A 72,089-nucleotide genomic window follows, 5' to 3' on the forward strand; every position below is an offset into this window, starting at 1 on the left:
ACAATTAAAGAGAATAATTCTAGCGAAGAGCTCCAGTAAAAGCAAAGGTTGATGGGTTTGATCTATTGGGGTACTAAAACAGTTGAGAACAGAATATATTGCATCTGGCTTGATGATGAAGGGAGCAGCCAATCCCTCCCCTATAAAAGACCTGTTCTTTATTCCCCCCGCACTCTTTCAGTCTCCCTCTGAACCGCTGCACAGTTTGACTCCAGTGCTTTATCAGCAACGTTTGCTACAATTCCCACCAGGGACGAGCCTCGCACCTGCACGGGCCAGCTCCTGCATAGCACCATGCCAGCTGTGGGGGCCATGGTGTAGGTGTAGGGACATGCACATCCATGACTCCCTCTTTTCCCATGGGGATGCAGGGCTGACCTCTGTTCCCGCAGGATCCGACTAGCATTTTCCTCAGAGGAAAAACAATGTGCTGCTTGACAAAAGCTTCCGCTGGGCCATGTTGCTGTAGGTGTGCCTACTGAAGCCAGTGAGAAACTTTTCCGTTTCAGTACCGCCGGATCAGGCCTTTGCAATCTTACACTCGTGACAAACCCCAGAAAACACAGCTTTATTTTGTTCTCAAGTGTTTTCGGGTGAGCTAGAAATAAATTAATATGGAGTGACTCAAGCACATCCGTTAAGTTTAGGAAAGGAAAATTCTTAAAGGGTATTACCCCAGGAGATACGTAACACAAGCCATCACGCCAGACAACTGGAGTTCTCCACTCTCTTCATCAGGCATAGTGTTTTACATATATATAAATGGAATATGAGTTGTCAGGGCAGAGATGAACAGTTTAGGGACTGAGAGAAAGGTCACTTTTCACTTCTGAGAAAAACTTACATAAGAATATTCTAAATGGTAAAGAATTTCACTCGTTTCATGAGAAAGGCAGTTAAAAATGTGAACAGGTTATCTGCCAGCCTGTAGTCAATAGTAGCTAATTTTTCAAATAGTAAAATGAAATTTGAAATGTTACAGAACGTTACTTTAGCTAATGGGAAATAAATAAAGACGATTTCATGAACACAGACCAGATGATAAAACACACCAAGTGCAGGAGAGGACCCTGCTGTAAGAGGGTGGTGCTGCCTGTGGCTTGCGCACTGACACGGTGCTGGCACTGGGGAACAAGGGAGATTTTTTCAGAATTCATTGCAATCACGGTACGTTTCACTGGGATATCAAAGCAGTTCTCTTTGTTTCCTTAACTATAAAGGATTCTAAAATCACAATATTTGTAGAATAGTTTCTTTATCAATGGATGAGAAAAGAGAAATCAGAGTGGCAATGAAATAACTGCATAATAACTCAAAGATGAAAAATATCATCCTTCTCTTGCAATAGGGAAGTTGACTGGGGAAGATCAGTAGTTGTTTTGCCAGCATTAAAGACCTTCCAGTCATTTGATGAGTATGAGAGATTTACTTAGTAATTATCGCTTTTCTCTGCTATCAGCTGTAACTCATAAAACTAGGGGATTCAGCTTTCATACAGACATTTTCATTCCCTTTCAATCTGTGTCTTTTCAATTCTGTTTCTTATTTGTTTACTAAAATGATTTAGTTAAGATGTCAATTGGGAGTCAGATGGAATATTTTCCGGATGGTGCGTTTTTCAGTTCATTCAATTTGGCCATTTAAAATGTTATTTCATTTCAGCTTTAGAACTTAGATCTGCTAAAATTAAGATTTGCATTTTCTGTAGCATCATAAAACATCTTTTTTTTCCTTAATCGTTTTACCAGTCAGGCCCAGGAAGTTCTTAACAAATGTTAATGTCTGGGTTAGTATTTGGCTTTGATAAATGAATTCAGATGCAACAAAGAAGCAAGCAAGCAAACCTTCCTGCAAGATCCAAGGAATCCATGGTATCCTGTTGTATGTTGAGCACAGGCAGCCCACAAGGCAGATAGGAGTTGCAATGAGATACGTGAACAACAGGACAGATCTTCCAAAAATTTAAAATAACTTTTTTGGATTATGGTATTTCCTTCAAACTCATCATCTGGAGGACAGAGCAGTGAAAGTGGGAAAAGACGATAAGAAGGAAAAATATGATGTTTGGGGTTTTTGAGGTGAACTAGAGGTAGTCTGGTTGATTGGGAGACTTGAAGGAAAAACCCTGGTGAAAGAAGTTGAGAGAAGGAGAAATGGATGGTGAAGGGAAAAAATTGATCTGAAGTGAAGGAATTGCATCTGAAAATGGACTTTTCTGCAACTCCATCCTATGCACATGAACACCCACACACCACACACCCAACTCTGTGGGAAGTTAAAATCAAGTAACTTTAATATAGGAGTTATGGGAGGAAATAGAAAAAAAACCCCAAACCCAAACCAGCAGCAGGCACTGCACAGTCACTGCTCAGAACAGAATCCTGCTGTCCTTTTCATTCCTAGTGCCCTCCTCTGGGTTCGCTTTGCGAGCAAACACTTTAATTCTGCTCCAAATAGATGTGCTGAGCGATGCTGAAATGCAAGCAGGAGAGAAGCGCAGTAAGCAGCTGCATAGCTCGCACCGCAGGGGCTGGGCTACTGCAACGCCCAGCATCCTCACGCCGCTCAGGCGGTAAGTAAAGGGGAAGGTTCTTTACTTTAAGGAAGCAGCTGAAGTTTTATGTCTATTTAACCATGTTGGTTAAATATCTGTTTTTTCAGTTTGCATCTATATTGCCCTGAAGCCTTATAAAAAGCTCATAGAAATCAATGGAATCCTTTTTTATTAATTTCACTGAATTTCTGATTGTGTTTTAAACACTGTCATTCCTGACCCGTTCACTGTTTCACGTGAGTAATGTGCTTTTATAGGTGTGGCTGGGTGTGCTTGGGCTTTTCTGAAAATGCACATCATTTTTTTTGTCCTCTGACACTTTAATACTTGTGCCTGCCATGGACTTGACCATCTCTAATAAACACACAATACTTTATCGGGTGTCACTCGCGTAGAATTTGCTGTTGGTCACAATAATGTGCATATAGACAAAGTGAATGAGGTTCTACACCTAACTGATACACAAACCAAAGACTTTCAAAATAAGACTGATGAAGGTGCATGGGTATAGGATAGCTGCAAAGAGTTTAGTTTCCTATTCGTAACATGATAGAAACACCTCTCATATTTTATCTAGATTCCAAAGATTGCTCAGTGTACTCTAATAATCTTAGCTTCCCTGCTGAGTACGGCTTCTGAAAGTGTGCACTTCCCAAATAAAAACAAGTGCATGAAGGTATTTTCCATCTTTGTGACTATGACAAATGGTGCATTAACTATACTGAGGCTGGATTAGTCTGGTCATTTAGCAAAAGCACTACGGTGCTTATTCATGCTTAGTGGGCCAGAATGAGGCCTGTGGAAACATATTTGCTCAGACGTTATTAAGTGTGCTGTGAATGAAAAGAATATATTGGGCAGGGCTTTTTTTTTTAAGTTAGGAAGGGACTCAGTCATGTTTCCTATTTAGTCTACGACTTTATAAGCATAATTTTAAAAGAGATAATTAGATGCATTTTTTAATGTCCTACCAGCTAAAACAGGTCCCTCTCATCATCATGTCTGTACAGAAAAACCAGGGAGGAATTGACATGCAAAACCCCAAACCTCCAGCACAGACTGTTAGGTCCAGGCAGCTGGTGAGGACGTATTAGTCACATCCACATGGTCTGATGCAGACAGGCATACTAATTGTGCCTGGTCGCTTGAGTGCTTTACAGGGGCTATCTGCTGTTCAAAGCCATTTAGATAAACTTATGATTGACCGTGCCCGACCAGTAATTCTCAGTAGACGGGCACTGGTTCATGCCTTCTAGCTCAGAGCTCATACATCAACACCGCATGGGATTCAACATCTGGTTCTATATATGATACAGACTACTAGAGGCGCCTCAGCAAAAAAGGTCATTACTGATGACCTAAACATTCCTAATATCCTCACCAGATGGCATCCCCCCATTAAATCCTACTGCAGTTTATGGACAAAATTTTGAAACTGATTCTCTTTGGCAGCTGATATTGTCAGTTGTAAATGTTTTTGTAGCTTCCATCACCTATGCAGAGTGTCAGGAGGCATGTTTCATCCCATAAATTCTAGGCCAAATTGATTTGCACTACAAGAAGATGTGAGCCAAGAGCTGTAAATGTCTAACATTGGATTTCTTTTTTTTTTTTTTTCCACCACATGAGGCATTTGAAGTTTGAGCTTAGTGAAATCTTCTTGGCTTCACAAGGTTCTGGATTGGGTTGGCAACATTGGATTAAATTTCAGTGTGCTAATTTAATTTAATTTAAATCAAAGCCACAGGTACCAATTAATCTTGGTTAACAAAAATTCATCCATTGATTCCCCCATCTCAACTGCTATCCTTGCTGGAGATGTAATTTCTGGTTTTCTTTCTATGAACTAAGAATACTGATTTTGACTGATGCTGAGCAGGTAAAGGTGTTCAGTAAGAGCAATATGAATGCTGCAGAACATCCTAAGCACTGAAACATGTCTGTATATATCTTAATTTTAAAAACACTTCTTCTTCTGAGCCTTTTTATATGTTTGAATATTTCTGTGGAACTTAGCATAAAAACTGTTTTGCATAAAGTTAGTCTCATGTATTTGCAGGATCAAGCCCATAGAGAATAACCCAAATCAGTGCATCATTTTAAATTACACTCTACTGTATAAATAAGCCCTTGCTAGTCATCATTAATTTTAGATGAAGTGAAACATTATTTAAAGTAAAAATCTCAACTACCCTTGCTGCACTGGAGTTGTTTTTCAATTAAGGAAATATTTGAACCATTAAAGTGAATGCTAAATATGATATGGATATTATAAACGCACCGTATTAGACTCCAAAATACTTGCAGAAAATGAAAGCTCCCTTTAACAGTGTAAATGCTCAAAAGCAAAGCCGTCTTCAAAGATGGATCAGCTTGTCCAACTAAATTTTGAAAGTCTCCAAGGATGGAGATTCCCCATGACAATTGAGGTCTATGGATAAAGAGCACAAGGTTTTAGAGAGAAATAATATCTTTCATTAGACCATCAGATATAGCTGGAATAAACAGAAAAACTTTCAAATACATAAGCCTCTTCAGAACGATATGGATAAATTGGCATTTTGAGTCAATCCAGCACTGATAATTACATCATAGCCATCATTAGCAACAACTTCAACTTTAAAACTGACTGTTGCCTTGAAATGAAAATTAGCATTTCAAGGATGAAAGCAAGGTGCTGCATCAGTCTCAGACCTTCAGAAGGTCCTTCTGGCATGCAACCAGAAGGAGGGTCATGAAAGGCTTTGGAGACCAGTATTTTCGATAGTTACTTGATACAGGGGACTAGAGTTTCAGTACTGAGGGACTGCTATCTTTTGTTCCCCAGTTTCCCTCTGAGGACAGTAAGCCTTCAGTACCCTTCCTGGGCGCTTTCTTCTGTCAGTAAAGACTATCCTCTTAGTTGCCATCACATGGACCGTTGTGGTCCAAAGGGAACCTCTTTGTAAAACTAACCAAATGATGATCTATTGCATACGAGATCCTTGTGCACATACAAACAGGGTCTGCATTCGCTGCAGCGCTCTGAATGGGCTTGATCATTAGCATTCAAGTGATTATTCCTCAATCTTACCACTTTAATGCACTGTTCTGCAGCATTACTCTAATACTGTAATGAGGCATGCTAAGAACCTACAGATTTTAGACTGTACTAAGTAGTGCAGAACCCTGCAGCAAGGGAGTAGACTTTCTGAGCTCCACTGCAGTCTATTGTCAGGCTGTCTTATGTGAACTTATTTCTTACCGGGAGTGCTAAAACGCTAAACTGTAGTTATAAATACCCCTCAAATGCTGTAATTTCTAAATTGGGGGTTTACTTTTCTGGAAAGAGAAGTTGCTGGTTTACAGAAGAGGGATTGGGAAAAAATTAATCACTGAAAATTAAACCTATTCCAAAGTATATATTAATACATGTCCAAGGCAGTTTAATCAAGAATGAAACGATTAGAAGATGTTCCTTAATAGACTGTGAATGCTGGCACAATGATGCGGCCTGGGACTCAGACTGACACTGCAGCGACTGTTGTTGTGGCTTGAATTCAGTTGCTTGGCATGTCATATTTCCTCCTCTTGGAAAACAATGAAAAAGTTTTAAAACCTGAATATTTCTGTTAAAACAATGTATCTTTCCCAGCTAGCTCCAGTTTAAATTTCTTATATCTATTATTGTTATCATTTATTCATAACCCAACCTCAAAGACTGATGTCACTGAGAGCTGGCATTCTGTCCTGCTCATCCTAGAATCAGACAGATTTATTTAGGTCAAGGTATTATTGCAAAACAGAGGTTGTCTTCCAGATAATAAATTTTCTCAGATCCTGCATGGAGATAGAAATTCCTAATCCATTTAAATGATACTGGTCTGGTTTCAGGCAGGGTCTGTATGGCGCTTGCAACAGTAAACACTGCTTTAACCTCTCCTTTCCATCCTCTTTCCAGTTACCTTCTCATGGCTTGGTATTTAAAGATTTTTCACCTGCCTTCTCTACCTGATATCAGTCCCATGGGCAAACAATACCAGTGGTAATGATTGCGAGCCAGCACATTGTGTACTTTCCTGGAGGTTTTTTTAGTTGAGAAGTGGTTTCCCAAGGAATTCGTCCAAAAAAATTCTCTCTTACAGTTTAGGTTTGCACTCCCTGATGACTGCTTCTAACCACTATGGAAGTCTGTTGGCCACATTGATCTCAGCAGAGGGCAATGGTCGTTGGATTCTTTGTTTCCCTATCTATGCTTTGTACCAGCACCAAACCAGCTCAGAGTGTGCACCACCGCTGCAATAATGATGATGATCAATATAATAATTGTATATGTTTTGATAACTGGAATTAATGTAGTGTAATCCACATCACTAGACAGTACACTGAAATAAAAAAAAAAAAAAAAAAAAAAAAGGCAGATCATGTCCCAGAGGGTTTAGAAGCTTAGAATAAATCAAGAGATTGCAAATGGATATAGACAGGTAGGAAAAATAATAGAAAAAAATTTACCCAGTGTTCTAGGCAATAGCTTCAGTACATCAGGAGCCTAACTGTACCCAAGTTACTCTATTTTAGTTTTCATTAACAAGTTCAGGTGAACATACAAATCATAGAAAACAAAAGTGAAATATCAGCCTGCAGAATTCATCTAGTCTATCCCCTGCCAAAGGCAGAAAGTCCCGTATCTGTAGCATTCCTACTCATACCCAGGCATGTACGCTATGTTGCATAATACTATAGTTAAGCAACCTGTCACAGAGTTTTACTAACTTTACTATCGGGCACTTTTCCCTGATATTGAATCTGAACTTTTCTTGCCAGAATTCGTCACAGAACTGAAGAACAGGTTCTTCCATTATTCTTGGCAGCACTTTTTTGCAAATCAGAAAATTATTGTCTTGTATCCCTTCAGTCTTCTCCAAGTTGTGCAAGCCTCAGAGATCTCGCATAGGTTGCGTTTTTTAGGACTCCAGTTTTTCCTGCAGCCCTCCTGTGAACTCTCTGCAATATCTCAACATATATATTGCAATACAGAGCCTAAAAATGAATGCTGTGATCCTTATTGAAGAGGAAGGGCTCCCTCTTTATCTTGCAGACTGTGTTCCAAGTGAAATGGCCCAGTGTAACACCATATGAAGTGGTGATTCTCCCTTCTGTCCTGAAGAACTGCCTGTTCACCAAGTGAATCCCATCCTGTACTTCCACTGACACTTATTCCTACGTGTCAAAACCTGTCCTAGACCAAGAACAACACATTACAAAATCCCACTCGGTATGTCTCTTAGTTCTGAGAATGGGTCGTTGATAATTATTCCTCGAGAATGAATACATAACCAGTGTTACATGCACCCTACAAGGAGGTAACCTAGCCCATGTCTCCCTACCTTTCACGTGAGAACGTCGTGTGAGATGGCTCGAGGAATGAGTCAAACATATGCGATTCAGTACTACTACTATTGTCTCATGATGGCAACCATGCTGTTACAAAAGAAAATTATAGCAGTTTGACATGATTTACCCATCTCCTTATTATCCTATGGCTTTTTCCAGATAATTTTATTTTTGTTCCAAAATTTTTTTAAAAGCTTGAGCTATATTTGACTTATAGTATCTTACCCTCGTCCCCCCGCCCCCCCCCCCCCCCAAAGTTCTCAGAAATAATCCCAAATGACTTTGAGATTGCTTCAGTTGTTTCTCTAACTAACTTGAATGAAATCCATCAGGGCCAGCGGTTATGAAAAGATTCAACTTGTCAAAGTTACTTGTTCTTTTCCAGTTCTGTGCTGATGTTTTATTTCTCAGTGATATTGAACATTCTAACCATTTGACCATTTTAGTGAAGACTGATGTGGAAAAGTATTAAATATCTACGCCTTTTGGTGCCATTTGTCAATGAGGTTGCATCTCACATTCAAAAAAGAAAAATTAAAAATGAGCACAAATTTAATGAAGATACATCTTATAAACCATTAGTATTGCAACAAGGAAAATGAAGAGAGTTAGATTAGATTTACAAGTGCCTTGTATTTACAGTAGCTTGTAGCCTGAATGCAATGAGAGCACATGGGTAGAATTTTGACCCAGTTATGTAGTTGTAATAATAGAAATTACAATAGTGGTTTTAAAAATTTAAGCATGCTGCAAATCCTTTATTCAGAAATTGCTCATATAGTTTCCTTTTCAGTCAGTGAAAGTACTTGTATGGGCTACTGATCAAGAGAAATAATTAAAGTGTTTTAAATGTTTAATTTATTCACTCTATACATTTAAAAAGTTAGTTTGTGCATTTGCATTCATTAATACTTAAAAAATTAACTAAAAATGCATGCAAAAGGCTGTTTAACACACAATCTGTAAAGTTTCTTTCTTTAGCACATTGGTGATATTAATATTTTTGGGAGTATTGCATCTAAAATTTATTCATTCAGCATTAATAAAGAAATGCATATTTATTGGTTAAAGACCTCAACAAAATTAAAATGTGTCATTTCACTTATTTACATTTTTTCCATACAGCTGTTCCAAAAAGAGAGTGAAATGACAGAGTTCTATAGGGAAGCAACTGATTTCATTCTACAAGCAGAATACATGAATTTGAAGAAGCACAGATTTTTAAGACAGAAACACAGAAGCGGGTTTTACCAATCTAGAAATCTGTTGTATGACATTATTTCTGTAGAGCAATATGGAAATCTCCCTCCAAAGATTGTCTTGCTTTTGAATAGGTCTCCATTATATTCTAACCATTAAAAAAATCCACAGAACAAAGAACTGGAAGAGGAAAAAAAAAATCACTTTGCTTTTTGGTATAGTAACTGACATCACAGCTGAAAATGGTATCTCACAGATTAAATAACACTTTTTCCCTTTATCCTCTATTTTTTTCATTTTCAGTAGGTTTTACATAAGATCTCCCTCCTTAAAAAAAAAAAAAAAAAAAAAACAACGCTTTGCCTCCCATCTGTATAAGCAATACTACTTAGATTCATCTTCCAAGGTACATATTTAGCTTCATGGGGTTCCTAAGAAAATGAAGGAAGCTCTTACTAGCCTGTGGTATTATGTATTCCAGGAGCCTCCTATGCAGTTTTCTTCGTACCTAGGAGCTCCCATGGAGTCAATTTAAATATTGAGCCTGTTCAGTCTATATGAGGCATGTGGGTAATTTCTGTTAACACTAATGTGAGCTATTCATGCATGAGGGAAACACGTCTTCATGTTTTTAACTTTCCATTTGCTTTCACTCTCCAGGAAGAGCTTGGAAGGATTCTGCCTGTGTGGAGAACTTAACACTGACTGAGGATGAATTTTTTCTTTAGAAATGTTTTTCTTTTTTTTTTTTCCCCCATGGGGCAGTTGTGTCAGCATGTCCCCTTGTCTTCTTCTTTTACCATGATTGTTTATAACTGGGTTAGGCTGCATCCTAATTTAGTTGCATTATGGTGTAACCTAATCCAGCCTCTCTTTCACCAACTCCTCGAGAAAGTGAATGAATGGAGGGGGAAAAAAAAAAAAAAAAGAATTATGGAGTCTTCCTAAATGGATTTCTTTGTGGAAGAAGGAAAAAAAAAAGGACTTGGGACCAGAGCTGTAGCTCTCCGTACCTCCCATCTGGCATACTCTCCACTGGATCGATGCCAGATCGCTTCTCGCCTGGTCACCATCTGAGCATAGATGGTTGCTGCCGATGGCTCAGCTCCGGGAGGAGCAGTGCAGACACGTGTGCTTAGGGTGGGCTCAGCCCCCTCAGCCCTTCTCTCCCGTTTTGTGGATAAAAGTGCCACAACACTAATATACAAAACCCGGGAGGCACAGTCACAGCCTGCCCCTTCGCTAAAGATGACAATAGAGACATTTAGAAAAACATGACTTTTGCAACGTGTGTGTAAAGAAGTTAGGCCTTGGTTCAGCTCTCTATGTTCTTATGGCCACTCCATGCCCTGCTGAGGACAATCTCCTGTCATGAGCTTCCAGCCATGTGTTCCCTGTCTAGAAACATAAGCTGTACATAAAAACATATTCTGAACTGACACCAGGTAAAACCAAAATGAAATTCCCTGAAGGTATAGCGTCAAATTCAGGAGTGCACCTAAAGACCTGCCAGCATCTATCTTTCATTTCTTTGACTTCTATGAAAATCAAAGTCTGACTCCAGAGCATTGAATTAGCATTAGAAATTCCTGGGGAAATCACAGTTCATGAATTTCATGTTTAACTATTCAATGGAGTGAGGTGTTCCCTCTAAAGCAGGTTTGATTTAAACATTTCTGAGGATCAGGAACATACTGAAGCAACAGAAAGGTCCAATGGCTTTAATGCATCTTTTTTCTCTGATCTGATTTGTCTAACCTTAGCTTCCAGCCAACACATCTGATTATGTCTCAGTCTGCTGTACTGAAGGACACTCTATTATGAGATTTCTGCTCTCATGTCAGTACTTACAAACCTACATGAAGTCACCCCCTTAATCTTCTCTGCATAAATCTAAGCTAGTGGAGCTCTTTGATTGTATCAGTATAAAGAATTATTTTCAATCTTTTCATCCTTCCTGTGTGCCTTCTCTGTACTGTCTGCTGTTGAACAAAATCCTTCCCGAAAGAACTTTCTTGTTTTCACATCCACAGTGTCCCACTAGTGCAATTCTCAGTGTGAAATTCACCCTTTGTTGTTAACAACTTCAGATCCTTGCCAATGAGAGGAAATATTTGGAAACACCATAGGACAGTAATAGCATGAACTCATCTTCATGTCTCTATCTGCCATGACCCCCAAGTCCTCTTCAGCCACGGTGAGCATGGCCAGCGTTCCACTTCCTGGGGTCTTAGTGCCAGACTTGCTGTGGGGCATGTCATCTTCACCGCTTATGACTCTACTGCTTTTATATCATCTGCCAATCCTTTCAGCAGGTTGCTAATAAAAATGCTAAATAGTGTCATGCTCACTGGCTGGTTGTATTTAGAGATCCACGCATTAAGTTTTCAATTCAGGTTTGAAAAGTACCCAATTAATGTGCATTTTGTTTATTTTTTAATATTTTAATTTAATTAAAATGTGGTCTGAAATTGCAGAAGGCTCTGTGCTTACATCAGCACTATTACTTTTTCAGCCAAATTTATGACCTCATTGAGAGAATATATCAAGTTAACTAGCACGACCTATTGTCAATGAATCCTTGGCAACGAGAAGTAATCTTATCCTTGCTTTGGCCATGCTTTAGATCAGAAAGGCCCAGTAGGCCCACCAGATTGCCCACTTTACCTTTTTCAGATTTTCTTACAGCATCAGCTTCCTTTCAATTTTCTGAAACCAGCTTACTGTTACGAGTTTTATTGAAAATCAGTGTTAAGGATCCAGAGAGCTACTCAAACAGCATTTTAAAAGTCCCTGATGCAAGCTATCCAGACCTACTGATTTAAAAATATCTAACTTCAATAGCTGCTTTTTAACATTTCTTTGAGTCGCTGTCAGAATAGAAAATACGCCATCATTGTCAGCATCACTAGAAGATGCGCTGCCATCACAGCATATTGACTGTTCTTCAAAGCCCAAAAGAGGAACATGTAGAGAATCTTGTCTTTTCTGCTGCATTGTAGACAATTCTACAGACATCATCTACTATCAAAAAAACCTCCTCACTCTTTTACATATTCTTTTGTTCCAAATTTACTTTCAAAATCTCCTTTTTGTCCTGAAATTTGCTGACCATGTAATTTTTCTTGTGCCTTTACCAGTTTATACAGTTTTATGTCCTCATTTATATTCTTCAATATCCATTTCTTCTTTCTTTCCTTTATGATGTATTTAATGCATGTGGTACATTAATTAATATTGTTATTATTACTATTATCTCATTTTACTGCCTAGGTCTGACTTTCTAGCTGGGATGAATTAATTTTCAGCTGCAGGGTTCTGATTTTTTTAACTTTCTTTTTATCCATGCTTTTCTGTTGGGATTTTTTTACGTCCAGTTGATCTGGTCAAAGCTGTCCTCAGCTCTGTGAGATGGTGAAACTGCTCATATAAAGCACAGAGCTGACAGACACAGAGCACACACGATCAAGTCACGATCACTTGAAGTTACATCTACATAGAGCAAGGCAGCATCACACAGAGTTACCTGAACTTACTCTGAACAGTCTGCTAGTATGAAGCTGATTGTGTGTTGATCCCGTATGTTCACATTTTAATATTAAATTTTATCTGTTTTTAGGCAACAGCTATGTTCTGAACAGCAACAGCTGCAAGACTTCCTCAGCAGTCACTGACAAATATTCTGTCAAGGTGCAAAACAAGCTGGCTCAGGTGCAATTGCTTTGCAAAGAGGCAAATACTGCTGAGTGAGGGTGGAACACTGAAGTTACCTTTATTCTGGCATCATTTACCAGCTGCTGAGGTTGAAGAGCAAGATCAGGCACACAGCTTGGGAGTACACAGCCACCATCTCATTTATTGTTTATATATGTTGTAATGGGCTAGAACTAGCCATTATTAGCCTGACCATTAACATGCTCACTGCTGAGCACTCAATGAGTCTGTGCTGACCAACTGGTCATCAATATATTGCTCTTTGAAAAGGGAGGATCCTTAATCCTGCTGTGTTGCTATTTTCTTCCTCTTTTAGGGTTTTTTTTTCTTCTATTAGCATTTTTATAACTTGTCATGTAAGTACCTTTTTTCTGAATATTGGATGATTTCTATTCTTTGCTTTGAACTATTACTAATGAGTATCAACTCCACAGTCTCCCTTTGTTTTGACTCCCTCATTTTGCATGGTTCAGTAACCTACATGGTTTCTTGCTCATAAGGTAAGGTGAGAGCTCATCATTACCTTATTTCAGTGAACCTGGGCTCTGGATCAGAAGGCAGTCTGCTCCTCTGTGCCTACGGGAGCTGAGACAATCTTCATCAGTGCACAGAGAATCCAGTGTGCTCCCACGCTTTTTCACCTGAGAGACATAGCAAGGCGCTGGGAACGCAGCTTCAACGAACAGAAGATACTCCCAGTCCGCTGATCAGCAGCGCCTGGACCTTGGTGAGAGACAGCAGATGACAGCTTTGTTGAGTTATGAACTCCATGACAAACAAAATATCGTGACTCAGTGGCATCTCCCTGGAAAGAAGATCTGGGAGTTGAAAGTCTACAAAAGCACTGTCCTCCCACGTCCACACCCACTCACACACTGAGTGCTGCAGGCAGCTGCGTTAGTGCAGCCCAACCGCACTGAGAAGTAAGTTGTATCAGCCCCATGAACCGTGAAGATAGCATGATCTACTGTCTCCATGCCCCACGTCAAACTCCACAGCGCAATGTTCACAACTCCCATTGTGTGGAGTCTTGTGATCACTGTGTGATCAATTCCTCTCTAGCTGTCAAGAAGGCATCTGATATAGAATTCCCTTTTGACAGAGACAACATTTTTGAATTAAGGGTTATCTTCTATAGAATTTAGACATCTGACGATATTTAGCAGAATAGACTGTCACCACATATCACTGACTGAAGTTTCCCATGATAACAGACCTTTTAGCTTGCACTTTATAGGTAAATATTTTTAAAGCCCATCAGCTTGTCCTCAAGTCTTTGGTCTGTTGCACTGTGTCCTACCTGTTAGGATATTGGCTTGTAAAGATTCGTGAAATGTTTGCTTCTGAGCTGGCAGTGATTCAAACAGACAATATCATTTCTGACATAGAATAACACTTTACCTCTTAGTCCACTCATCCCTTCCCAAACAGGGGGGAGACTTTAGCATTCCAGTCATGCAGATCTTCTCACCAGAATTCATTCTTCCCCACAAGGTTGAATTTGTTCTCATAAATACATTCCCATTCCTGTTATTACACAGGTCAGTAGCATTGGTGTATAGGAAATTAGCACATTTGTCTCCTCTTATCCCTGGGTACCTTGATTAATTTTGTTCTTGACATCTTGATTTTATGCTAAATTAATTCTTATTTATCCCCTCCTCTTTTATTAATTGAATCCTTTCCTAATTATCCTCCCTGTCTGCCCCCTTAAACAGTGAGCCACAGGTTACCGAAAAAGTTCACTTGTGTCTACAAAGAGAGGCTAGTCTTCCACAAAATCTTTCATCCACAAAAAAAAAAAAAAATAAATTCCTCTATTTAATTCACTTTTTTTTTTTTTCTCCAGCAGTTCACATCCGCAGCTTTACACACTGCTTCTTCCAGAAAACAGCAAAAGCTGGTCCTTGCATATTCAGCATCCCTCCAGGTTCTTTGTAGGTCATCTACAGTCTGTGCATCTGTGGTGCAATCTTATAGTGCTTAAGGGTTGCATCAAACAGCAGTTAGCCATGGGTTATTTATCTGCTTTCAACCATATTGCTCTGTTGAAATAACTTGTGTAGTTTCTTTGAGTACCTGGTAATGCTTGGATGCTATGGAGAATTCCTCATGTCCTCTGCACTTTGGTAGTCCCAGCACAGCCATGTTCCTATTGGTCCTCTTCTTGCAGATGCTATCTCACCCTCACGCCTCCTGATGTTACAGTATGCCAAGCTACCCCTTGTGTCTCCTGTTTTCCATTCCTGATCAGTCTGTTTTCTGCTAAGCTAATGACACTTCCAAAATCTTAGCCTCAATTTGTCTGATTTTCTTTACTGACTGTACTTGTCCCTATTTTCTTCAGTTTTCATATGCTGTAGGTCCCTTCTGACTTCAAGAAGAAATAAAGCATGACCTGTCCATTCATACTTACTGATGCATCTCTGGCTGCAACTTATGGTATGTAGAATGATGCCTGGAAGCAAAAATATCTCTCTCTGCTTCTTAAGTTCTCTTGTGAAACTTTCAGTTCCGTGCTCTTTTCTCCTGTCCTCTTTTGTTTGGGGAGCAGAAACTTCAGCACAGTTGACTGAGGATTTGAAGGTTGCATTCTGACAGTATCAGCATGCCTCAGTGAGCTCCTTCTGCTAACTCAGGGCTCACTGCCCCATTCCACAACCCAGAGAGGCAACACAGGGAAACAGAAGAGGGGCCAAACCTCCTGCTTAGCAGTTGTCTCTTGCAAGAGCTGACTGCTGTGCCTACCCAAACACCTTTATCTGCTCCAGCTGTTTACAAGCGACTTGTAACAGCCTGCTCCGTGAAGTAGGTCACACAAATCACTGCAACCAGATCTTCAGATGACAGGAAAAAGTGGAAAAATAATTAACACAGACGTCTGTACTTTCAGATTCCTTCCATCCCCTGTGAGGTACAGCCTCTGCAGCTGTATCGATCCAAAGGAGCTGTTCCACTTTGCTGTGCTCTCCTTACCCCTGGGTATGCACTGCAGCTGTTTCCTATCATGGTGAGATCTGAGTGGATTCCATCCTGCTGTGGTCCCTGGTTTGCTCTGGGAGGAACCCAAAGGACACGGACAGAAAGGGCACCCTCCTTGCTGAGCAAGTGCTGCACCCCAGCATAAACACCACTTAATTACACTGTGCTTGTCACGTTCATGTTTGCTTCTACTGCCTTTGGTACCCACCCTCTTCTGATCACCCGACACGTCTGTCCAGAAGACAAGTCAAATGCATGTCACTGGATTTATATGTTTTATAGATGTCTAACTTCTCCCAATACATGTTTGTGTCAATGCACTTTCTAAAAAGTGAAATGGTTTGGAATTCCTGCTTTGGATTAACCCAATAAGAAAAAAGAAGCACACCTCAACAACATCAGGGAAGAAAAAGGAAAAAAAAAAAAGCAACAAAACCACCGAAAACAGAGGAGCTTCATTGATCTTTATAGAGGTGTATGTTAAGTTTCCTTGGAAAACACCACTGCTCCTCTTCAATTCAACCTTCATTAAACACCTTTATCTTTCTGAAAAGATAAGAAAATTGCTCCTAATCAACATTATGAGATTTTATTTCCTCTCCATTTTTTTGTCCAAAATTTCTAAAGTTGGATGGAGAAAGAGTCTGTAAAGATCCCGAAGGACCTGCCTGTCAGTGTTTTCTTTTTAATATTTTTACATTCCAGCTGTAATGAATAAAGAATTTCTATTTCTAAATATAAAAATTGAGTGAGAGAGCCTCTGCTTGTTAAAAAAAAACCAACAAACACAACAGACAAATGCCAAGGAACCTTAAAATGCTGGTAAGAATAAACGTGGAATATCTAAATCAAAGATGCTACTTTGTAACTGGTGAACCTACTGGTTTTTTTATCTTGTTCATAAAACATCCAGTCAGGCACTCCAGAGTTGCTGGAAGTTTTTCTATAACCTTCCAGTTGAGTTATTCTAATGGGTCAACACAGGAGTAAAGTCATAGTACACTTTTATTTTGTATAAAGGTACTTGGGAGGTGCCATTTCTGCATTCCCCCATTACAACCACCAGTAGTTATTTGTTAGTCAGGGGACAATAGAGGTGAGAAGTCTTTGCTCCAGATGATGATCATATATTCAGGCAAGTAGTTTTGTTGACTTGGCTGGGAAGAGCTTGCTTAGTTTTCATAGAAAATTACTTACTTGGTTGGGATCAACATTTTTGGTTTGGTATGCCCAGCAAGCACAGAAAGTCTGAGCCCAGGCGTGTGAGCATCACTAGCTGGACACCACCAAAGAGCCGTCACTGGCTGTGGTGGAGACAGGGACTGTGACAGAGATTACTCTGTGTAGCGGCTGGAGACAATACACCAGCTAACCTTCCAGAGAGAGGTTAAGCAGCTGATCCTAATAGCAATCCTCTTTATGTGGAGAATGCCATCAGTCACTGCTATGGTATACGCAAACACGCAGGGATGCTGACTGCAAAACAAACCTCTTTAATAATGCTCCCAATACCCTCCTAATAACCTTATAGTTCTTGGTGTGGTTGAATTCAATTGAATAGCTCTATGTTAACAGTTCTACCAGTTCAGAAGGTCTATCTTCGGACATCGGTACCCTTGTTTGGGACACTCAGAAAGCAGCTCCTGCCACGAGAAAAATTGAGTGATGTGAGAGACCTGTCATTCTGCTAGGATGAGAATGATCCTTCACCCCTTCCTCATTTAAGAGGCCTTTTTACTTTTTTAGGAGTCACTTAATCATAGGACATTAAACATATGTGTTATGTCTATGTAATGCTGTTCCAGGGATTCAGTGGGAGCAGATTCATTAAATCCTATCAAGGATTCAGTTGTCATCAGTGCTGTGTCTTGAGATGATGAACTTGACACTGAAGTAGCATCTGTCACTCCTCTGCTGGATTCTTAGGCTTCTTAGGGGTTGTTACCAAAATTAATAACGGCCAACTCACCATACATCTCCAGTAGGCATATGACGTGAATCTTAAATTCTGCCCTTTTCTGGTTCTTAGCCATCAAGTATCAAACTATAAGAAGAATATTCTGCTGTTTAGGATTTACCACTCTGAACCATTTTCTAGAGTACAGCACTGCTATTATTTCTTTAAAAGCACAGACAAAATGAATGATACGTCCTGTCTTCCAAAAAACCATGGAAAGCAAAAACTCCACTACCCCTTCCTCTTTTTTTTTTGATTTGAAGATCACCAGGAGTCTGGAGGACCCAATCCACTGCTCTTGTCTGCTTGATATAATGAAAAATCTTCTCTCTCACCTGTCTGGAGAATGACATAACATTTAGGTTACAGTTCCAGATGCTGAGTAAATCAAATCTTTTCTGTTGCCGTCTTTTGAAAATACTAATTGTGCTTCTTTGTTTTGCTTTTTAAACACTTTTATTAAAACCAAACTACCAACATTCACCTGGACTCTACTTATTGCTGAAATCACCTTTAATCATGAATGAAACTTGCATTTTCATGAGTTCTCAATTTCAGGCATCATATGTGTGAAAAGTGTATTCTAAATCATATCAGCTCTGTACAGCAGAAACTTGTCATATGCACTATTCCTGACCATGAGGAACAGCCATCCGTGTCAGCTAATGGATATGATGAAATGCACCTGCTTTGCCTTGCCATTTTTACTCCAAACTTCAAGTGAAGCTGTCACCAGCTTTCCCGGGCACTGTGATGCCATTTTTAGCATGCTACAGGATTTTACTCAACAACTACTTTCCATTTCTATGTTTGTATCTGAAGTTGGCCAACACATTTCAGTCCTGGCCCTCCATTGAATTTGCAATGCCTCTTGGTCCTGCTCATGTATGGAATTCTACTAGAATTTTTTTTTTTCTGTAAGCATTCCTCAGGGTAGTAATATTTTAATCCCCATCGCAAACAACTGTTCTCCACTGACAGCTTCAATTTCCAGAAACATTGAGTCTACATTTCTTTTGAGCTAGGTGATGAGATCATCCCTGAAAGAAATAATACATTAGCCTGTTCAAAGTGTGCCTTGTTTCCAGAGCTATTTCCCAGCCTGCATTAAGGAGGTCATCTAGGGGTATTGTGCACTTTCCGTATATGTTTCCCTGGGGAGCTGGAGCAAGAAGAATAGTCTGTCTGTAAAACCATGGGGTTTTTGATGCTGCATAACAAAAGTCATACTGGTGAGCCGCTGAAATCAAAGCTGATCTCTGCAACCCAGCAGCTGACCACAGGCTGTTGCCTGCCTTTGGACCCAGGGTCTTTATCCAGTCTTTGATTACACCAAGATATTTTTTTTCCTTCCAGGTGATAACTCATGAAATTTAGTAGTACCTCAAGTTATACCCAATGTGCCTTTTTTGGATTGGTCTTCTTTACTCTTCTTTTCAGTTTTCAGTACTGCTTTGAAGTTAATTCTACAAATTATTAAATGACCATCGTTATAAGCCAGTGAAATGGAATCCCACATCTCCCAGAAGAAAAGTACCACATCCTACTGCTATGAGTTACTCTGCTTACATATGGGCCAGTAGCTTGAAACTACTCATTCCTTTTCCAGTTCTTCTGAGATTTTAATTTTCTTTTTGGTCCAGTATACTTCATTATTTTAATACAGTGGCCATCAATAAATTTGAACAAACCTTTGATAAATTTGGAACGAACCTTTCAAACATGGCCAGAAAACACTGAACATCTAAGATACTCTGCAGCTGTGAAGTATTCAAAAACCTTTAGCTTTCATGTCCTTGAGGGTACATCTTTTGCATCTGCCAAGGCCTTGAGTAAATAACTAGATTTTCAAAAGACATCACACTTTGTTAGCTTTAAATTCATAACACGGCACACTCTTCGCAGTCCCCTCTGGGCTTTACAAACATTCCTGTGAGTGCCTCCTGAACTAACCTCTCATCCATGCATGAGGTAATGCTGTTTGCTCTCTTCCTGCTGTCACTGACCCTTTGTTCTTCCAAGCACAGCAGATACACTGATTCCTCTAACGGGCAATACTTCTAAAGCACCAATAAAAATGGTTCAGGAGTTTGCTTTTACTCTTCACATTGCAAAAAAGTAGCAGTGCTCACAGATTTTTTTTTTTTCCCTTTCAGCTGAGGGAAGATAACTGCTACTCTATGAATCAAGTATGTTTACAAGGGCGTGTAGTGATAGGATGAGGGGTAATGGCCTTCAGCTGAAGAAGGGTAGATTTAGATTAGATATAAGGAAGAAATTCTTCCCTGTGAGGGTGGTGAGGCACTGGAACAGTTTGCCCAGAGAAGCTGTGGATGCCCCATCCCTGGAAGTGTTCAAGGCCAGGTTGGATGGGACTTTGGGCAACGTGGTCTAGTGGAGGGTGTCTCCACCCATGGTGGGGGGGGTTGGGACTAGATGGTCTTTGAGGTCCCTTCCAACCCAAACCATTCTATAATTTTATAATCATAACCTATTTAACTAACTATTTCAGTGTTAGTGAAAGGAGCTGTTTCAAGATCATCACAGTAAACTGAATATTTCTAAACTGACATTTTATGGAATTAAAATAAGGTTCAAAATAGCAGAAATTCTCATGGGAAAAGAATTTTGTTTGTTTTCTGACACATGTAATTGCTTTCTGACAGATGTAATTGAAGTCTCTCTAGTGATATCAGCTCCTTAAAGCACTGATTCCTTGTTTTAAGAAATTAGATTTTGTAAAGTGCGATTCCTGTGGTAATGTGTTGCTAGTATTCTGAGGAGAACTACATTTCTCTAGAAGAGAAAAGAAAGTATAAGAAAGAAAATTACTTAATTTGAAATATTTGGTTGTGTTCTTTAAGAACAAAAAAGCTGACATCAAATTGTCTGTTACTGTTACTAGCCATAGTTTAAAGTGAATGTGTGAAGATAATGATTTCAACAAAAGGGAAAATAATTATGATCTTTCAAATGCTTCTAGACCAATTGAAGAAAATCTTTTACAGGCCAACTCATTCTGCAACTTTTATATTTAACAAAAAAAACCCCAACAAACAAGAGTTTATCTGAGAGTGCAAAAGCGTTTGGGGTTGTTGGCTGGTGTCTTCCACGTCTGATCTTTCGGCAGGCAGTCAGAACCTGTAAATTTAATATGCTTTTTAAGGATGGGATGTTTCTGTGTGTATGTGAGAATAACTATGCAGCATTGCAAGTACAGTCCTGCTCACAATTGCAAATGCATTACAGTAATTTCATATGCAATTAATTTTGCTTCTATAGGTTGTGTAGGGAAGAGTTGGACTCTGTGTGTCTGTGTAAGTCCACATAAAAAAAAGAAAGGAAGAAAATAGCAAAAACAAGTTAGGAGATTCCAGAAGTGTGGTTGTCATTTAACTTTAAGTGTCTTTTTCATGTACATTCCTTCTGATTCAGATACATGGATAATTTTCATAATTTAGCTGTAGAAAACACAGTTTTAGGCTACACTATATATACAGTGACTATATTTTGCAGACACATCAGGAATAATTAATTCTTCTGTCTTTTCTATGTCCCTCCTTCATTTTTCTCTCTGGGTGCCCTGTTTTAGGGTACCAGAAGGGTCACCAGAGGAACAAAGGGTGGTGCTCAAATGGTTCTGTTCTCCCCTCCCAGTCTATCCTTGAAGGTTTGGTGCTGGCAGAGGAGAGAAAAGGACTTCTGTGTATTCATCCCTTCTGCAGGCCTTGGAGGTGATGAAGAACCTCTACAGCTGCACAGGGAGCAAGGGGAACCAGCAGCAGATGTGTCTTTGGGTCAGAGAAAGTGTGGGACAGGCACATACCAATTCTGGTCCTCCCCACTCTGGAAAAACAAAGACATTAGGTGTTTTAAGACAGAAGCTGGTTCAGCTGATCCTTGTTGTTCCTAATAGATTTACTGCCATAATTCAATGGGACACTGAAGCATCCCTGAAAAATTATTCAACTGCATGTCGGCGGTTGAAAGCAGAGGACCCTGGTGACATTACTGACGGATGTGCCCCACCTCACACAGAGGATGTACTCACCCTTGTCAGAACGAATCAGGACCACAAAATTCTCCCTGGATGGGAAGCAAACCACTCGCCTTGCCATTCTCCCTGGGAGGCTTTTGCTGCCCAGTCTCAAATGCAAAACTACCATGGAGCCACAGGGAATAATTTAAACTCATTTTGACCCATCTATTAAAAACACCAGGATCTCAATAAAGTGAGGCTTGGATTCATAAGCAAAGGAAATATTTGCTTGCCTATTATTTTTGTATCTGTGTCAAGAATAACTTGCAATCAATTCTCCTGTATTTCCTCAGTCTGTTAGTAAAAACAGCATTTGCTATTCTCTTGTTAGGAGCAATCCTATTAAGTTGTGATCTGTTCCCCTATGGGAAATGAGTGAAATTATCTTTAAGATTCTGTATCCACATTCTTTGCAAGATCCCACAACAAATTCTTGTGGTTAAATAATTTCAATTGACATATTGAGTCCTGGAGTATCAGAAGGTTTGTTGTCACACTTCCTGGCTTTGTCCTTTAATTTAGATGTATTTTTTATTAAATAGTCATGCTGTTTACCTCTTGAAAAAATTAATTCAAGAAGAGAAGAGTCAAGCCAAGTAGAAATACCACAATAGTTTTGACTATCCAGAGCGTTAGGAAATAACAGAAGAAAATCAATCTCTAGCAGCAAGATTGGATTTTGAAGGGAGAGGGAGAAGAAAGGAATGTGGCTTCTGAAACCATTAAAGGAGCTAAATGCATAGCTTGGAGGGAATGGGGCTTACATGTTTATTTTAATCTTTCCCTTTGGGGGAAAAAAGGGTTAAAGTGAATGTATTGCTATGGCGAGACTGGATTGATGAAACTGGAAAACTGAATCCTCTCTTTAATGACAGGCAAGATATAATATGGATAACAGCCAGGCGGTATTTTTATGCCCCCTTACTAGTGAATTTTAGCTCTGAGCAAACAGAGCAGCCCTGCTCTCCGGCACTGGTGCTGTACCTGGGGGCTGCTTCAGCCTAAGACAGTGGCATACAGAGCAGCCATCAACACTGGGAAAATCGCAGTGACTCTTGAGCCACAAGATAGGAGTATGGAGCTACTACTTCGGTCATGTTTCTGTAGTAGTATCCCGCTGGAACAATCAGCAACCACACAGTGATGGTCCTTTAATATTGCTTATCAGATAAAATTAAACCTCATCCTATTGAGTCCTGTTTCATGAAGTGCTGCAGAGAGTCTCTTCTCTGGAGTGATCCCTACTAGTGCTTAATAAACACACAGCAGTTGAGTACATAGAGAAACAGAGGAACTCTATCAATGTGGCAGTAGAAATAGGCAAAACAGGTATTTTGTAGAGATTTTAGCCTTCAGCCAACCAGTAATAACTGTAAACTTCATGGCAAGAGCAAGGGCAGGAAGAAGCAAGGGTTCCAGTCACATCTTTTGCAGTCATTTGCCCCCTGATAAAACTGCCAAAGATGAGCAAATTGGGATTTCAGTCGGGTCAAAAATAGCTATAGTTACCCCAGAGGGACTCAGTCATTTCTGGTCTGTAATTGTTAATTTAAAGATATAAGTCTGAAAGAAAATTTCTATTATCCCACCTGGGGTAACTATAGCTATTTTTTGGCCTTTCCTTAATGCTAAGGCATCTGATGTACTGAGGAAGCTATTCATGTTTGGCTAATACAGAAATATTAAATATTTGGCTTGTATCCAACAGGTTCCTACCTCTTACAAATAATTGCATTTTGTTGGTTGAATTAATTGTGGGACTCCATATCTTGTACTGGCTTCTACATGATGGTCAGACTAGTTGGTAGCCCAGATTTAGGAGCAAGTTTGTAAAGCCTAGTAGCTACCTTGCTATGGGCGTATCTGCTGACTGAGGCATAGTAACGGGACATCTGTGATATCAGGAAATATGAAACTGCAGTTCCAGGCCATTTTATTTTATGAGCAACCTTTTATGATTGCTAGTCAAAGTATATAGTTATCCAACTTTGGTTTTTCAAATCAAGCCTTTGGTAATTTCTGAATATAAGCAGTATGATAGTGGGACATTACTCTGTGCTAAGACAGCAATAAAAGCAAATCTAGTGTTTCCAAAATGCTGAATTAAAAATAAACTGCAGTGATAAATAAGATGGACATGTTGACTTGTGTTTTGGGAGGTTTGTTTGTTGTAAATGATGCAAACAAATCAAGGGTAATTTGCAGGCGCTGTGTTTTGCAAATTGAGAGTTGGCGGTGAAATAGCAAGACGTTGCTACTGTTGATGCTAGCAATGCCTACAGCATATAATGTTGCATAAAGCCAGACTGTAACCATAGACGCACCTATAGAGATCATCCTCCACAGGAACTTCTAGCCATCTGGAAGATGGATGTATCTGGAAAATGGATGTGTCATCTACTGTGGCAAAGTCTGTGGACTTTGCAGCAGTAGTCCTTACTGGGCAGAGAATCTACATCTGCTTACAGGGAAAGCCCCCCCAAAATAACATGAACAGCAGTCCTATTACCTCCTTCCAAGCACCCTTCCATACTGTGAATTCCCTCTGAGCGATAAGAGAGAGATCATGGTATGAGAAACAGGCAAAGTCAGACTTGGCAGCTGAGGAGCCAGAAGGAGAGAAATCAGTAGCAGAAGGCATAAAGGTAGAAGGTGTAAAGGATTATCTCATGTGCCTGGGAAACTAGGCATGGCAGTGGAAGGATTCCGGTCTAGTCTTATGTGCTTGTGCAGTTTTCCAGGTATTTGTGGAGATCTGACCAAATCTGTCCACCTTAATGGAGTGATTTGTAGAGACATAATTTCTTCCTTTATATTTTCTCATCTCCTTCATGGGCCACAGTTTTCCTTTGGTCCTGTATAGAGCTGATCCACTAGACAGCATTAGGGAGAGGGGGACTCATAACACGCATTTATGGATCTGGATAGTTTCAGGTTAATCCCTCAGTCTGGGTCTGGAAGTTTTACTCCCTGATATATCCAAACTGTTGTCAGTTATCAGAAAGGTTTCCACATGAAGATCTGAAAAAATTTTAATGAGGCAAAGACCTTGAAATCAGATATGTGAAGTTAGTAAATGGTAGTAGAGGCCACAGCAGGTTCTGGTGGAGGAAAGACGTGTTCTGCGGCTTGAAACAGGCTCAGGAACTGAGCTGGGCCCATGCTTTTTAATGAGGGTGCTGGAAATATCATTGCAACATCAAACAAAAGTCAAAATGCCTCAGCACAGGTCAGCACTGTTTCCTGACACAGAACGTACAGTGGAGATATTTCAGAGGAGGACCTGGCTGCTACCTGTGACATTTGTTTTACCTTGGGGGGATTAGATGAATTCCGGCATGAAAGCAGTGACTCCACAGTGCCTCTGTGCATCCTAGCAACTGTAAAACTAAATGAAGTAAGGCTTGAAATTCTTCCAAAGTATATGACAATCCAGCTAATGCCAAGAGCTGATATTTATTAAGTGCTGTTGTGTAAATCTGAGTTTCTGTACAAAATAGCAGTATGCTATAGATCTATAACTGTAGATTATGTATGTATTCAGATTACAAGGAACTCTTCTCTTGAAATACTTTGAAATCAGTAGCAATGCTATTGCTTGAGACTGGAACCATGTATCCATCTGGTCAGGGTGGGTTCATGCATGGAGTCCACTGTATAAGTGAACCTTATATCAATTACTTTCTATAATAAGGTTGTTCATCTTTCATCTGAGTGTGAGATAATTTGGAGCTTTTTGTCCATATACTGATGTGTGAATTATTCAGAAACTGAATAATTGTCATCATTATGGGCAGAGCATCAAGGACCAAATCCCCTGGGACTGGGGGTGTCTGTGCCCTTCAGATGTGCCACGCCACCCTCGCTCCGCAGCTTTCGTTGCCACTGCTGCATAGCAATGGCTCTCACATGCAATCAGGTTTCCATGGATCAGTTACGGCTGAGGACTCGTACATGCTCAGCCCCTACCAAATGCAAAGGAAAACACATTAGCTTGGGTCACAGTGAATTTGTTGTGTGCGAAGGCTCAAATATTGTTATCTGTCTGAGCACTGAGAATAAAGGTAGTCAAATGTGCTGGATTTGTACCTTCATTTTGCTGGGTAAACTCACCCTTCATCTGTATACATGAAGGAAGTTAAAAGCAGGACCACTTGCAACAATCTACTTGCAGCAAGGGAGAAAGCTCTTCACATAACCAGTTCCAGATTTCATTTGCTCAGCCCCGCCACAGTCTATTGGGCAGAGGGAATGCCCGGCGGAGCCCCTGGGCTGGGGCAGGCAAAACAACCCTGTCCTGCAGACTCTGCTCTTGGTGCATTTCTGCCTACCTGCTCAGAAAGCAACACTGGAAGAAAAAACATGAACTCTGTTTTCTCTGGAATCCATCTGGGGCTTTTTCAGGTACATGAAGGTTCATTGCAGTCACCCCTTGCTAAAACCTCAGCTAAATCTGCCAAAGCTGAGCGGTGAATAGCTCTTCTTTCACTGATGAAACTCACAATAAATCAAATGCTTACCAGGTCATTCACTTTACGTGTGCTAATATGAAACTTCCACCAATAAAACACCAATAGGATTTTAAAAATATCCCTTTTGAAGTGAGTCAGGCTCTGTCCAGTCATTCAGAAGTATATCATGTTTGTCGTCTTCGTTGCTCAGTTGACTCCTTACCTCATGCTCCAGGCCTGAAAGCAATTTTCACTGCATGATCTGATATTGTGTAATTTCCAAAAACCCCTGCAGGGGGAACAGAGATATCTGATGTCCCCTGCCTGCACTCAAATGTAAATTTACATTTTACAAACCATAGCAGCTCATAATGTCTCAGCGTCCTTTGTAATGCCAGGTTGTCTCCCCAGCTTGTGTTAATGTGCACTAATGAGGAACAGGCAATAAGTACTTGGAAAGCAGATAAGCACAGAGCATGTCCTTCCAGTTCTTTTAGAATATGTTATAAAAAAGCTCAAATTGTTTTGCTTGGTTGCAGGACTGTTTTTTAAGGCAGCTCCTTCTGTTTTCTCAGGTGCTAGCTGCTGCGCTGGTGGGATCACAAGATGGTTTCTTGATAGGGTGTGAAGGCAGCAGAGGAAGCCTCGAGTCAGTCACCAGGATGCAGCGGTTTGGGGAGGATCCCAGGCTGTTTCTAGGGTGGTGGTGCAGTAAATGTGGTTGTAGGGGATTAGCAGGTGTGTTGTGTTAGTGAAGGAGGCTGAGGTATATGGTTGAGCTTAGCCCCCTACTATCTCAGAGACTCAAACCATGAATCTTACCTCTAGATGATGTGCTGGGGGGGCGGAAGGCAGGCTGTAGGCAGTCCTGGGTAGGGGCAGTCTCCATCCCTCCTTTTACTGAAACTGATATTCTTTGTCTGTGAATGAGCAAGTCTTTCGGGGCTCATCAAGTCCCTGTCCCCAGGACTCTGCCTGCACTTTACGTTAGGTGGCACCAAGGGAGCAAAACAGTGGGTATTCTGACCGCGAGTCCTGTCTTTAAAGAGAGTCCAGCAGTTGTTTTGGGTGAAGGGAGAGGAGGATTAAGGTTACAGTCTCGGACTTACTGTCCCCAAGTTGTTTTGTGGGTCTGACCCTTTGTTCTTCATCTCTCAAAGGGGAAGACCCAGAAGTACCTTCTGTGCGGACTGTGTTTGTGCTAATAAAACCAAGTGCTTTTCCTCTCTCTCTTTGGATGGATCAGTCTTTGAAACTCAGCCCTGGATGATGGACTATCCTCAGTCTTCCTTGACTCTCTCCTTGCTCCATTTTGCAGCCTATAACAACATATAGTTTATTTCTCTTTTCTCTAAAGTTCCATGGTTTTGCCCCCGTATTATTTTACTTTTAATTGCTTGATCTTACACCCATTAAAGCTACTGGAAATGTTCCCACTAGGGATGTGGTAACAGCTCAGAGATCCCCATACCCAAGCACAAACAAATGAATGCCACAGACTTTGCTATTGCTTCACTGAGAAAGGCAAAGCAGGTTCAAAAAACTCCCCACTGCTGAACTTGTGTGCTTAAAGTCCAGTGAATTCACTTGAAGCAGGTAACAAAATGTCATGAACTTTCCTGGGGGAGGGAAAGTGGTGAGATTGATTTGACATAAAAGACTAGCTATCATTATTAATTCATAGTTTGGCAGATCTGAGGCATTTTAAGTGAATGAATTAATTTTGTATTACAGAGTGTCCTTTGCAGAACCTGGGTTTAAAAAATAGCATTTTAATTTTTTTAAAAAAGCCTTGTGAAATTCTCTTTGTATGATTAGTTGTGCTGCTCCAGAAATTTCATTTTTCTTTTAGGTGCTGTAAGTCATCACAATTTGCAACGCCAACAGATTTGGGTGAAACTGGTAATAATGTGAACCTTAGGTAACTTACTGAAATTTGCAGAATAGCTGTGGACAGTTGCAAAGCTTGGACCTGTTCCCCACCCAGATGAGGAGCCAGGGACTTTATTATTTTATATGTTCTGTCTGCTGCAAGAACAGAAGGGTCTGGGCCCTGGCAAAAGGATTACTATAAAGGTTGCAACCTTCAAATTCAGTTAATGCAGAGTTCATGAATGTATTACATCAATCAAATGAAGTTGTCTTTGAGTTTTGTTTCATGAAATGTCTGTGTTTTTCTTTTAGATTTAGAACATAAGGAAAAAGTTGCCTAACCTAATGTTCTTGGGAAATGCTAACATTTTGGAGTTTCTGAGCCTGAACTTTCTGCTCTTTTTCAAAATTGATTCCATAACCACCCCTGTAGTGTGCTGCCCTAGTAACAAAATGCAACATGATTAACGCGGTGAATTTCGAGAACGTGCTTACACAGCTTATTGAAAAAGAGCTCTCTGGCAAACATCCGTCGCAGCACTGGAGAAACAGATTGTCCATAACTGACCAGGGGACTGGGTTTGGCTACTGACTGGGACCCAGCAGCAGGGCTAGAAAAGCAGTAACCTCCCACATACCAGGAGCTGGGTGACTAACTGGGGACCAGTTCTGAATCTGTTACAAATCCCGATTATTAAGGTGGCTCCAAAGCATCGCCAGCCAATGACTGCAGGCTATGGCCGCTCTTAAACCTGTGATCAGCAGCTGAGTGATAATTTGCAGGTGCAGTCTCCCTGCCGAGACACAGAAAGCTGCTAAAACTACTGAGCAGGTGTCAGCGTTGGCTTCAAGTCCAGTGCTCACAGTTTTATTCTCCAGACCAGCAAACAGTACCTTAGAAGGCTGCAGAAGCTGCTCTTTTAATCCTTCTCTCCTTTGAGCCAGGAAGATTTGTGAATGTCTGTACATCTTTGAGCAGGACCATCTAGGTAGCTATTTCTTCATGAATTAGACTATCTTAAAGTGTTGTCTGTCACTGGAGGGGAAAAAAAAACTCCTTCGCATGAATGACAAAAATATATTTAAATGTGACTTCAATCTGGGCACTGATTTGGAAATGAAGGAATGGGTTCCTAAATAACTCCCTATACATTTACTTGAGGTTGAGACCTTTAGACTCAATCAACTATAATGGGAGCATTAAACTCACATCTGGAGTAGTCTAGATGGACCAACTAGAATCTGCATCTGGAGCTGCATCTCACTCAGGCTACTGGCTACACAGGTGAAGAGAGACTTCAGAGCTTCAATTTCTCAGAGTTAGAAAAATGAGGGAGTCTCTCAGCATTTTTAATGGTAAAGCATTTGAATATGCTGTCTGTGCCCCATCTGGGAAACTATGATCATACAATAATTAAATGAAAATACAGGCTTTAAGTAACAGCATCTCTGTTATTAATTTCAGGTTTTTTTGTCAAACTAAACTGAACATTTAAAAAGTAATCTAGTGTATGTGTGTAAGAGAGATTAAGGCTAGCTAAGAAAACAAGGAGTGAAATTTTGCAAGGAATTTACAGTTTCAGAAATTCTTTCTAATTTAAACAGAAGAATAACAGGCACCCTTCACTTTGTTTTGCAAAAGTGAAAATGGGACCCACAAAAAAAAAAAAAAGAAAATATTTCAAAATAAGGAAAGCCAGCTCCCATTTCTGGCTGGAGCAGACTCTTCCTAGACATTTCCAATACTAAGAACTTGCTTGTTTTTATTCCATACATTGGAAAATGAGATTAATGGTGAAACCCAGTATTACTCAAATCCCCCCCCCCTTTTTTTTTTGAGCAATACATTGTATTTTGTAATTTATGATCAAAGAAACAGATGTCCTGATGCAACAAATCTTTGAGCTCTCTTTTGTCATATGGTGACGTTTCTGCTTGCCCATTTAACTGATTGACTGTACTGAAGTTTCTTTTCTTGGGCATCCTCCCATCACTGTATGCAACTACTTTACAACAATTTTTATGTGTTAATTAACATTTAAATTAGTCATACTTACCTTTGTTTCCTGAATGAGTTGAGTCCTTACCCTTTTGTCTTCAGAATGACCGCTTTGGCACATGGTACATGCTGTGGCATGACAAGAGTGCAAAGGTCCAATGTCAACATTTTATTTCACTTGGCTTGTTTTAATAGTTTCTGCATACATTAAGAAGTTCAACAGAAGCATGTAATTACAAATATTCTCCAATACATAGACTACATAAGATAAACTGATGGAGTAAAATTTTTTTAAGTCTCATTAATAATGTTAAAATTATAGTAATTCATTTTAGATTACATAGTTTTAATAAACAATTTATTTTTAACCACCCCTGCAGCAGGTTTAGTTACTTGCTGGCAGTTTCTCCTATCAGGATGCTATTGTCTCTTCTTCCTTTCTCAGACAATCTTCCTAGAAATTGCATTCAGATACACTTTTTTGGGTTAATTTCCATTAACAGTTTTGATTGCAATAATTCTATGGTTTTGCATCAAATCTATTTCATCCAAAGATTCTGACAGTCTTTAGTTACGTGTATATTTTTGAATGATTTGTTGAATGATTAGTTCACATTCACTTTGAAATAAAAGGAACATTTAGAATTTATGGGTTACAATCATGTGTGGAGTTAAATAATATTACACTAATTTTCCCTTTTGTTTCATTGTTTAATGATGTCTTTCAGCTGACCATCTCTTACTGAAAGCTAGCTTGCTGAAAACTTACTCTTAATATATTCAACAGAATCAGAAACTTCATTGCTTCAGTTTCTCATTGCTGGTCTGCCTCAAAATTAGGATACTTTCCATAAAGGGTCTTATTTCTTGTAGCTGAAGGAAAGCTGCCAATAAGTGGGTGTGTTGTTTGGGTTACATTAGTTCATAAATTTTGATTTTAAGATCCAACACAAAGTCTGAAGCTTTGCTATTCAAATAGTGGCTGCTGCTGTATTTGAAGATATGAGGATGTCTTTTTTTTTTTTTTTATGGAGACACTGACCTTACATATTTTGCATGTTTGCCAGTTATTAAGACCACTTAAGACCATAGCCATTTAGGGCCATTGGGGTTCTGTGGTTGCCTGTTTAAAACCTTCCAATAAACTATTTCAGGAGCCAAAGAAAAAATTTCAATCATAATAAATGGAATATAAACCCTGTGACTTTTGGCAGTGCTGTGGATACTGGTGCTATGGTGATGCAAGTACAATTGAATACCCTAAAGAGGAACTAATTTATCTGGAAGGCTGCTCTTGACCCTCATGCTGCTTGAATTCACTTAATAGCAGTTAATTTAACTTCTTTATTAGCTCTGACTTTCTTAAGTAATAGTTTGACTTCAGAAGGAAAAACAATAACTCTTAATAGAAATTATTAGGATGTCTAATTATCTGCCATGGAAATAGCTTAGTGAACACATGCGTGGTATTAGAAAAGGAGGATTGGCTTCCATCATTGGGAAGAAAATACAGAATACAGTGGAAAATGCTTTTGTATTATTAACCCTCCCTTAGTGCTAGATTTCTCTCTAATTTTCACAGATTTGTGTGGAAGTGTATGTTTAGAGGGGTTTTTTCTGCGTACCTGGTGTTTCCTAATCGGAAGACTCTCCCAATGGTTTTCTGGTTTCACATTTTCTCATGCTTTTGTGAGGTTATTAGTGGCTTGATGTGATCTGTAACTGTCCTTTGTTTACATGCAGAATGGATTATAAGCGTCTTCATTTTGCTTAGAAACTTTTAGCTATCCATTTGTGTCTCAGTGCCAAAGTAATTATTGAGGCTGTTTTTATGTTGGTTTTGATCTTTTGGGGAAATTTTGACCAGTGCGCTCCATACCTACAGCTACATGCAGTTATGTTAAAGATTGCCTGACTGCTGATTTATTTTTAAAATTTATTTATTTATGCATTTGTATTAACTAGCCTTATAAAACCACAGAGTTTCTGCATCATGTCAGGAACGGATGATGAAGGTCTACCTTCTGGACACAAATTTGTGTGGCGTTTCAGATTCCTATCAAGGAAACTATGGAGCTACTGCAGTACTAGTACTGTTATTATTTAATTTCAGAATATTGTAAATTTTTATGATCAGTTCCTTTGTGTAGACATTTTTTCTGATCTTGCCTTTGTCATGAACAGCTGCAGGGTTGGGAACTTGTGATGCACCACATTAAAGACCGTGATCCACCACCAACTGAAGTCAGTAGAAATGGTCTTAGTTAAGATCAGTGAGTCCCTGGGTCCAGTTCTAAAAAATATCATTTATTTCCATCACCTTTGCTGTACATTTCTATGCACCTGTGTGTTCTTTACTATATTTCTGCCAAAAATGCAGCTGACCTTTCTTTCCATCATTCCACTGGGATTATGTCAGACCAGCCATGTCATGGTTTTAGTCTTCATTAATTCGGGATAGTGGAGCAAAATAACTGAACTCTCATTATTCTGGCAAGTTGAAAATTAAAGAATGTTCAGGCAGCTACTAACAAAGACATGAAGTGTGATGTTTACTTAACTGAGTATGAGGACCTACACTCATAGCTGTCTGCATAGATCTATGTGTATATATAATAAGCCTGTTTAGACTTCCTCTGTAGTCCCTGTAGATGTAGGTGAAAAAGCCAGTAGGAGCGAGGAAGCAATTCACATAACTCAAAAACAGCTACCATCACTTGGTCAGATGAATCAGATCCAAACTGTATCTACAGTCTGCAACTGACTGTTGTGGAAGCTTCATTGTCTGTCTCAGGAGTAGGTACACATAGAGCAAAGCAGGATCAATTCTACCCGAGTTACCCCAAAAAAACTTGTTCCCCTTGCCCCTGAGGTGCTTGGGAAAATCAGTAAGATGAGAGTAGTTGAAGATCTGGTGGGCTTGCACCATGCAATAAGTGTTTCCAGTCCTAGATCTTGACCCTTTTGAGTAAGAAACTGCCCAGTTTCAGGACAAAGAATAATTTGTCCCCTAAGGAGCTTACAAGCTGTCTGTAAAACAAAGACAGAATTACAAGCAGAGAAGTATACAAGGAAAGACAAGGTATAAATGAAATCCCTGAAAACAGAAGGGAAGAAATCACATAAGGAAAGGATATTTGCATCTGTGCGTAGGTCCAGCACTGATCTTTAGCTTGGAAGATTAAAACAATGATTTGATGAGAGAATTTTTTAAAATGTTGGAATTACAGCCCTTGTGAAACAACCAAAAGGAAAACATTTTCTGGGGAAGCACAGGTCAGAAAGAGAATGTTGTTATGCTAGCTTTCCTACTCTTTTTAAATTGGCTTTAATAGAAATGTAGCTCAGCTTGTCTCTGAAAACAGATGCATCTTACTTCTATCTCAAAAAAACAACAATTCAAAACCAGACCAAATATCACAGTTGTATCAAAGCAATTTATCATCTAGTGTTTACCTCTAGCCACATGCCACTTAACTTTGCTAGCAATTTGAACTCCAAAACCTTTTCTAAAGAATGTTTATGTTGCAGACTAGCTTATTTTTATAAAGATATTAAATGAAGAGCTATAGCCATGTGATGACACTGATAGATATCATTGCAAACAATGAGCTGCCTGCTATCTTAAGGTAGTGACAAGGTCTGGTACTGTCTAATGAAAAAATTATTTCAGCAAATTATGTGTCAGATTCTATTACTTCATTATTAGAGAGGAAACATGAAGTGAAGATCAATACTAATTGGCAGGAGAGAGAAGTTCACACGACATCTTGTAAAGAAAGAAGATAAATGTCCCACTTGCATTTCATCAAGCTGATTATTTCATACTGGTGGAAAGAAAACTTGATTATAAAAAAATGTGTTTATTTCCTGTTTTCACAATGTAACTTATTTGCTAATACAGTTAGTTTTACAGGCTCTGACATTTGTGTGTCCTGGCTTTGCTTAAAACTTCCTTTTCCTTTCAGTGTGAACTACTGCTGCCTTCCTCCTCCTCCAGACAATTCTTTCCAGTCTTTTCAATTCTTTCCCTGGTCTGTTAAGGCACATTTCCTATGCTCACCTGGACTCATTCATCTCTGCCCTCTAGAAAATACTTGCAGTAATGGTTCACTGTCTGTTTTTCCTTTGTGGAGTGCAGGAATGAGGAGCCAGAGATCCCTGACTTGCTTTTGTGGGGATGCCTGCATGGCATACTCTTGGCAAGTGGCCCGTATAACCACAGCTTTTAAGATAAGAGTACGAGTGTGCACAGCGTATGCGTGTATCAAATACCTAAAACTGTCTGGGGGGCATTGGCCCCAAACCAATCAAGTTAGAGGAAGATGGCCATCAGCCAAATCAGAGTAACCAGATATCAGGAGATTTCAAAGGAATTTTAGAAATTAAGAAAGAGTAAGGCTGCAAATAAGTATAAAAAAAGGATGAAAATTTTTAAAAGCAGCAGAGATATTTGAGTGGAAACAGCAGAAGTCAAAACCCACCAGAAGCTGCCCTGCTGTCATCTCAAACTTTGTTCAGCGGGATGGAGCAGCCACCCCGTTGGATGTTGTGAGCAGCAATCAACTGGCTAGTGGACTACGGGGTGCAGCAAGTAGGGACCTGCACCTCGCACAAGTGTATGCAAACTTGTGGTGGGCTTTCTCAGTGGCATGGCAATCGGCAGGTCATAGGGAGTGGCCAGTATTCATCCTGAATGTATAGTATGCTGATTGCCATTTAATTATATGTTCTTACAGTAATAAACATCTTCAGTCCTGAATTGGTTTAAACTATGGGAATTGGGTAGCTTTTCCCTGTGAGAGTTTTTGTGGGTGTTCTTGAGCATCAGGTAAGTGTAGCAGAAGTGATGTGCGCTTGGAAGCAGGCAGAGTGAAGAGGTATTTTCTGGCAGGCAGGAAAGAGGTAAAGACTTTGCATACTTGTATCATCTGCCTTCCACTCTGCAGTCTTTTATGCTTGTCTCCCTTTGTGGAGATGATTTGTAGAAAACTGGGAAAGATGAACATTTCTAAGCAGAGTTTGTCTTCCTCCTGTAGGCTCGTCAGTGGGAGGGAGGTCTGGGAGTTGCATCAAAAATCATTTTGGAAGGAGGCAAATCAGGGCAGAAAACAGAGAACAGCAATGGGAAGCATCAGATCCCTCATATAGCCTGGGTAAATTTAACTTCAAGATGCAATCACTGCATTAATATCTGGTTTTTTGGCAAACGGTCAGCAAAGCCACAAAAGGAAAAGCAACTATTGGCTCTGAGCAGGTCCCAGAACTGGAGGCTCAGGATGTATGTGTAGAAGAGTCACTCAGACTATAAGGTATCCAAATTTAATAGCAGTACTGCAAAGGGAAGTAAAGGCTATCCCTCTCAGTAGAATCAAATGTTAGAAAGGAAAAGCTACCCTAAAATGAGGAAGCTTGTTAAAGAGACATTTAAAAGGACCAGTCCCACACCTCAAAGCTTGTATAGCCAAACAGAAGAGCAAAGGAGAATATTCGAAGTGAATAAAACCTCACACCCTTAAAAGTGGAAGTGGTATCTACTTCAGAAGAAGATAATAGATTGTAGTAAATTAAATATCAATGAATAACAGGACAGCTTAAAACAAGATAGAGAAACTTGGTAAAGACATAAATGCTAATAATCAAAACTTCTCCAAACATATTAGAAAGAGAGCTTGCCTGAGTCAGTAGAATGAATAGATTCCTCACTTATGGAAAAGGAAGGTGGGGAATTTCATTGATGTAGAAGAGCAGAGAAGAGGATGGTGGAGAATTGTGTCAATCAGAATTATCAACAGTAGGTAATTCAGAAATCAATAAACTGAACACAAGCTTCTGAGAGCTGCTATTTAAAAAAAAAAAAAATAAAAAAAAAATCAGACTTGTGAACTTGCCAAACTACTCAGCAAATAACCTGCTGCTTGACCCAGCCTCAGAATTGGGTAAATAAAAAATGGTTAACATAGAACCAATGTCTCAAAGGGTAACCACGGTCATCTTGGGAAAGACAAACCAGTTACTTTCAACTTCAGCACCACCCAGATTGGTGAGGAACTGTAATGAGAAATGGAATTAATAAATATGGATGAAATGATAGATTTGGGATGAGTCAGAAGAATGTCTTGTGAAACTATAAGTGTACTCTGAAGATGGCAGTTTACTGGTAAGGTGAACTGGTCAATCCACTATACTTGGACTTAAGAAAAAAGGTTGATGAGGGCTTTCAGCAAAAGCTTCTAAAGACGTTTTCTCTGCATTAAACGAAAGATTTTTTTGTCTCTATGTTGTTGTAACCACATATATTAGTAAATGAACATTTTTAACAGTTTATTGAGAGTCTCAAAGGATATGTGGTATGACCTGTCATGTTCAACATATTCACACATGATAAAGGAAAAGAGGTAAATAGTGAGGGAACAAATTTTGCAGAGGATATGAAATTATTCAGAATTGTTAAGTCTAAAGATGCTATGCAGAGATGCAGGAAATTCACAGCGCTGAATGACTGGGTGAAGATCAGATGATATTCCAGGCTGATAGAAGGAAATTAATCACCATGAAAGAACAAGAACTCTAATCTGTCTCTCTGTGTTTAATGGTAAACATACGAACATGGTATTATTACAGAGAAATGAGACTTTGGGGTCATTTGTGGCAGTTCTCTAAAAATGGTAATGGAAATTTTTTGTCAGCAAGACATATGCACAGTACTGCTGTTGCAGATAGTGAAATGAATAGTTCTGAGAAAACCCACACAACAAAATCCATCCAGATGGGTGATTCAAAACACTGCCATAGTACATTAATTACTTTAAAAACTTTTTTGGGAAAAAAAAAAAAAAAGAGCCAAGATTTGGTTCAAATGAATTCAAACAGTACCCAAAAGTCACCAGTGAAGTTTCCACTTTCTTCATTGTTGTCTTAGTAAACTTTTCACTTTTGATTCAAAAGCTTATTTGGTGATGTAATTGCTTAGTGCAGTGATGTGCTGAGGATAGCTGAGTAGCTGCGTTTAGATTTACTGCAAAGCAATAAGCAATATTACTGCTGAATATTCTTGGAAGGATTTGCTTTTCAATATATTCTTTGATTCTTCTCGAACTGCTTACTCATATACTTCCTACCAGCTCCATTGAATGACCTAAAAATGCCATTTTGTGATTTACTATAAAAGCTGAAAAATATTAGGTTCAGGTTGGGGTTTTTTTTTCCATATAAGAGAAAATCTTTTCAATCCTAAAGTACAAAGTTTTCAGATTGGGACACTACTCCATTATCCATGACACCTAGCACCTCATATTTGCCTTATGTTCTTCTTAACTGATTATGTGTCCACTTCTTTTGTCATTTTTCTATCGTTATTTTAGCTCTGTTCCTATGGAGATGATATTGCAAGGATATATTCCAGCGTTAATACATCTGAAGTAATCAAATATCTGCTTCTACCTTCCTGGCTTGGAGAACAGTGAGGCTTTTTGGTTTGGTTTTGTTTGTTCCTTTTTCCTGAGCATTTTTTTTTCTGTAGACAACATTTGGCACAAAATGTCCCTGAAAAGTTCAAATTGTATCATTATCATTAGATTATCATTACAGTATCATTAGAGTTCACAGATGTCAGATATTCTTCTTACACCAAACCTTGAATCATTCATTCTGCAAAAGGGGATAAATTTTTATTTCTTTGGACCCTTGTCCTCATGAAAATATTCTGAAGGTTACTTACCACCATGATTATTCTGCTTGCTGTTGTAGTGAGTACAGGGCCAAGCTGAAGTTAAACTGCCCTAGAAATATTACAGCCTCTTGGACCACCCTGGTTTCAAAAGCTGATTGGCAGAATCTGAATTCCGAGGTAAAGTAATGGCAACTGTGAAGCAGAGGTTTTAGTGCTCTTGGGAGTTAAAGCATTTCAACATGAGACCGTCCTTCCTGTGCCTGCGCTCCCTCTTTGAGTCATTCGTCTCTTTCTAACTTCTTACAACAAATGAAACCATTTCGAAGTGGGGTAAAATGAGATGTTTGGACGACAGCTTTCTGCCCTACAAAACCCTAATCTGTCCCCAAAGCACAGTCCATGAGTGCCTCGAAGAAGTGATGCTGAATATACACGTGCTTGTGATTCAGGCAATTCCTCATTTTTGGCTCTTGCAGCCTTCACAGCACTCTGTCTCCAGGCAGATTCTGGGGAGACATTTCTTGATATAGAGATCCCTAAACTTTTAAAAATAGCAGACACGAGCTTGTTTTATTTTCAGTTGTTAGCATGACACCCCATGGCATCCCGTGGTTCTCCATCAGGGAAGCAGTTTTGGACCCTCTGCGTGCATGCAGAGGTCAGCCCTGGCTGCTGCTCACTCCTTTGGTATCAGACACATAAATGGGGAAGGAGGTGTCCAGCCTCTTTGCCCACGTCCAAACAACGTGAGGAAAGGAGCCTGCCAGAAGTGTGCAAGGTCAGAAGCCAAGCACTGGAGGTCCTGCAGTAACTCACCACCATGGGAGGTCTTGCCTGTCCAGCACTGCCCTGCTTCATTTGCCAGCAGCGGCTGAGCGCTGAAATGTACACATCTTGGGTTCAGTTCTCAGGTTTAGCTCCCAGGAAGCATCTTCCATTCCCCAGGGCCCTTATTCCCCAGGCCCCTCTAACCCTGATGGCTCTGCCCTGCCATCCCGCTCATGGCATTTTCCCTTGTACAATTCCCTAAGTTTCCTTTCCTTTACATCCCTCCTACAGTACTCTCCTGTCCTCGGATCCCATATGCACTGGTTTTGGCTCCCATTCTCCATCACTCCCCGTGGCCAGGTCTCTTCTCCCAGCACTCTTCCCACCTCCAAAAAAATCCCTTTGTCCCTATGGTGCCTGATCCTCGGGTCTTCCTGGCTTGCTTTCAGTGGGGTGCCCCTCCACCTGGGACAGCACAGGAAAAGGAGTCCCCAGCTCACGTTTTCTGTGTCACAGAAAATGAAAACCATGGTCAAAGCCCCCCCTCCAGGCACTGTAGTGAGGATGGAGCAAGCTAAATTCAAAGCGGGTCCTTGGCACATTTAGCTGCTAACCTCCGGCTACTCACTGCTGATGTGTGGAAGCAGGTTTTTCAAAGGCTTAAAGGCTGAGTGGTTTTTCCATGGGAACATAAGGGCTTAAACTTTGCAGCAGGGTAGTCCTCATACCTCACCCGACATGACCTGCGTACTGCAGGCTGCTGCTTTCTCAGCCGCTCCCGTGCTGCGGCTGGTGCCCTGTGTTCGCCCACGGCGAGCCCAAGGAGAGATCAAGGACATCAAGAAATGGAGACCCAGTTAACCTTTGACTATTGCAGTGGGAGACTTGAGCAGGGTAGAAGGATGAATCAGGAACATACATCGCACTGATCTGAAAGGGAACAAGCGAGATCAATTATAATGGAAAACAATTGTTATAGCAACTGAATATGTACGAGTGCCAAGTAAAAGCTATTGTGCTGAGTCTTCAAACCACTAGCATTAAACTAAATGCACAGAACAAATCAGGCATGCATGTTTGAAATCTATTTGACATAAATGCACCTTTTGTTGTGGTGGTTAAATTCCCAGAAGTTGATTTATTTTGAATATCAGACAATCAGTTTCTTAACAAACTTATATAAAATGCCTCTTCTAGACATTTGAAGGTTTTTTATAACGAGATAGCTTAGTTGAGTAAAGCATGTTTCTTCTCAAAATTTTTAGAAAAGTTATAGTGGAAAATGTTAGACGGGGCTCCTTCTTTGCCAAGGATGCAATTTAATCAACCAAACATTTTTATGAGAATATAATCTTCTCCTTTCCATGTTCATTTAAAAGAAATGAAGAGAACTTAAGGTATTGAAAGTACTTTACTAAAATTCTGCTCTTAATCACAGTTATCACATATTAAATGTTTTCTACATAAGGTCTTATGTGTGCGCTAGACCACTGGACACTGAAAGAGTATAATCATGTGGTTTTCCCTTAGGCTTTAGAATTTGAAGCCAGTTTGAAGAAGATAGAAACATTTCTGCTTCTTAAACTCAAGCTTCTGAAAAATGAGAGTCTTGCATCCTGTGGGATTTCAGTTATTTGGACTCAGGCCAGTGCACATCAAAACTGTAATTAGTCAGTGCTTGTGAGAACCTGCACAAAAAGTCTTTCCTAGGGATAGAATAGCATTCTTAGTGTGCTTTGTTAAACAACTGTTGTAGTGTATTGCTATTGCACAGTATGTTGAGGTTGAAACACCCTAATAATACAGAGTACAGAGCCTGGAAAGGCTGTAAAGCCAACTATTGACTAGCAAGAGGTTACCACCTTGCTCTTAGCCATGCATGTTTTACCTCCCAGGAGAGCAGACATTGGCAGTCATCTTGGCAGGGGAAGACAAGACAAGAGCTCTTCAGTAGGTGCATGAGGTCCTCGGCAGCACGGTGCTGTGCAGAGCACAGCTTCTCTGTCCCAGACACTGTCCTTTTCCCTCCACGCTTTCTGTCTGATGTGGCAGCACCTGTGTTGGAAAACCCAGGGCAATCTGAAGCCCATCTCTGCTGAGGCTGTGCAATGGGAGAGGAGATGATAGGATTTCTTGCTGAAAGAAGCACTGTGCTCTGTGCTGGTCACTATAGCTTGACAGCACCACCTCGAAGGTGGTCCAGCCTTGCTCTCCACTGGGGAGTCAATGGTGGTGAGTTTCAAATAGCTGAGAAAAGTGGCAGTGGGCCAGACTTTGTTAAGAATATCCTCTACAGGACTGTGACACCTATGTCAGGAGTAAAAACTGAACAGGACAGAGAACCCCTCAGGGTTTGCTGGTCACCTAGTTCTTTCTTTTCTTCTCATTACTCTGCTCATCTCGAGGTAATTATTGTGCAAGTCAGACCTGAAAATTAACATCAGGAAATTTCTTAAACCATATGTTCCTTTGGGCAGCAACCTGTTCTGTATTACTATAAAGCATCCAGTACTCTGGTCCACTGCAATGAAAAGAGTAAGTTTGTAAGCACCACAACTTGTACTTACTCCTTTTCTTCGTATTTCTGAAATTCTTTCTTCTGCTATTTACTCACAGTTTCTCTTGTGAAGTGTGAAGTAGCTCACATCATTGAAAATCTTGACTGTGTCTTTGAAATACACTTAAACCTCAGGCTAAAGAAATGGTAGGTACTTTTGGAGAATAGCTTCATTCTTGATCCTGTCTGCACTTTGGATCTTTCATGGTATATGACAGCTATTTCTCTTCTCTTATTGAAAGTGGATATTCATTGATTATATGGCGTTTCTTTCTGGCCCATGACAAAATACAGTGATAGCAACCATTCCTGAACCTTTGATGATCTGTCATTAAAATGAAATTTTAACTATGGTTTGGAGGATGGATGAAAGTTTACTTTTCTAGAAACAACAAAATTATTTAGAATTCATCCCATCAATAACTTTTCAAGACTTGTAACTGGGAAACCAGCCTACCAGCTGCAATATGAGCAGTGTGTCACCAATAAATCCCTTGAGAGCAAGCTAGTCACCATACATCTGGGATTTTCAGCATTAGAAGCAACTTCTTTAGTGCACTTCTGACTGTGCTTTGGACTCCAACCTTGGTGTTGTTCTTTTCTCCCAAGTAACTAGCGACAGGACGAGAGGAAATGGCCTCAAGTTACATCAGGGGACGTTTAGATTGGATATTAGGAGAAATTTCTTCACTGAAAGAGTGGTCAGGCATTGGAACAGAATGCCCAAAAAAGTGGTGGAGTCACCATCCCTGAAGGTGTTCAAAAAACGTGTAGATGTGGCACTTCGGGAAATGGTTTAGTAGGCATGGTGATGTTGGGTCAACGGTTGGACTTGATGATCTTAGAGGTCTTTTCCAACCTTTATGATTCTATGATTTTTTTGAAAGAGTCTTGTTCTTTGGGAACATCCTTGTTTCACTTGTACCCATTATACACTGACCCAAGCTCCATATGTTCACTGGAGTTCCTGCAAATTCTCACAGACCAACTGTAAAATTGAAAATATTGAAATGTAAACCATTCTTGTGTCACTAATCATCATTTTTCCTAAGAAACACAGCAGAGAAAGCAGAAATCTTATTTTTCTGCTGCCAGCACTTGCATCATAAAAGCTCTGCTGGTGGCTTTATGAACAGCATTCCATAATATAAAAATATATAAATATAAATATATAAAATATAAAAATAAATAAATAGTCTGTCCTCAGAAATCTGGAGACCTTAACTTTATGAGTAATTTCTGAGACTTGTTTTTGATCTGCCTGTGCTGGGTTTTCACTGTGTACGCAAACAGTGTATATATAACTTGTGATGTTATTGATAAAGGTATTTGTTATAATAAACACATACATCTATTATTAATGAATTACAGTCCATAAAGAAAATTAATGCAAATAACAAGTAGTTGGAATGATGAATCTACTTCTGCAGCTGGGTTTAGTGTGGCAGAGTGCACAGAGGAAAAAGATCTAAAGAAATATAAAAGATAGATTACAATTTTAAAATAAATTCACTGAATTTCTTCTGAGAAGCCCAGCATTCCCTCACTCAAACATAGCCAACATATAGACCACTGTTACTCCAGGTTATTCTGGATATGGGTAGAAGTGCACACAAAAAAATTGAAAGAGAAACAAAATGTAGAGCTAAGTTTTGAGCCCATCAACATGAAGGATAAAGCTCCTAGTGATTCCCTTAAGCCAAGCATTCACTCCAGAATAAGTAAGTTGCACAAAGGGTAGGGATAGTAAATATTCTGCTGTAATAAGTGACTCTTAGACACACAAGACATTTTTTGAACTGAAATGTAATGGAGAAATTAAAAAATTTAGATTTAGAAAAAAATCAGTACTAACACTTGCAGGTTTTGTGCATAAATAATATCGAGGGTTAGCGGAAGTTTTTAAAGTAAAATGCCCAAACAATTAGTGAAAGAAAACCAAACAAGAATTGTTAGTTTATTTTTTCTGTATCTATTGGCACCTGAAGACCAAAGGAGCAATAAAGAATAAACATACTGCAATAAAACTGAGTAGTGAAAAGAATCTTTACTTGAAGGTTGTATTAAGTTTGAAGTACAAGACATTGCACTTCCATGAATCTGATCGTTGTGATTCTTGGCTGTCAGTGAGAGGAGCAAATGGACAGTGTTAGCCACTTATTTGTACAAGCTAATGGAGTACAAGAGTTTTCTGGTTAGAGCAAAGCTGTTTGCTGTTGAGAAGACTTGTTAACTATGTCCTGTGCTTGAGAAATCTAAAAACATCAGATTCCGCCCCCCCCCCCCCCCCCCCCATTTTCATAAGTGTAGTAATTATTTTGATCAGCTGCCATTTAAGAAAAATGTAAATAACACACTGCCGGCCCAATCCAGCAATCCAAATTTCACCTGACTGAAAAAGGGACAAAACTAACAGTCGCTGTGGATTGTTCTGGTGCTTATCTCGCTCGTTTCTTCTGCATTTTGATTTGTTGCAAAAGAGCTACTGATGATTTAAACACAGATGCCTAAGTGTGGCCGCCTTCTGCATCTGAATGTTAGAGAGGGAAATGTTCACTTGAGCAAAGTTAAAATGGGTCCTCTCCATGGATAGATAATTTTAAATCTGAGGGTACTTATTTTATACATGCAGTCATTCATCTGTAAGCATCTGCCTGTATCTTGCAAGTGCAGCTCGGATGGAAAATATAAAGAAAGTGTCTCCCATGCTGCTGGAATATTAACTCCTCACAAGTCCCTAACCCAGCTTAACTTCAGCATCTGATTTCTTGCCAGCTCCAACCCTAGCAAAATAAAGTTTTACAGTCTACAGAATTTGACACCAGGCTCTCATATCATCTCCCCAGCGTCTCTTCACTTCTGAAAGCTCAGTATGTTAATAGAGGAGACGGCTTTCACGCAAACAAGTTCCTTTAAGGACCTGGAAGCAGGCATTTGCTCTTCCCTGTCATTGTCTGACACATCCTCTCCCTTTTTTTCCCCTGTTATCATGTCTTCTTCTTCCCGAGAGTAAATGGTGTAATGCTACTGGAGGCTGCATAAACAAACTGAAAATAGAGAGCTGTTCTGCAGTGCATCTAATAGAGGTTCACCTGGAAAAGACCTATAGTATGTTACTTTTTAACCGTTCAATAGAGATGACTGAAGAATGATATGACTCCTACCAAGTGCTATGCTGTGGATTTGTTTTTCAAAGGAAAACATTTTTTCTCTGTGCTAAATAAAAAAAAAATTTTTTTCAGTAAATTATGTTGATGTTTATAGCTACAGAATGTTATTAGCCCATTTGCAGTTAGACTCCTCCCAAAAAAAAATCTGTCTCCTGAGGCTCGGTGATACAGAGCCACATGCAACATTAATTCTGTAACGAGCCATGGAAGAAACTTAGATGTGGGGTAGTAACTGGTATTATAATAATAATTTCTTCCATTCATTGACATTCATTGACGCTCTATCAGTTACAAATTGATCTTGAGTCCCAGTAGCGTAAACTGGAAGAACATACAATCAGCCCAAATACGTCCCCCCCCGAACAGACTTGGGATGCAAAGAAACAGATATCAAGGGGAGATATTTGTAATTCAGACAGAGCATTTCTATGAAACTTGGTACCAGCCTAGGTGTCAGCACAAATACGGTAATATTATGTCCCCAAAATACAGCCTCAGACTTGTCAGGAAGCATTGAAGGAGCTCAGTCCCAGCATGGTCACTTCCGTCTGTGCTTCGTCACTGTGTTAGGAAGGACCAAGGGTCTTCATTCGTTCCCACCTCTAGTATCTAGTTTTACATCTCTGCAAAATCAGTTGGAGGCTCTTGATCAGTGTTAATGGGGTTTCATGAAGCTCCTTATAATAAATTGCTGTCCCTGTTGTGTTTAAGTCCTGCCTATGTACAAGACTCCATACAGTGTTAAATTTCATCAGAGCTCCCCAATACTCACTTCGCTGTCCTGAGTTAAGGTAATGTGAATGGCTCAAACATCTGGAAAAGAGCAACTAAAGGGTCATTTGGCAACTGTGGAAAAGTAGTAATCCATTTCACAAGCAGGTACTTCCACACGCAGGCTGTGTAACCTGCTGCCCCAGCAATCACTTCCCATTTGTCAATTTTTGCTGGCATTGGTAAAAAGGAATATTTTATACACACATATATTTAAAAACAAACTTCCAAACTACTGGAATGCAGGGAAATATCAGGGGTTTTTTTTCTATCCCCAAGAGAATGCTTATTTTTGACCCATGCCATGTGTCAGTGCTCCCTTCTTCTTTTGACATGTTATAGATCCAGCACTGAGACATCAATGGTAATTCTCATGTTTCTGGTGATAAAAAGTGGTGATTGGAGCATATAAATTGCCACATTGAAGCACAGAGTAGGTCAGTGAGAGGAGCAAACTTGAAAACCAGCAATGTACAAATCTAGAAGTCATTTTCTGGCTGCTGTCATCTGGTATTTTATTTATGCCTGAAAACATGCAGATACATATTTCTTATGTGTATCTTATCTATATGACTTGGCAGTATCTTTCTACCTGCATAAACTTCTCATCTTTTTCTAAATCCTAAATATGCTCTTGGTCTCAAAGATGCTGGGTGGCAATTCTGCAGAGGAGCAATGACCAATTGCTATGCCATCACGTGAAACCAACAGCGGGCAACCGATACCACTGTATGGCAGATGTTTAATGCAGACCATGGCAGTAAACATGATTGCTTTTTATTTCATTTCTATTCATCTTAGGCTCTGAAATTTCCATGCAGGAAACTATGTAAGAAGGCTGACAACATTGCTGATTATATTACCCTTATTTATGTGGAATATTCTCTTGTCAGCCAATTACTGTTGTTATTCTTTTACTAGGACTTAATCACTCAAGATATAACAGTGACTTGTCACCTTTCCAGCTACTCTCTGCAATTTTGAGTGGAAATGAGTGAGTCCGTTTCAAAGTAGTCAGCATAATTCTGATTTATCATCAAGTGCGTCAGGAGCTGCCAACCTTCTAAAGACAAGGGTATCCCTGGGTCAGCAGATGTACAAATATTTCAGGAGCTGTCACTGCATCGCACTGTGTTGTTCATTTGCCAGTGGCGCTCTGCCCTTAGCAAAGCAGGCGGAATATTCAACACTGCAATACGTCACGGTGAAGAACAGGACTGTAGGCTGATTTTTTTTTGCAGCACCGAGACCCTAAAGTAGCAGGACCGTTACAACAACAATTGTATTTTGATTAAAATTTGTCATGTGGATGCACAGATTGGCCAGTCTGGCTTCTGAGGCTCCAAAATCATGACTGTGAAAAATCTGGTGATATTTGTTAACTGTACTTTGGTGTGTACAGACACATACACACCCCTGACATACACATAATGTATGTAAATTATTATTATTATTATTATTATTATTATTATAAGCCTTGCTTTGCTTTTGCATATAGTGTGCATGTTTATGTATAAACTGCAGACTTAACTTGATTCCCACCTCTACAATTGATCTCTTCTTATTCCTGATAATATAAAAATTCTATGTGCAGGCTGAATAAAACTGAAACTCCTGCAAAACTTTGTAAGATTTCCAGACTTTCTTGTTCTATAGAAACACAAACCCATGGTGTTTTGCTTTAAAAAAGCAAACCAGAAAATAGGTGAGAGTGACAAATAAACCTCCTTTCTTTCATCCAAACCAGAGATTTTGTCCTTGCACTGAGATATCTTTCCCAAATTTTTTCACTGGATAGATATATTTCTACCACAAAGTTTTGTTTCTAATAGATTTGCCTCAGAATCACATCATTTCCAAGGAGATTTTTCTCTGAGTAAGTTTACACTTAAGGGGCTGAAATATACTGAAACAAAAAAAAGGCATTTAACAGGGACTTCTGACTAAGTAGTGAAGGATTTGTCCCTAACAGCATTTGACTTAAGACCAATTTGCATTTTCAGGTGCTAATTTTCTGAATCATCTCACCCTTCATTTCTGCATATTCTAGTCGTACGCAGATGATAATTGTAATTACATACTCGGAAAGGAATCTGTTAAAATCATGGTCAAAATGCAGGAAATATGTGTTAAACCCCTTTACTGCTGTCCATTCAATACAAGATGCCAAAAAAAAAAAAAAAAGATACTTAAATTTTCCAGGAATGGAGACACACCACAAATCATCTTTATTTTATAATTTCCTTTTCAGCTAGAGAGCTGGGCCATCCCCCACCTCCTCATGACAGGTTTGTAGTTGTGTCTTGCCACTCCTATATTTCTTCTCTTGGTGTTGGCCCCACATGGTCTCATCAATATCTGCATTTGTCTTTTAGCTCATAGGCCTTTTTCCTTCTAGTGAACCTTCCACATTCATGGCACCAACTTTTCAAAGTAAAGAACTGAAGAAGGGGAAAAACAGCTCCAAGTCTTCTCTCACACCGACTGAGAGAGAAGTTTTCCAAGGGAAAGACTAAAATGGGAGCAAAATCAGGCCCAGACAATTGTGTGAAATCTTTTAGGTTTGAAGATTTTTAAAGTTTAGAGTCAAACCCTAAAGTTTTGAACTAAATTAAACCTGTCACAATCCAGTTTTGCTGCAGAAGAGCATGCACTGAAATGGAGTAACATAAGGGAAGCTTTTCCAATGACATTTCATCCCGACTAAAGTGAGGATGCTCTGGAAATTGAAAAGACAGGCTGTTGTTTCTGAGACTAATTGCAAAAATCCAGCGCGTTGTATACTTTGAGCTCTGCAGAAGCGTCTGAGCTTCTGAGAGTTGACAAGAACAAGAAATGATCTCTGAACCTGCAGGTGAACCTTATGAGATTCAACCCTCATTAATAATCTCTTTCAGTATCATCTAACTTGTTTGGGTTTTTTTCTTTTCTTTGCTACATCTGTGAATTGGCCAGAAGTCATTGTATTTCACACAAAATCCTCCTTTTGCTGCTCCCTCTAAGCTGTGCCCTGCCTTCTGCAAATTCTCATGGCTATTTTCAGTGCAAAGACGTGAGCTTCAGATTCCCTTTAAGGTTTGACAGCACTTCTATAGTTAAATCTACCACTGTAAAGATGCACATTTACATTCAAGTCACTAGAACCCCTATTAACAGCAACAGCTTGAAATCCTTCCGAACTGGTATTAAATGGTTCCAAATGTTTGTCAGAAAAAAAGGGGCTGTAAACAAGTTGCGGTCCCCTCTGGTCTCCAGCTCTAGGTTGTAAAGCACCTTGAATCCTCCTCTGCAGAAATGAGGAGCAGCAAAGGACAGATGACTGGAGTTTGAAGTGCCTTTAGACCTGCTCCAGCTGTCATCGAATGTCTCTGGCTCCCTGCTAGCGGCAATTTCAACTATAGCTGAATACAGAGGCCATTTTGTCACAAACAAGGGTTAAGAACTAACGGACAAAAGAGTATTTTGTAAGTCTGAAGAATGAGCGTGGACATCTCTCAGCAGCACCCAGAATGGCTCAGTGTACCAGCTGCTGCATGTAACGAAGGGAAGAGTACAGATCATCCCTCAAGCTGAGTTTTGAGGATGGATTACAGATTCTATACAGGCGATGTGGAAGGAGGTGAGATTTAGCTAAAATGCAACTTTGAATTAGTGAAAAATAAGATCTTTACAAAGGCAGTCCAACCTTTCCTGCATTTCTCTTCATGAAGGTTCACTTTAATATCATCTCTTCTCAGGTCCATCAAAGACCATTCAAGACCTGCTGATGTTAATAGAAATTTTATGATGGACTTTGCTCATCCTTGGATTTAACTGACTTAATTTGCTGTATGCAGTGACGTTCCACTGACATTCCTTCCATTCTTAGAAGAAGAACGAGCTCTGGCTCACTTGCTCAGTCACTCGCTCTCACGTGTGTCATCAGGCAAGAGCGGCCTAAAAAATCATCTGTTGCCTCTAAATATAACAAAACGAGCGTTTCATACATGGAAAAATTAGCTTTCATTTGCTAGTGACTTCAATTTGTGATAATATTTGCTTTACACTCATGTTTTCTGAAATTAGAATAATTTGCCCTAAAAGGCCCCAGATGCACGCTGCAGGGGTACATTGTTGTCCTCGGGTAACTAAATATTCCTTGCCACTCTGGGGCACTTGCCTTTATGACAGATTATACGGTATCAGTGATGAATAGGGTGGAAAAGAATAAGCAGCTAAGTCTCCTGTACAATAAAGTGTGAAGGTATTACATACTAAGCAAAGTTTTTCTGAGATAAACACTTATATGCTTTAATCTCCTTTCCATATACATTCGGGGAACTGCAAAACTCCAGTCTGGAAGTTAATACCTCCAGTTTCTTTTACAGTACATTTTTTGCAGTGAACTTTTTAGTATTCCCAGGCATTTCTGCACCTTGTGTCTTGTTCTTTCTTTTCTAGTTGGGGACCTGTTGTAATGAAGTTTCAGAAATGTATATCATGTATAGAAGAGCATGATTAATTTTGCTCAGTTAGCTCTTCCAAAACAAGGCAGAGGTATATTTGTCCATGTATTTAAAACCAAACTTTTCACTAAAAGTGGCTAACTCACTCATCATACTCAAGACTGGGCCTCTGTTCTGTTCAAACCCACATTTTCAAAGCAGCCACATATTTGAATATCTTAATACAAAGTAGAGAAGGGAGTAATGCTTATTTTGCATTCAGATAAACTCTTGGGAAAGAATTTTATTTAAAAGGCAAAGAGAATGAAGAGTTGGTGCTCTGTCATTAAAACAAGATGTCATTTGCGAAGGAGGTTAGGTTATTCCGGGAACGTAACTCCTTCCTGGTTATTAGTTGTTCACAACCATTAAAGATTTTCTCGAATCTCCAGTCGTCAAGTCTGTCTTATTAAGAACTGCAAGAGGAAAGTGTGTTGATTCTTCCTCTGAAGACATAAAACTCTGACAGGCATGAAAAGATTTACTCCAAAAGTGAATTTTCAACCAAGAGGAACTGTGTTCAGAGTTAAAACCCACGTGACAATCAGAAGCTGTTTTGTATTTAGGAAGACAAAAACTTTTTTATTCCAATCTTTTGAACTTAGTTAATGCCACTAGTCCTACCGAACTTTTATTGCAATTAAGGCAAACATCAGATTCATCAAACGTTTCACCTATGATGGTAAGAGAAGTTCTTCCAGCTGGGTGGGACTCAGCGATATGGTGGGATGTTGTCAGCTTATCTTCAGTATCCAGTGCCTTCTGTTTTCACCATTTTTTCCTTTTCTTGCATAAGAAACTGTCACTGCTGCTTCACATTTTATGCCAGGGAGAATGTGTTGGTCTGAAAAACTGGGAATATCTTTAGCAATTTCTGAGCAGATTGTTGTGAAACAAGTTATGAAACTCAGATCCTAGCTTACTGGAACACAGGGGATTTTACTGTTGGAAGCTTCCATTTAGCAATGTTTATTTTATTCTTCAAAGATATGTGTTCTTTTGTCTTAGATGAAATGTGTGATATGTCCACTGAGCCTGAGAAATGGAAATTCTTTTATTTAGTAGCTTTGAAAGGATAATATGTTCCATAACATATTGTAATGCTTATTTATTTTCTACTGTCTACTTTTTTAAATAGATATAACATGCTTTGCAGAGTACTTCAGCTGAAACAGTGTCATGCAGGTATAGTCAGCTGTAGTTCTAAATACTTTTTTTCAAATAAATATAAAACTTCTACAAATTTGTTACTTGAAATCAGTTTTCTGGTTTGATTTTGTTTTGGGTTTTGTTGTTGATGCTGTTGGTTGAGGGGGTGGGGGTGGAGGGTGTTTGTTTTGTTTTGTTGGCTTTGTTCTGACAATAGTTTGCTCAAAGCATTCTTTGTTTCAGGTTTTGACAACCTTGTACTTTGTTTTTCTGACCATAAATTAGAATATTAAGTTAAAGCAAATATCACTTAAGAAATCTTAATGACACCTATTAAAAAAAAAGGAAATAAAAGTTTCAGACAAAATACTACAACGAAATTATTAATTTGCACATTAGGAGAAATATGCTAGAGAAGTTTTGTCGGGATCCAGATTTTATTCAGACATATACCATCTTATCTGGTAGAGGTATCTCATGAGGAGCATCACTATATAGGAAAAGTATCACTCACCCCAGACTCATGATTCTTCAGATGCTGGCTAACTGCCAGCTCATAACTGAGAAGCTCGAGTTTGAAATTTTCCATTAAAGGATGTGAGGTCACAGATCCATAGTGACCATGGTGATTTTCCTCCTATAAAAGACCAGGGGAGTCGTGAAGTCTGCCTTGGGTCTCAGCAGGAATTGTGGTGTCCTCTGCAAGCCAGGGAGGTGACTGTCAGGTGCCAGGAGGAGAAGCTGACAGAAACATCACCACCATCTGAATTTGTCCGAAATGCACTGATCTGCATCAAACGTGCCAGCTTGAGTGAATCGCCAAATTACAATGAAATAATGTTTTATCTTGGAATTGTTTTTTTCTTTCAAACCAGCTGTAATAAGGAACTTCTGCAAATAGCAGGGTACAGTGAAAAATGCAGAAAAACAGTAGAAAAATAGTAGAGATTTGCAGGAGAAAAAGAGGAGGTTGTAGCAGAGGAGGGTAATTCATGCCTTCAGTTGATGTGAACATGGATCATGATGATGTTTTCCCTTCACACTGACAAACATGGATATATATACATACACACACATTTAGACTTGTTTGAGATATACATATAGCTATGTGTATATGTACACACAGAGATGCAGATGTAACTTTTAAGTTCCAGCACTTCTCTTCTGCCTGCCCTTCCACCCAATCTTTACAATGTGTTTCAAAAACTTGGATGATCAATAGAATTAGGTGTTTCTGCAAAGAACAAAAAAGTTTGGGCAAAATGTTTTATATGATGCATGAGTCACCAAATGAAGGTTTATGGCGTGTATTATGTAGTTCAGGCTATGGAGGCAGACTGGTCCTTTCTGGACTGGAAAACTATTGAAATTATCTGTCTAGCAATTCCCAGGCTAATTTGTTAGAGGTTGGATATCTATCATATTTTTTGAATTAATTGTCACTTTGAAATTCAAAAAAGTTCCCAGAATATTTCCTGCAATCATAAAACTAATCCTAGTGGACTCTAGAGCCTCATTACAGAGCTGACACCACTCTAAGGAATTTCTTTCTTCTATTAGTTTTTTAAATAATTGAAAAGATGTGTATAGGTCAGATACAACAGAAAATTGAGGAAGGATAGAAGATGCTTTCAGAACATTACTGAACAATTTGGCAGTGAAATATACTTTGAATTGCACTACCTATAGAAATAATTTCCCCTGAAAAATACCAAAGTATATATTTCAGCTATTACTCACGACCTCTGATGACCTGACCACACATAACCATACTAGACTGTTGAAATCTGTGCTCAGAAAGATGTTGACTTGTAAGAGCAAGTTGGTAATTTTCCTACTTTTTGCACACAAAAATGTTCTTTTAAAAAGCCATTTTGAACAAAATTAACTCAAAATTATCTGGAGAAGAGCCATTTTCTCCAAAGACATGTAACACTCATCTTTAGATAATTCTTTTATGATGAAAATTACTTCTATAATTTTTTAAAATGTATTTCCTTTTCCATCAATTTTTGTTTGGACACGAATAGATGCCTAGGAAAAGCCTCATGTTGACATTTGTGGAAATTGGGTTCTGTTTCCAACAGAATGTGTTTGGTTATTTTCTATTTTGGGGCAGAGATCAGATCCATTGCAAGCTTCCCCATCCTGCCCTACCACTTCTCCCAACAACTGAGCTGGAGCAATCAGCTGGGGGAACAGGAAAGCTCTGGGGACAGGTTTAATGCCTGCTCAAGCATCAATTGAAAGACTATTGAAGCCAGTTGAAGGACTCTTGGCAATTTCAAATGCACTTTGCAACAGCTACCTTTTATTCCTTCCTGCATAAAGGACAGGATATAGATAACTTTTTTATTTTTTTATTTTTTATTTCACAATGAGAAGTGAATACTCGAACTAGACCGGAACCACACCCAGAGTTAGTCAGCACAGTATTTCAGATACTACTAATATCACAGGGAGTTAATAGAAGCTTGATATAGCTTAAATGCTTGGTCAAATATAGATCTAAGACCAACAGTCAGGCTGTAAACCATCTGATGATAGTACCTAAGGATGTAACAGGAATATTTTTAGTTTGGCATAATTTCTGAACCATCTTTTATTGAAAGTTTAGCAAAGAAAGTGCCACACTTGAATGTCACATTTGTGGCATGTGAAAGCAATATTCCCTGTTCAAAAAATAACTTTCCCCAGTGATCACACTCTTCAAAAAGGGAAGAAGTCTTCAAGATCAGACTGTGATGAGAGAGTTTGTTCATTTCCAGATACAAACCGGAACAGAGACAGGACAATATCCTACATTATTAGTGTTGCAGACATATTTTTGCCATGTTTTCCCCACAAAACACTCAACTTCCAACACCTTTAAACCAGATTTTTCTCCTTTTAAGAACCTTATGGAAAAGGATCTTTGTATCGAATTACTACCCCCTCTAAGGCAGTGTCACCCTTCTTTAGTGTTCATGTTTACAGTTTAAAATGCAGGAAAAATTTATTTTGTACAACAGGGCATATTGTCACTCCTCATTTTTTGCTAATATAATTCTGAGGTCTGGGCACTGGATTAATGGAAAAATCACTGATGGAACTGCCCCAGCTGTTGTCTTTAGTGGTCTTCTTTCAAATCTTTACAGATGTTTCCACATCAGACTTTCCAGGATTTCTCTGTATCCAACAACTAAAGTAACAACAAACACAACAGCTGCTTCTTCGTGTCAAAATAAGTATATCAACACCTCCTAAGTGCTGGAAAACAAGGCTTCAGGACAACTTCAGTTCACTCTGTGGTCCTTATAAACACCCCATAGGACTGGTCATCATACATAACCACAATGATAAAAAAACCCCATATGTCAGCATGGAGTCTGATTTACCATGTCTCTCCATAGCTGAAAATAGAAAAAAAAAAACATTCTCTGTGAACCAATGGCACCTATTCAAAAGAGAGATATGCTGCAATGAAAAGACACAGACCAGAGGACTTGGCCAGGCTATCAATGGAGACTCTGCTCATTTTGCAGACACAGGGTTATTTAGGGATTTAAATTCTGTGTGTTTCTATCCAGGTTCTTCTTTTAGCTCCATCCTTAAATTAAACGTCAGTTTACATCTGATCGAAGATGACAGATTGTCGAACTGTAAGTGACCTCTCTTGGTCCAAACAAGAGCTATCGGGAGGTGACAGCCTGATCCCTGCCAGTCTTGCTGATAGTGACACAGAAGTGCCACTTGTAAGAGCCTACTTACCTGTCCCCCCACACGGTTCTGTGAGTCACTGCCGAGCAGTGGAGGCTAGAAGGCAAAGAAAAGGATCAGCGAGATTCTGCACTGAAGCATTAAACAGCGGCACATGCTGTGAGCAAAACTAGCCAAGATAGCACAATCTGACTTAATGTCTTCCCTAGACAGCTCCAGGTGAGTTACTGTAGGGCAAGAGTATATCAACATTTTTTTTTTTCCAACTGACAGGCTAGCTGAAATGTGGAAGACGGAGAGAGAGAAATGAAAGCAGGAATTTACAAACAACAAAAAATTATGAAGAAGAGAAAATGAGAGTTTGCCGACATGAAAGGTGATTTTTGCAAAAAAACTTCACCTTGCCACGGATCTGTCAAACCAAATGGTAGACACGCTTGCATCTTCTTCTGTGGCAAGCAAAGTATGGAAATGCATTGCTCCTACGGTAACGACTTTGCGGCAGACACTCCGCACTTTACAGGCAAAGCAGCTCCCGCACTGGGAATTTTGCATCACTGACAGCTCCAGCTTGACGGAATCAGTGATTCATGCTGGAAAAGCCTGACGAGGTGCTTGGAAAGTATGTCAGAGCCCTTGCCTTCCTGCTAATTTCTGAGATTTTGCTGTTATGAATTCTTAATCTGGCCATTCAGAGCCAAACCAAACTTGATGTTCCTTTTACCACAGAGCAATAGTAATAATAATAATTGATGTTGTAATAATAATAGATGTCACATTGTCTTTAAAACCCACAGGATTCAGAAGGTAGCAATTACAGTAGCTCTTGAGAGACTTTGCTGGTAGTTATAAGCAGTAGAAATATGGTTAAGGGAGCAAAATTTCCAGCAGCTGAATAAGGATTATCTAAATTTTAGATGCCTCGGATCTGAGTGTTTCTGATTTGTTCATGCTTATGAATTTACTTTCATGCATGTGTGCATCCCCTCTTGAGCTTTAAAGAAGCTACACATGAATATGGAGCGGAAGGAAAAGCCTCTGTTTGTCCCACAAGGAAATAAAAACACAAGTCTACCTTGAAAAGGAATACTGACTGAATTATACTTTACTGTATTTTCTCAATTAATTATACAAAAGCCAGTAGAAAGTTTCAAACAGAAAGAGAATAAATGAAGTGTTGCCGCCATTTGATTATTAAATGGCAATGCCTGTGAGGCATTTCCATTAAAAAAAAATATTATCACCCCAGGAGGCACCTTCTTGAGCTAGTCCTTCATCATGTCTCCAGCACCTTTGCATAGCAAAGATTTATGACAACGTTTCAGCTGAGGCTTCATTTAATTGATAGTACTTCATTGCCACTACTGAAAAATACTGCTGGGAGCTTTAGGATGTAAAAGCAGTGACTGGTACACACGAACCCCGCCCCGGTTCACTTCCAATCTCTGCTCGAACGAAACCCCTCAGAGGTGGCACCCGGTATTTCTCACTCTGAGCTGGGACATGTCAAGGGATCGCTCTGTCTAAATTTGGAAAACAAGCTGGTTTTGTAAGACACTGGTTTGCATTTTCAGGTTACCTTTTCCTGAAATTCCAGCTCCATTGTTATTTACAGCTTTGCTAGCAAGAAAGCCTTCCTTAACTGCTAATGTTTCATATAAACAATGAGAACTCAGCTCATAAAAACCCCCTGAACCCTGAAAATTGGCATACACCTCCATACAGCAGATAGGTACCTGGAGGAGATCCCGGGATTTCAAACACACTGGTGACACCACACACCTCAATGATTTTACTGGGATTAGCACAGCTGAGAAATTAATCGGCTCATTCAGATACCTGCAAAAAAAATAAAAATAGAGTTGGAAATAAGTAATTCTGCCTCATGAGAGCTCTGAAGATACGAACTGCAGCCTGGGAAATACCAAGAACATTGAACCTGACACTAATCTCTGCCTTCACAAGCAGCTGCCTCAGGACAGAAAAGAAACTTAAAAAGAAAAAAGAGAAGGACTTTGTTATATTATGAACATTGCCGTGTTGATTTTATAAAACATAACTTATTCAAAAGAACTTGAAGTATCAAATTAGATTCCAAATGATCTGTGGGTTTTGTAACAGAATAGATTAGTGGTAAAAATATCATGCTTCCAGAAAGTATAGTGCTCAGTTCTACAAAATCTTAATTACTGAGTGCTGTGATGGGCATCAATACTGATTACTTCTGTGAATTACAATTTGGGAATGACTTTGTAACAAACAACCCCATGGAAAAGTTCTATCAAATGTGATACATATTTTTTTTGTCATCAAATATAGATCCTCATTAAGTTTTGGATCTTTTCTCTATGAGGATTTCTCTGCAATGAGCAACATTATCATAATTCCCCTTACAGATAGCTTTAGTCACAAGGGTGATGTTGCTCTGCTCTGGAAGCAGTGAAATTCATAGGTACCAAACGCTTTTTCTCAATCAGCACGAATCGGACCACCAAGTTTTTCTATCAAAATAACACATTTAAAAAAAACCCAAAACATGAAAACAAATGTATGAATTGACCAAAAATTACACTTGACTGTTCAAAATAAATAGATATGTTTATATGTTTGGGGTAATTTGCAATTACTTAGATTAGATTTTTTTTTCATCTTACTTTTAGATCTGCAACTGGAATCCAGGATTTAATGTTCTTAAAAATGTAATTTCTTAAACTTCAGCAACAAGATGGGGGGGAAAATAAGCCTTTCATGGGTTTAAGGATGAAAGAAGATAATTGTCTAATTTTCTTTCGTGTAAGTGAAGGTATCAAACCCATTTTTGTAACAGAAATCTGTAGAACACATAAATATATCTATGAATCTCAGTAGGTGATTTTAAATACTACATTTAAGACAATTCCTATCAGCAAAACAGAATCCAAGTCCTTGTTTTTTAACCCACAAGGACTAAAGTAATCCAGATAGAGCCGTGATGGATGTCAGATGAAGGGTTATCAGGACCTTTCTTCTCATGTTGATATTTTCAAAATGGGTTTCAGTGGTCCCTCTTTGCCTTTTACAAAACCTTCTTCTCTTACTGAGATTTAACAATTTAATCTCTGTCCTTGTGATTCCTGCTACTGTGATTGCCTCATAGTCTTGACTTAATCCGCACCTTATTGTTTGGCTCAGCTCGATATCTCTTTATGATTCCTTTGGTGTGGTCACAGAGTAATTTATACCTTAATCTTCATCAAATCAATGAAATTATTATTTTCCAATCTTAACTAATTAAATTTAATGACTTAATTATATATAAATAACATTAATAGCTCAAAGAGATGTATTTGCATACTCAAGAAACCTCTTTTTCAACTGCCTTCGTGGCCGCAAATTAGTCTGTAAATATGAAGTCACTGGAGCTGCACAGTTATAAAATCTCCATTATATGAGAAAGAAGCTTCCACAATTGCATTTATATTCAAAATACTGGAAAGTAGCAATTTTTGTCTCGCTTTGAGGTGAAAAAGAACATATAGGTTTTCTACAATCAGCTCTATCTTCAAATTGAAAATGCTGCTGGTCTTAACACTGTAGTTGGAATGAAAAGCAGAAAACTTCATAACAAACTTATTTAATTAGAGAAGGCTACAAAATACATATTTATATATATATGTATACACACACAGACTCTAAATGGTAGCACTCATGATGATAGTAAAAATGAAGTTTTCCAGCCTCTTGAAAAATGATTGCATTTCAGTAAAGCTGGAACCTGAGATGCATGAGAGCTTGTTGCCTTCCAGAGACTGGCTGTTCCACACAGATATGTTTCACTCCACAGAAGACTAAGGATATTTTTTCCTCTAATATACCAATTTTACTAGAAGTGAGTTAGTCAGTGAGCTGAAACACCAGTATGCAAAGAATAAAAGATTATAGGAAAAGTTTGTGGAATTCTGTAGGAATTTTTTTTTTTTTTACACATAAACCGTTGTCATACAGCTATGACTAACAGGTTCACTCCCAGGTAGCAAAATCTGTTGTTAGATAATACCCAGTGCTTGAAGTAGTTGAGTTAAATCCTGAATTTTAAAAGGCCATGTAATATTTCAAATTAAATCAAAGTTGGGAATAGGAATCAACAGGACAGGCTGCGGTACGAGGCACCATCCTGAGGTCTGGTACCTCACCAAACTCACTGTCCAAGAGCTGAAGGCTCATAATGGGCTGTTTGTACAGCCTACTTGTGGGATCAGCATTAGTCACTTACACTGTTAATTTTGGTGTTCCTCCAAAAGCTCATAGGTGCTCCCAGATGTTCCTCTCAATTTACGATTCAGGCACAGAGACCCCCTCCCACAGACTTCCTGATTCTTTGCTCTCCTGTACCATGGAAACATGATGTTACTGGGTTTGGGGGGCTATGTATGAGTGGAAACCTTGCTTTGGATTTCCCTAGGGGTTATTGAGGCTCATGAGACTGTATAAAAGCTTACATTTCTCCTTTGGAAGATTACAGTTTTAAAAATTAGATATTGCCAATTGCATCTGACTGGGCTATATGTTAGTGAGGTGACTACATTATTTTTATCCCGTACCATCTGGTAGATGGAAGTAACAAAAATATTAACTCTGTCTAAAATATATTTTGAGATGATTAATTTATAACAGGCCTTTCAATGCACAACTTAACTTCCCTTGTAGTTTTCCACTGTTGCAATTCTTTTAGGATCTATATGATCTATCACCCCATTTTATACCCACTTGGATAAGCAGCTGCCTGATACACACCATGTGCTGTTTAACCTAGATGCAGTACTGTTTGGTTTAAAATCCCCTCTTGCTGTTTGTTTATTAATTTTTGACACATCTTTTCATTAGGTGATTTGGGTTTAAATGGGTCACGGTGTTATCTCTGTTTCACAGTAGCTTTTAGCCGTGTCATTCCTTCTTCCACCCCACACATCGTTTCTCTATGTGTCACCTCCACAAAATCCTTTATCCTAAGCATCATGATTACATTTTGCAGACCTCTGCAAAAGGTATCAGTGAGCACTCATGTAGTAATGCTGTTTGCTTTATTCCTCTAGTAGTATATTAACTGACTCAATTTTCTGCCAGCTATTTCATAGCCATCACATTTTTTTCCCTATTCAGGATTTTGGAGAGAGAGGGAGGATTTTAGTGCAATCCATTTTGCCATATAAACATGTTTTGTTTTCCCACTCCTTAATTCCATTATCACCTGCAAGTTTCCTTCATTTGACTTTAATGGCTTGGCTCTTCACCATTTAATCTTCCCACTCTACAGATAATTTCATCTGTAGGCTTCATTATGCAAAGATTTTTCTAATCTTATGTAAATACTATAATGATAGAAAGCAAACCTCCGACCTATAATTATTAAAAGCCACCTCTGGATAACACATTTATTCCAAGGATCTTAAATTGCTTTACACATGAGGGTGCATGCCTAGATACTGCAGCGATGTCGTGGCTTAGCTCCTTGGGGAAGATTCAGCAAGAACCACATCTGAAAGGGCTCAGGGAAGGTGTCAAAAGGACCGAAAGTCCCTAGTGTGTCCCACCACGAGCCCGTGGGATTCAAGGTGCCAGGGGAGTTGTGCTCAGGCGTAAGACACACCAACAGGGTAAAACTCTTCCCAGAGATCACTTTTTTTTTAATGTACAGTCCCAAGAAATGATGTTTTCTCTTCAATATGTACTGTCTGAGGAGGATATCAAACTTTGCTTTCTTGCTTTGGGGAAAGTAATCTAATTGAAAGGAAGAAATCTCAAGGGATTTTTTGCCTTGGGCTGGAATAATCAACTACAACCCAATCTCAAAGCAAAAATGCTTTTAGACAATGGCCAGTACGTATGGAAATCTATGAGGATGAGAGTGCCCATACTCTGCTTCTCTTTTGCACCAGTCAGCAACAACTTGACAAAAAGAGAATTATAGATATGCCAAGATCCTCATCTCAGCTGTATAATTCTCATTGCAGTTGCCGCTTGTTCCAAAGTATTCTACTTGAGCCATTCATTTTCACAGTTTTCCTATATTATCATATAGCAGTTTGTGTCATTGAGCTATTTTTGTTGTCTTTCTTCTGTATTCATATTTTGCTTTCTACCTTTAAAGCCAAGGGCTGAGTAGCTGGAGAAGCTGACAGAATTCATAATGGTAGATTGAACATGAGGCTGATATTAATGGCAATTCCTCTTTGTGTCCAGCCATAGATTTTAAAAAGGTTAAATGTTCCCTCAGTAGGAAATCTCAGGAAGAAGGAAAAATATAAATATAAACATGGAGATTCAGTGTAGGAGCAGAGCAGGAGAGGAAGGAATAAAGAAATACAGTAAAAAAATCTAAGTCAAAGTCTAAAAAAACCATATGTGTTTTCCAGTCAAAATAAAGTTGTGCTTTATTCCAGCACAGGCATTTCGGTGAGTGATAAAGTGAGAGTATAATGCGCAACACTTTTAAATTATCATGAGAATTACCAACAGTGTCTCTGAGCTTCAGTATCTGGGTTGTCAGTAACCAATGAGAGGAATCATGGTGTTTGCTTTCTTTACGCCTAATGTTGCGGAGGTTCTGCTTAACTTCTCATTTACCACTGAAAATGCATCTGATATTATTCCTAAGGCTTTGAGAAGTGAAAATTATACCCTGTGTATTAAATTTAACAACATAATATATAACAGTATAAATCAAATTTAATTGGTGTACTATTCCATACAAGAAGTGACAAGATATTTCTTCAGCTGTGGAAAAGATGAAGTGTGATTGATGGCAGAAATTAATAATTGAGGAAAGGAGTTCACTGCAACATATATAATGTAAGGAGCAGTTTTCAAAATGGTTAGACAAGGCTAATAAATGGGAAAAGTATTTCCATAGCTCTTCTTCGAGAAGCACAAAGTTGTGAGATACATAAACAAACACAAATTAGAAGGTTCTTAAAGACCAACAGAGCCAAAGTACAACAGGCACTTTTTTAAATGGTATGCTCGTGTCCTCTGTGCATTCAAGGGAATTTATAGAGACAAGGAGTCCCCGGTGCGGGGGACTGCGACTGGCTCTGCTCCAGTACACAACAGCCAGTTGCAGTTCACGCCATCAAGGCTCACAGCACAGAGTAGCAAAGGGGGATGTGGAAACCATTTTTGAAACAGAGGCTTGAGAACGTGAAGCATCCTGTTTTAAAGTTAGATTCCTGCCTGTCTGCTCCTCTTGACAAGAAATGAGCCTTCAGTGTCTCTTGCCTGGGTTTCATGGCAGCATCCTGTGCCAAAGACACATGTTAAAACACCTAATCCTGCTCCTTCCTGTAACCAGCCTCTCCCTTTGATTTTGGAAATGAGTGCCATGTTCCCTCTTCCTCACTCCTGCCCAGAATCAAAACCTCCCGCACTTGCCCAGGTTGTTGGGAGCATCCCTGGGAATGGAGGTAGGAGGGGAAAGGAGGATGCTGGCACAGAGTTGTTGGGTAGCCCCGGCAGCATTAAGTGTTGAAGTTTGATTCTCGTGATGCTTAAATATAGTTTACTCATTCCTGGCCCCTTTCCTTCAATAAAAAATAGAAGGGAAAACAGCTGTAAAAGAGCTAAAAAAAAAAAATCTGGTTATATCCAGTTACTTAGAAAGGGGTTTGTGGACTGTCGTTCGACCTGTATAAGGATTCAGATTTGAAGTGTTTTACCCCTATGAGTCAGGGAAAAGCATAGTTCTGCCCCCTTTCACTTTCTCCAGCTATGGGAAACCTTCACGCCTTCCTTGTGCAATCAGCTGATCAAATGAGTGTCCAAAATAATGAGTGGCTAAAGAGCTGAGAAAAGCTGTCCCAAGCAGCCATACCTTCCCCCTACGCTAATGTCACATAGGCCCTGTTTTACATTTATATGATTAATAAAGCACTTCCAGTTGATAGCCAGAGGAGCAAAGGGTTGTGCTGGATTCAGTTTGCAATATGTGTTTCCAGTTGTCACGACAAACAGGATATTCAGCTTATTATGTACCTGCTATGCATCGGTGTCACAGCCAGGTGACTTACATTATTCCCGCGGAGCTGATGCCTCCACCTCCGCCTCTTCCCCACGCTCGTGCTGGGGGTCCTGCTGCCCCCAGCCCCAGGAGCCGTGACGAGCCGCTGTGACCCTGGCAGGATCCAGGCAGTCCTCTGGAGCCCAGGCTTCATATGTGCAACCCTTTCCCTATTGCTTCTTCGTGTTAGTCTTCCAAGATGAACAGAATTAGAAATTAAAATTTTACAGTCTAATGGATGAGCAGGGCAAGAGATGTACCCTGAATCAGGCCCAAATTCAGCAAAGCATCACTTTCTAGGACAAATCTGTTTGATGTTACCAGACTGCAAGCTTGAAGGAAAGTGCATGCTCTGGTGCCTGTAGTCCAGAAAAATGGCATTTTCTATCTTTCAGGCAGTGTGTTGTTTATGTTGACATTGAATAAAGCCCTTTTAAAATTAATACATTAGAGAAATTATTCAAGAACAGTTCATCCTTTATAAACATCATAATGACTGAACTGAACGTTTGCACACTGAGTGTGCATGAGATTTGAGACACAGGTGCGGAGATTAGTAACTAAATTTTTCTTTTGGATTCAACAGCAAGTGGAATCTTTTTTCCCCTAATGATCACTGTCACTGTTTAATATGCCATTGCAAATTAGGCAAAATACAATTATTATCTGGATGGCAATTTTATTATCAAAATAAATACCTTTTTGCTATCTTGTTGGACCTTTCTGTTTTAAAAATAGGCAGCATTATTTCGGCGAGGGTGAAGGAAGTGGACAAAGGACCAGGACCGAGGGCACGCTGCTTGCTGCACCACACACAGTGGGCATGCAGCCGCAGCTGCCCCGTGCCCAGCAAGGAGCATCTTAACCCTGGGCTCTGACTCCTGCCTCAACACCAACCTGCGCTAAAAACTGTTAAGTTCTGGCAGTTTATGTCGGCTCTCTTTCAGCTGGTGTGGGAAAAACTAAACAAATGACCCCCTCCTCAAGATGTCTGCTCTTTGCCATTGAGGGTTCTGGTCTGAAACCTTGCTGGTGGGCACAGGTGGAGATTGTGCTGCCTTCCAGGAGAAGAGTTAATAAGGCAGCTCAAAAAGCACAGTTTCAGATAAGAAGCAGGCCAGGAAAGAAAAGAGACTTTTGTCATGGGTTCAGTTGTTTTCTCCCTATCAACAATTTCCCCCCTCCTTGGCTTCTCTCTGTCATTTTTCCTCTTCTTGTGGTTTTCTCCTTATATTTTACTTTCATCTTTTTCTTTTCTCCCTGTAACTTTCCTATCACTAATCCCTGCCCCTCAGCCAGCGGGATCATTCCACAGCCTGGAAGGGGGGAACCTCTGCTCCTGACGTAGGAAACCCGGCTGTGAGCTCAGTGCCCTTCCCCTCTGCCTGCTGCAGAGGGATGGTTCCTCGCCGTCCCTTCCAGTCTGCCCTGCTTCTCGTGAGGGCTTCATCCTAACACAACAGAAACGTCCGGGAGGTTTTTTTTCAGGAGTCAGTAATGCATATGGTTTATTTTACCTCCACGTATCCTTTTCTATTTACGAGAAACAACAGTGCGCACTCTGATAATCACACACCTAGCCTGAGATACTGCCGCTAATTCTCAGACACTTATCGGTGCCTGTTGCTATTCGCATTAGGTCTGTGATATTTATCCACAGGACTGCTGCTGCAGTTCCTTGGGGGTGATCCTGCTTGTCTCTCACCTATTTTACTTTGTCTCGGTGTCCTGTAAACACAATATTTTCCCTGTCAATTTTTGAGCAAATTTCTCTTGGAGAAGGTCAGATTCTGACACCTTTATAGCGGGCACTCACTTCAGGAGCCATCCCACTGAAACCAACTGGACCACCTGAGAAGTAAGATTACCCAATTTTAGAAAGCTCACCTTACCAAGGCAACTCTCTCTGTTCTTCGGCACTTAAGAGTTTAATTTGTCCGTCACATTTTGGCTTGTTTAGATTTAGCAAGTTTGTGCTGAAGAACGCATTTAATTTCCTCCATTCAATTTGTTATAAATATTTTGCAAACACTCTGTCCCTCTCAAAAGGCTGCACTTCATCACAAAACAGACACGACTGGTTTAGCTTCCTTCAGTACAACGACTGGCTCTCCTTCTGCAAAGCATCTCCTTAAGTGTTATCTTCCTGCTTTTGAGCCTCAGGGACCAGATTCTCTTTCCAAGAGTGGAACAAGTTTCAAGTGTAAAGATGTTCTGAGGTTTTTACCCGGTTCTGCGTAGTTTCACTTGTAGGTATGAAGAAATCCCACACAGAAGAAAACTTAGATCATAACTGCATTTTACCTTATTCCACAGTTGAAAGTGAAAGTTTCATGATTCTCATGGAAAAGTATAATTTGGTAGTATTCATATTACAATGACACCTGGATTCCCTGATCCAGGATATTTATGAGTTTATAAGCAAAGCAAGCTGAGGCAGAAACTCCTTCAGGAGCAACTGGCATTGCTGGAAAATACAGGCAAATATTTATGTACAGAGACAGTTGTTCAGGTCACCTGCACCTGTAGCAAGCATACACTTCTGAAGAATAGTCAGAGAGTTATAAAGACACTTGACTCCTTTTATTCCAAGCTGCAGCACAGTGTTAAGTAATGCTTATGCGTGTAGCTGGAGCAAGGACTGTTCCCGCTACCCTCAGAGTAAAGAAGGGCTCTCAGTCATTCCTGCACCATTCCAAAACCAGAATATGTACTTTAATAACAATAAAGTTATATTGAACCTGCAGTTTTCCAAGGATAATACATAATTTTAGCTCAGGACAATAGGGACATTATATGGATTTTCTTTTGGTTTTCAGCCTTCTTTTTATTTAAGCCAGTGACGTATAATAGAGCTGAAATACTCAGCAGATTTCAAGTCTTGAATAAGCATACTTGTAATAGGTCACAGAAAAACAAAAAAGATTACGGTCATTACAGTGCCTATCAACCAAACTAGCTGTACTGTAAATATGCTATTAAAAAGTAAAAAAAAACGGTCTATATGGAGCCCTCTGTTTTCTTTTTTCTCCCACCTCCTGTAAGATGATCTTTTATCTGTGCTCAGAATACGCAAGCACTCTGCTTCCTGCACTTTGAAATGCAAAATGACTTCTTTTCTACCTGTAGGCAAAAGCCATGTGTATGGGTGCATTACTCAGTGCCACGATGTCTGTAGCAGCCAGACACTTGCAGTGAGATTAATCATTTCAGTTCACTAATGCATTCACTCCTCCTTCTTAGTGTTCGTCATTTGCGCAGCCCCTGCGTGTACCCAGGCACTGGCAATACGAGGAACAAGCCTCTTCCTTGAGGAGATTAGAGTCTCACCTGAGTTATGATCTGAGGAGGGTTTGAGAGGTAGGAAGCAGTCCCAAGCTTTGCAATGAGATCTTCAGAGCTAACATCAGCTGGGGTCTATGCTGGGTCATCAACATGGCCAAATACTGTTAGGTACTTTAACTTCTACAAATGTCATCTGGCAGGCACCATCTCTCTTCCTTAAGAGGCGATAGGGTTATAAACAAGGAGATGAGAAAGTACCTGGAGAACCTACCCTGTTGCAAGGACTGCATGGAGCCAGGTGGGAAGAAGACAATGCAATACAGCTCTTCTAAGGAAGGTCATTGGCGTGCAGGGATGCGTCAGTCAGCTTTCCCATTGCTGGGTCAATCCACTGAGCCTTCTGACAGAAAGCTGAGGAAGGGGAAAGTATCTGTTGAAGGTTATCAGGAATTAAAATATAGAATTACAGAGCAGTTTAGGTGAAAGGCACCTCTACAGTTCATCCAGTCCAACATCCTGCGCAGGGCAGGGCTCACTTCAAGGTTAGACTGAGGGCCTTCAGTCTTGAAAACCCCCAAGGACAGCAGTTCCACTCTGGGCACATATTCAAGGTGATTTGTTTTTTCCCCCATGTAGCCATCAGAATTTTGTTGTTACAGCATATGGCCATTGTGCACCTCTGAGAAGAGCCTAGCTCCTTTTTATAGGTCCTCACTGGGGAGGTGCAGGCAGCATCCACATTCCCCCCACCCAAGCCTTCCGTTCTCCGGGATGGACAATCCCAGAGTCCTCAGTCTCTCCTCACACACCGTGTGCCCCAGCTCCCCAGACATCTCAGGGACCATCTGCTGGACTTGGCAATCCCTCTCTTGTACAGGAGATCCAAAAAGTATTTCAGTAGTGGTCTCCCAAGCTCTGAGCAGAGGGGGGCACTCATTTCCCTTAACCTGTACCAGAGGGACAGTCTGAGCTCGGGAGTCAACCAGCGCTTACTGGCATGCTGTTAAGGAGAATAAATGGGAAGATGGAAACCTGTGTTGTTACTAACATCCAAGAGCTGTGACGGTTTGAATAAGACACAAATGAGACTTCAGATGCTTAGGTGCATATTCAAACCGGCCCCCTAAAACTTGTGAAGTTCTCTCATTCCTAAATAATAAGAGTAGTTTCAAGATGTTTCTGTTTTCCTCCATCTGTTCTTGTTTCCTTGGGAATTTGTTTTACTGAGAGAAAATGCTGGTCTTTTTGCTTTCTGTGAGCACCACTGACACATTGCTATGGCAACTGGAAGTTCAATATTTGAGTGTTTTAATTTCAGGAAAAACTAGCAGGTAGAGTCAAGCCCATTCCAGTTTATTTGTATAAGTTTTTCTTTAATTTGCTGCTGTTTCTGGTTAACTGGGGTTTTCATCTGTACTTATACTATTTTGCAGGATTTGGCCTGTTGGCACATAATTCATCAAGATGAAATGTGCGTTTCCTTCAGCATGGTAACTATTACCGGCTTCTCTGGAAACTGATTTGCCAGCTTCAGATTTTGCAGCTGGACCAATGCATGCGTACGGGGTCTGGATTTTCCAGTGACGATGTTGACAGTCTCAAGTTTTGTTTGTCCCATGTGAGATACTTAATTAACTCAGCTTATTCTGAAAATCCTGCCCACCAGGCACCCGAGCTGTTACCTGCCCATGACTGGTAGTTTAAGAGAGTTTAGATAAAGAACCGTCCTCTACCTGGGCACTCATCCTGCTGACCAGCCACATGAAAATTATGGAAGGAAATGTATTCACAGTAGAAACAAACTGATGCATATTAAATGCTTTTTGTTGCTAAAATCAAGTAAGTTTTTTAACAAAATACACTCAGTCTCTCTGACTTGTCCAGAATAAAACACATGACAGATAGCAGAGATCTTATTCTGTGGAAGCAGCTCCTGCAATTACATCTCAAAGCACGTGGCTAGCCTTAACCCATCCAATGTACGTGTGCTCCTGTAAGTGATAATTGCAAATTAGATCTTTTTCAAAATATTGAGTGCTTGTTAACACGGCATTTATATCACTCCACTGTTACAGTATCAGCTGTCACAGAGTTGTCAGACATCAATTTTCCTAAGTAACTTAAAAAATAAAATCTGCCTTCCAGGACACTCAATGCCAAAACATCGTTGTTATCTAGTTGGCAAACATTTCAAATGATATATTAATGTGTTACAAGGTTAATTCTGCTCATTACACCATTAGCAAATCTTATGCCTTCTCTTAGATGTGTATTTCTGCTATGCAGAATGCTTGTGCTTATTACGCAAACCTATTCAGCTGTTAGCAAGGCCTCTCAGCAGGACTCCTGAGGACTCCCCACCATCACCCCCCACTTTTTTCCAGGTGAGAGCAGCAGTTGCTTTGTCTTCCTCAGGGATCTTGCAAGTTTGGCTGGTCCTATGCCAGGAGAGAAGAAAAAAGCAAAGGGAGGAAGGTCTGCACCCTCGTAGATGCAGGTGGGGAGATGGAAGTGCTCATCTGTTGACGAGGAGCATTACTGTGGAAAGTCCTCATTCTTTTTAAAATGTATGTAATATCCATTTATTTAAACATAATTCATATTGCTTGGATGAAGAAGAATGGGAGTGACTTTCCATTATGTAAACCATTTCTCAAAAATACCATTTGTTATTTAAAATGTAAAAAAGACTGATAGCAGCAACTGTGAAATAGAATCTGTGTTTCAATGAATTATTTAGACTAAAAACAGATGCTCCAAGGTAGAAGAACATTATCATTTTTCTTTAAATCTCATTGTCACCTGTGGTGGGTTGACCCTGGCCGGAGGCCAGGTGCCCCCCAAAGCTGCTCTATCACTGCCCTCCTCAGCTGGACAGGGGAGAGAAAATATAATGAAAGGCTCCCGGATAGAGATAAGGACAGGGAGAGATCACTCACCAATTATTGTCACAGGAAAAACAGACTCCACTTGGGAAAATTAATTTAATTTATTACCAAACAAATCAGAGTAGAGCAATGAGAAATAAAACCAAACCTTAAAAACATCTCCCTCCACCCCTCCCTTCTTCCCAGGCTCAACTTCACTCCCAATTTCTCTCCCTCCTCCCTCCAGTGGCACAGGGGGACGGGAAATGGGGGTTGTGGGTCAGTTCATCACACGTTGTCTCTGCCTCTCCTTCCTCCTCAGAGGGAGGACTCCTCACACTCCTCCCTGGCTCCAGCATGGGGTCCCTCCCACAGGAGACAGTTCTCCACCAACTTCTCCAGTATGAGTCCTTCCCATGGGCTGCAGTTCTTCACAAATTGCTCCAGGTGCAGACCTTCAGGAGCAGACTGCTCCAGTGTGGGTCCCCCACGGGGTCACAAGTCCTGCCAGCAAACCTGCTCTGGCGTGGGCTCCTCTCTCCATGGGGCCACAGGTCCTGCCAGGAGCCTGCTCCAGCGTGGGCTTCCCATGGGGTCACAGCCTCCTTTGGAGCATCCACCTGCTCCAGCATGGGGTCCTCCACAGGCTGTAGGTGGATATCTGCTCCACCATCATCCTCCATGGGCTGCAGGGGGACAGCCTGCCTCACCATGGTGTTCTCCAGGGGCTGCAGGGGAATCTCTGCTCTGGCGCCTGGAGCACCTCCTGCCCCTCCTTCTGCACTGACCTTGGTGTCTGCAGAGTTGTTCTTCTCACACCTTCTCACTCCTCTCTCTGGCTGCAAAAACTGCTCCTACATTTTTGTTTTTTTTCCTTCTTTAACTGTGTTATCCCAGAGGTGCTACCACCATGGCTGATGCGCTTAGCCTTGGCCAGCGGCAGGTCCATCTTGCAGCTGGCTGGCATTGGCTCCATTGGACAGGGGGGAAGCTTCTGGCACCTTCTCACAGAAGCCACCCCTGTAGCCCCTCAACTACCAAAACCTTGCCATGAAAACCCAATACATCATCACTGAGTGTAGTTTAAGTGGAAAGTAAGCTTAAGCTGAGAATTGGTTGAACCCAAATAATTTGTTTCCTTGATAATAAACATAATAATACAATCCAGAGAACCGCACTGATTCAACTCAATGTGAAACGAACTGGAGAAACAGAGGAACGTGGTGCATCACGGCAGCAGGATGAGGTTGTGCTCCCTGTAATAACGTAGATGTTATTCACAGAAGATATAAAACTGAGATTGCTAGTTTTCTGTGTTTCTAGCTGCTACATACTGCTGATTTAGAAAGGGTCATGATGGCAGGAACCCACTTAATGTCAGTCTTAAACCCTTGCACTAGAAAAAGCTACTGCGCATATTAGAAATCTGTCTAATGGGAAGCACATGATAATATTCAAAGAAACAGCAATTAATCATGCAATAAAATGATTCATCTATATCATGCACCAAATGAAATGTGAAAATTACTCCAAGGACATTTTAAATATTTAAAAGAAATTTGTACATTAGTATTACAGAAAAAAATATGACTTCACTGTTTATTATAGTCTATGTGCTCATGATAAGGTTACACTGATGATATAGGGAGGTTTGGGTTTTCTTTGCACTCCAGACTACCCAAGCAGGTAATGTCTGTTAAGAATCATCCTTTTTGGTAAGGGATCGCCAGAACATTAACATGTGCATCATAACTCAAAAAGAAAACCCAAGACCGGCCAGCTTACAGGTGAATGTAGTCAGAAAGCAGAGGTCTGCGAGCTCCAAAGGCCAGAGGTGCTTGCAGGTCTGGAAGGAAGCAGCTGGAAGGAAGATGACCTTAATCAGAAAATTGTTCTTAAAATGCAGGTTGGTGTAAAAATTTAGACTGAAAAATGTACAGTTCAGAGGATTCTACAGAGAGTTTGGAGGCTATCCATCAGAAGTCATTATCTGCTTCACAGAGTTGGTACATCTTCCCTGTGATATGGAGACTGCATGAATATTTGCATTCAGCGGCAGTCACTTCATTCAAAAGACCATTTAATGTTGCAGGTCTTGCTTACTTAAAAAGAATTTTTTTTTTTCAATTCAAAAGGTATAATTGTGCATAGAGATTGAAGCTGAAATTGTATTCCCTGCCCTCAATGTACCTCAATGGTACTCCCACCATATACTCCTATATTAATACGTTAGCGGCTCTCACAAACCTTTCCTGAAGACTAAGACTGATAAAGTTTATTTGTTGCATTTGTAGTCTCACTTTAGAACAAAAGCTCTTTCATTCCAAAATGCCAAAAATATTCCTGATTGTTTTAAGAATGACTTTGTCTTAGTTGCTGTTCTCTACCATACCAATAAGGGGGAATGATAGAGGGTGATGGCTTGGCAGTATAGAACAAAATGCCACCAGAAAAACAGAAGGTCTGTGCTTGAATTTTGAACGCTTCTTTTCAAAAGGAAAATAAAAAATCAGAGAGATATAGCCAAATTGTTGCATATCTACTGTATCTAAATTGCTATATATCTACTCCCACAGGCAGTCCTTATGACATAAATGTTCCTAGTGATTTCAGTGACTTTCTGTTGAAGCTGTAAGATGTTACATACTCAGAAAATGTACAGAAATTTTTTCAAGAATGTGATTTATAAGCCTAAGATCTAATCTTACTGTTTTCCACAAAGACACTTTAGACCACAAAATTATTCTGTATAAAAAATAAACACATATATTCTTCTGTCAGTTTTGTGCAGTTCACAAAAGTGTGTTTTAGCAGTAGGACTAATTGTAGTAGCATTGACAGCAACAGCGGTACAAAATGTGTTGGCAACTTCAGATCTTTTTGAGGGCGTCCATTTGTAAGTGAGAAACCTAGGAGCTACCTAGCCATAAGCTGTGGTTATGTTCTCAAGTACTAGCTGTCATTGTAGCAATTGATGTAATTTCAGTGCAGAAAAATGATCATTTGTCTGCTAATAAAGCAGATATGAGGTCTCAAGTTTGAGGTATAATGATGCAATCTCCCTTGTGAAAACTGGGGACTCCAGTTGCAGGATAACCTCAATAATGTGAATTTACAGCACATCCAATTTAAAATACAAGTTTTGTACAGAGAGGTCGTATCTTTCATTATATCAGCTAGTGTAGCTGGAAAAAAAAAATCACAGGCTTTTGAGCATAAATTCTTTTTTGCATCCAAAACAGGTTGGAAAGTTCAAAGCTAAATGTAGACTGAGAACAACTGCTCTGAATTTAATTAGCAGTGTTAATCCGTCTGACCACATGAAAGAAAAGGTTATTGGTATCTATAGAGTAAAAGGAGAGGTGATAAGCTAGTTTTCTCTTGAGAATGAGAGAGAAGCAAGCCATTTATTACCTGCAGAGAACTGAAGAATTAGTGAGAGAGAGGGATAATAATGGTCCAAGAAAACAGTATGTCTCTGAGATCCGTGACTT

The sequence above is a fragment of the Balearica regulorum genome, chromosome 4 (genome assembly GCF_011004875.1).
Source record: "Balearica regulorum gibbericeps isolate bBalReg1 chromosome 4, bBalReg1.pri, whole genome shotgun sequence".
Lineage (NCBI taxonomy): Eukaryota > Metazoa > Chordata > Aves > Gruiformes > Gruidae > Balearica > Balearica regulorum.